Genomic DNA, 72,089 nt, shown 5'->3' on the forward strand with positions numbered 1-72,089 from the left:
TCCTTCAACCACTTCTGAGCACCATCTGGATCGTATGCTCCCTTGAACATTGGAGGATTGTTCTTCTGGAACTCACTCAGTTGACGAGCAGCTCCCATTCCCATAACATTCGGATTTCCTCCAAGTACTCCAGCTAGCATACCCAGAGCCTCAGCAATTGCAGCATCATCTCTACCTCTTCCAGCCATCTCTATTCTGAAACCCAAACAAACTAAAACAATAAGTACTGATAGGGTTACACAACACCTATCCCGTACAGGGAAACAGAATAATTGCGACTCGACTCGACCGACTATGCTCTGATACCACTAATGTAACACCCTTCTAAATACCCCAAAATATTTAATTAAAATAATAACATATCAATCAGAGTAATTATGCCCCGAAGGGTGTCACACAATCATTTCACAACAAATATCAAAATATCCTGTCATGCTCATTTATTAAATCAAAATAAGACTCTTTTGCATAATTCGCAGCGGGTACAAAACATCGACATTCAAATCATGTACTACATTACATGTAGAGTTGAATCAACAACTAAATGAAAACATAGTCAAACATTCCCTCCCGATGTTACATCTACCAGAGCATGACCCACTAAGGACGACACTAGACTCCATAGCACTAGCTTCTACTCAACTCACTGCTCGTTACCTGAAAAATAGATGTAAGGGTGAGTTCCTCAATCAATATAATAAGCATTATACAACATTATGTAATGTTAAGTAAATACGCATTTATTCACCCTAACCAGACTACACACTCAGCAACGGCAGTACCAACTCAAACATCAACAACACAACACATAATAACCATATAATACTGGAATACATCCATTCATATTATATGCCATACATTCATTATGCAATGAGACTCAACATATGCGGTACCGACTATTCTTGAACATACAGTTCAAGCTCACCGATCCCTCCAGATACGGCTACTAAGCTCACTAGTCCCACTCATTTGAGACCTAGTGACTCACTCACTAATTCCTCACCATGGGAATTAGCTACAGCCCCGAAGGCTAGACTATGCACACTAATCATCTAGTATGCAAACATCAACAACAAACCCACCATGGTTCACTCACTAATTCCTCACCATGGGAATTAGCTACAGCCCCAAAGGCTAGAATAAGCATGCTAATCACCTAGCAATACAACAACAACAACAACAATTCAAGAATAGACATAAGCTCACACTCTGAGCCATAAAACAGTCTGTTCACAAATGCATACATAACTGATACATTCACAGCAATCATGCTTATCATCACACATCATTAATACATTTTATCACCAAAAGCATATCACATCATGCCACATAATCAAATACAGTATTAGCACATTCTACTAATACCTATACTACTCAAAACAACGGGAAATGATCCCTGCTACATCATACATCAGCTAAGTACATCACTCAGCCTAAACAACCAAAAATTGCACAACAACAGCACAGAAAAATCACAATTCTGCCCATACGCGTATCGCCTATGTCCATACGCGTATGGCCCATTCCTGACCAAGTCCATACGCGTAATGCCCACGCCCATACGCGTATGCTACGCGTATCACATCCTCATACGCGTACCAACAGAGACCAAAACACGTTCAAAACATCATCTTCCTCATCCATACGCGTATTGCCTAGTGCCATACGCGTACCAGCCCTCTCATACGCGTATTGCCTAGTGCCATACGCGTACCAGCCATCTCATACGCGTATTGCCTAGTGCCATACGCGTATGACCAGAAACCAGAACTCTCAGATCTGCAATGGCTTTCTCTGCTACGAGATCTACCCAATCCAACCTTCCACAGTCCAATTTCTACACAGAAATCGTTCATATTTTCAACATAATTCATATCTTATTCGATTACACAAAATCTGACACTTTTACATCTAATTCCTACGAATTCTTTCTCAATTATACCCCAATTTCGTTTATCCAAAAAGTTCACAAATTCCTCATGCATCAATCTAATCAGAGGTAAAACAATGGTTATCACTACCCAGTACATATTATCACATAATGCCCTTTAACCGATGATAAACCCCCCTTACCTGAGTTAATCCGGCACTTCCGTTAGCTTCAAGCTTTCCCTTCCTTCAACCTTCGTTCTTTGGCTTTTTGCCCTTTTCCCTTTTCTGCCTCTTTTCTCTTTTCACGTGAAAATAACCTTTTTACCAAAAAATGGGACTTTTTATTATTCCAACTTATTTTATTCCAATAAAATAATAACCCAATCATGATTATTCCAAAATAATAATAATAATAATCCAAACTTCCAATTATTCAATTAAATTAATAAATAAAATATTAATTTAAATTAAATAATTATCTTATTTTAATTGGGTGTTACACCAGACACTTCTCCTCTCCAAGCTTTGATGTTTGATCGAATGAGAGTCATGGTCCTCAACTTCAATAAACGGAATCCCTTTTCCAAGATCTTACGCATGGTTAAGTGAGAATCTCAACACTCTATGATACACCCAATTCTGGACTAGCCATCAGGTCATCATGCTATGACATCACGTCCACTTCGATCTGAGGATTATTCCTTGGGCCAAGGGCGAGAACATTTATGTTATGGTTGACAAGTTGTTCTCAGAGACGATAGGATGTTGATAAGACCATACACATAAATATAAAAAACATTATGAAAGTTTAAATTTGAAAAATAATGCATCATCTTTGACACCAACACATAGGCAAAAAAGACATTAAAGGCAAGACTATGTTTCAAAGACAACATTGTCCCGAACCAATAATCAATATAGTTGATTTAATCGACAACAGTCCTAACTCTTGGGGAGTCCGAGAGAGTCGGAAACACCAATGATATCAATGCTTCAGGACCACAAGAGAGGGAGACACCACACATCACTAGAAAAACAGTTAGTAGCGTCAGCCATTTGAAGACGCTAAAGGTGAACAAACAGACACTAATATGCGTTTAGTGTCGATGTCGGGCCTTGGATAAAACTTGTGAAGCTACTGGGTAGCATCAGGTACAGATAAGTTGAGGCTAACCAGCCTCGACTAAACCAAGGCTAAGAGGACACTAAATGCTCCAATGCTACATTGATTCAAAAACATGAAAATTCAACAATTATGCTTAGCGTTGCCCTAGCCGACTCTAAAGTCAATAAATAAAAGTCAACATTTTCTAATAGTATCGGCTAGCCGACGTTAAGTTCAATTTATAAAAGTAAAAAAAATCTATAACATCAGTTTGACCGACCCTAAAGTCAACATAGAAAAGTCAACAATTATATTTAACATTACCTTGATCGACTATAAAGTCAATAAATATGTATAGTCTACATAAAAAAAGTTAACATTTTCTAATAGCGTCGACTTTGCCGAATCTGTAGCCAACCAAGAAAAGTCAATGAAACTAAATAGTGTTGGATCAGCCGACTCTACAATCAACCGAGAAAAGTCAATGAAATCTTTTAACATACCTCTAGCCGACTCTAAAGCCAAACTCAATCACGAAAAGTCAACAACAACGTGACTTCAACTTCAAAGAAAATCAACCTCACTCAAACAAACTTATTCAATCCACTCCTTCAACCGAAGAATATCATATTTATGATAAAACATTCAGAAACAATCTCAAATTCATTATATTATACATTATGATCATAGACTCAGTAACAGAAATTAAGGATGAACTCATTGAATAGAAGGATAATACCATAATACAATAATAGTATTCTGAATAGGCAAAGTTCCAGACATGCACCACCTCGTTTAACAAATACGGCTAATTGGCATATGCATTACTCTAAAACCAAAGTCAAAGTGCACTTTCTAGTAATAAATCCTAAGGCAAAGTAACTCATTCACATTAACACAAACTTATTGCAGACTTAGTTTTGAATGGGAGATCCATTTTTTAAATATATAGTGCTTAAAAATGCAACAGCAAATACTTTCATATGAAGCCAAACTCAACTGCAAATTCTCCTGACACAGACACTGACATATTCCGTCGCTGAACCCCTATTTTTTCAGGTTGGAGTACTCGCACCGCTTCTGATGGATCATTTCCATATACACAATTCTAATGTTAAAAAGGATAGATTAGGACATAATAACATATTGTTTTTCCTTGTTGCAAGTTGTATACCTCAATTCTTATTACAAATATGTTAAAACAAATATCATATATAGTTGTCAATAATACTAAACTTAAGTAGTGTGTCTTCAAAAAAACTTAACAAAGGAACTGTCAATAGTATAAGAATTTCCTTTTATTTCAACTCATTGGCAAAAACAAAATAATTTCACTTCTCATAGGTTTTACTATATAACAACATCATTAACAAATCAATATGAATGATAATTGTAGTACCTCAATGCATTTACCATTCAAAAACAAACAAATGCTATACTCAATAATACAAACATACCTGTCACATTCTGAATTATATATACTGATAATGAACTATTGGCTAAACTATATGATTAAGCCTTAGAGTTCAGTAATAATAACACAACAATAACCTTCATTGTCAAAATATGGACACTAAATTGAGTATAGTTCCTTCGCTACTCAGAGGTTCCAACTTTACTGGTTAATCTTTGGAACAAGTTGTAGGTTTCACAGTAAAAAAAAGGTACACCATTATTAATGGCTCTGCATAATTCTTCAATTTTGGATCAATTTACACATAGATTGTTGACCTGATAAAGATAGAAGAGTTAAAGTTCACTATATTACATCAGCAATTGTCTTCTAAAAACAAAGACACTGCTGCAATCTAAAAACTTGTGCAGAATTAAATTACCTTCAAGTAGCTATATATCTTTATTGTTGATATCCAAGATGACAATGCTTTTCATGCTAGACTTGCATCCAAGAAAAAATACATCTTTGAGGGTGGAGACCACGGTACAGATGGCAATTTAACATCATGCAGATCATGATGGAAATCCATAATACTTTTCTTGTGATCCTTATCCTAGAAAAAGATGAATTGAAGAGGAAATTTCAAGTATGCTAGAAATATCCCACCCAACAGTATCATCAAGAATGCACAAAAATAACAGCTAACTCTAAGTAAAAATAAAAGATTGACCTGTTGGTGTAAGCCCTAGAGGCCAATACTTTTTGGTACTTGTATCGAATTATTTATTAATAATAAAAGGCATTTTCTTTATTATGGTTGATTAATAAAGTCCCTGGAGTAGATAGTCCATTTGATGTATTAAGTGTGACTTAATCATGAGAACACATTAAACATAAGGACACTATTCCTAAAGTATCCGTAGTCGAGCTTTAGTATGAAGTGGGATAACATTAAAGCATTAAGACTATTATGTTTGTAGACTGATGATCACATCTCATGGATCATGGATAAAGAGTTATCAAGTCTTAAACATAGGTATGAATATTAAGAGTAATATTTATACCGGATTGACCCGCTATGAGAATACTATATAGAAAGTTATGCAAAGTGTCATAAGTTATTCTCATGGTGATAATGGTGTATACCACTCTTCGACCTGAAACCACTATGGATCCTAGATGTGGAGTCGAGTGCTTTATTGTTGATCCAACGTTGTCCGTAACTGGATAACCATAAAGACAGTTGATGGGTACTCCACAAAGCATGCTGAGGGACATGAGTGTCCTAGATGGAATTTGCCCATCCTGCGTAACAGGATAAATGTCTATGGGCCCAATATTGAACTGGACAAGGATGACACGGTCTATACCTTGTGTTCAATATAGACATAAGGGCAAAAGGGTAATTATACACATAATTATTATCACAGATGGTTTTGTCAGATCACATGACATTTTCGTATCTTGGATAGCAGTGATGTGTTGCTAGATACCGCTCACTGTTTATTATATTAAATGCGTGATTTAATATAATTGCCAACGTCACGAAAACCTACAGGGTCACACACAAAGGACGGATTGATGAGAGATAGAGTAACTAAGGAATACCGTAAGGTACGGTGCCCTTAAGTAGATTATAGAACATCGTAAGGTACGGTGTACTTGAGTAGAATACGAAATATGGTAAGGTACCATGGACTTAAGTGATTTTGGGCATATTATAAGATATGGGCCAAAATACACTTAAGTGGGCTTTTAGCTTGAAGCCCACACAAGTGGTTCTATAAATAGAACCCTTGTGCAGAAGCACAAAGTGCGGTTGCATTCTTTTCGTTTTCACTCACTCTCTCTCTCTCACTCAAAGCCTTCATTCGTACCAGCTAGCACTGAGATTGAAGGAACCCGTTCGTGTGGACTGAGTAGAGACGTTGTCATCGTTCAACGTTCGTGATCGCTTCGTGGATTTGCATCAAAGGTTTTGATCGTCACAAGAGATCTGCACCAAAGGTTTCAACCGTCACAAGAGGTAAATATTCTGTCACTGATCATGACCATTCGTAAGGATCTCTAAAGGAGAAATTTTTAATTTCCGCTGCGCTTTGGGTCGCAATTCTCCTTAAGTGGTATCAGAGCCACTTGCGAAACCATGAATCGGATAGCTGTTTAATTTCTGTATTAATATGATTAAAAGACAGAATGAATCGATTAATTAAACGGGTAATTAAATTTGGCATCATGAGTGTACGAGTTGGATGATTGATGTTGACTATGCTTCGGAATCCGACATTAGTATGGTGAAGCAGCGATACATCGATCGTCCATAGGTTACGCAATTGAGACCGATCAACTTATATATGATATAAGTAATCCTAATGCAAAATACGGTATATGTGATATACTGTTTCTGTTTCGTTCATTCGAACACTAAATGATTGTTTTCCTTTGAGCGATCAATGGTCATTTGCTTCGGAATCCGACATTAGTATGGTGAAGCAATGACCCGTTGATCAATCATACTGAATCAACAATCGAGGTGTGTTTGACGGTCTGAAATTGGCGCATTAGGGTTGGTGACGGTGCAAGGGTTGTTCTGTCAAAGAGTTGTGAATTTAGGGCTTTTGGAACACGTCAGTTGACTGTTTCAAAGTTTGTTATTTTGGCTGCGTGAAGCTCGTGTGACGAGCGTGTTGACTGTTTCAAAGTTTGTTACTTTGGCTGCGTGAAGCTCGTGTGACGAGCGTAACAGGCGTAACAAACTGGATGCGTGACGGTCGTAACACACCCATGACGGTCGTCACACTCACATTGCCTGTGATGGTCGTCACACTCCCAGAGTCAAAATTTTGGGGTTCCCGTTTTGTAACTACGCAAGGGTTGTGTTCATGCAAAACAATGACCGGGCAGCGGAACCCCCGGCTAACTCTGCGTAGTGTGATCGGTCGCCGAAATTTAATTTGGTTTTAATTAATTAAAGGAATTAAAATTTAATAATAACAATGTGTTTATTATTATTACCTTGTGGTGATCAGTTATGGCCTTAGTTGTCCTTTATTTTGTTTTGGGTTTTTAAATACGACCTGCGTGTCGTGCCTCTCCTTTTGATCTCTTAATGTAACTTCTTTTCTCATCTCAAACCCTCGTATGTAAAACGAGTTTCTTCTGGAATGTAATGTTATGAATAAAGAGAAGAAGACAATGTTATGAAGAAAGAGAAGATTTCAATATCAAAGGAGGACAATCTTGAAGATCTTGCTTGGAGAAGCTTAGAGAAGAATTCAATATTAAAGGAGGACAACCTTGAAGATCTTGCTTGGAGAAGCTTAGATCGTTGTAGGTTAGCTTAGGTTCTCTCATTGGCTTGGGAGAACAATTGCGCTAGGGGCCATAACTGTTTCATTGTGTTTGAATGTATGTTGATGCATGTGAATGTATGTTGATGCATGTGAGAGACGATTTATATGATAAATAAGCCGGTGACATCACAACAATTACAATTCCCTCAAATTAAATATTAAGTTTATGCTTTCCAAGTTTTAACACTCATCAAGACTAGTAATGGATAATGTAGGTTTCGCCTACGCGAGGTGCATGATCTATATATTAGTAAGGTGCGATGGGATAATTGTAATATCCAACTGTTAAAACAATGGGTCAAACTTAACTAAACAAATTATAATAAGATTATATATATGTTTAGAAGCAAGAGTTGGGAATAATCCATATGATGGATTGGAATAAGGAGTTATTCACCCAACTGAAATATTCGAGAGTTGTATGAGATACAATTGGAAGGAGTTCCTACCTAAATAACCTAGTTTTGTGTAATCCGCCTACGCGGACTTAGAACGAAGTGAAATATGGATCTCGACCCACTAGAAAATCTTCCAACGGGATTTTCCGAATCAAATGATGAGGGTCATTTGTTTTGAGTAAAATAGTGGGAGCATATTTGATTAAAGGCCTAATTAAATATGTCAATGATACTTATATTTTTTTAATCCTTATGTAGATAACCATGACAGCAAACACCTCTAACAACATATTGCGATCAATCCTTGAGAAAGAAAAATTGTCTGGGACAAATTTTCTAGATTGGTACCTGTCATACCCCAAAATTTACCCATCATTTTTCCTGAAAAAAAAAAAAAAAAAAAAAAAACGAAAAAAAAAAAAAAAAAAATTTAATTAATTAATTAATTAATTAATTAATTAAATAATTAAAGTAAATAAATAAATAAAATATAACAAATTATTTTGGACTTGGGTCTCCCTCATTCCAAGCCCATTACCCACAAAATTAGTCTATAAATACTGAAGTTTCAGTAGAGGAAAAGGACGGGGAGTTAGACTTAGAGTTTACACTGGGAGATTCACTGGAGAAAGAAGGAAGAGAAGCAAAACACTCTGAGGTTTCCTTGGAACAAAACCTTGAGGAAAAAGAAAGAGAGAGAACAGAGAAGGACGGATAGAAACTTTGGCATAGGAACCCTGCCAACCCGGAGAATTCAGAATAAAGAAACCCTGAAGGCAGCTCATCCGCCTCGAAGCCATCGCCGCCCAATTCCCGCCGCCTAACTCATTCCGATACCACAAGTGGTCAATCCCTTCAACCTTGAATTGGCAAACAGGTTTGCGTATCTCTATTGTTTATACTTTCAATTGGCCATATCTACACATATAATGCATCATGATTAAATGTTGATATATAATTTGCTTTCGTATGTGAATTTAAATATGCCTGAATACCCTGAATGTTTGACCATGCTGTTCCTGTGATAAAATGCCATAAAGTTCAAGGTTCCTAACATGGGGCTGTTTTTCTCAAAATTCAAAATCCGTGGCCGTTCGCCTGGCCTTCGCTAGGCGAGGCAGAGGCGAACGAGACAGTACCTGATTTTTCTAGTCTGTTTTTTTTATGTTTTTATCATAGCCATGCATTATTCATCCTATCCTATTTACTGTTGCGATATTTTTCCGGTGTAATCTTCGATTGCACCCTGATTTGGTGTTCTGACATGTTTCTTTTTTTTGAGTTTCGTAAAGGTTCACATATCCCAGGAAAAGGTTATTGGCTAGGTATTCCACTTTATTTGTGGGATACCCTTGTGGAGTTTCACCCTAAATTAATTTTTAATGTATTAATTTCTAATGTATTAATTTTTTAATATATTATTTTTAATAATTTTAATGTGGAGTTTCATCCTAATTATATAATTAATTGTAAAACTTTGCCTTTGAATAAGTGATCTTGGACCTCTCTTTGTTGCCTTACGATTACGATATTACGGTCATGTCCCGCGAACGTGGGGATACCCTTAGCAAAGACCCTTCGGTTAAATCATCATAAAATAAATTATAGTCCCTCGGATGTTGCCTTCGAATATACAACTTTGTCCCTCGATGACCCTCCGATGTTGCCTACGATTAAATGATGATAGTCCCTTCGAATGCTAAGGTATCCTCATAACTGTTGCCTTCAATGACCAATCGATGACCCTACGATGACCCTTTTACATCCAAAGGATAAAACTACTTATTTCTCAATAATAAGGACAGTTTTACCCTCATAAGGATAGGAAATGCCCGTAAAGACCTTGAGTCGGTATAACTCTTAATTGCTGGCTCACAACTTAAAACACTTTTTCGCACCTCACACCTTTCAAAATACCTTTAGAAAATCACCACTTGGTATACATTCATACTAGAATCATTACTGAGTTATATTTTTCTAAACAATTTTCAAAACTAAACGAGATAACCACTTTGTATACATTCATACAAGAATCATTACAAAGTTAAATTCTCTTTTCAAAACAATTTTCCAAACAATTCACAAACACTTTTTTTTAGACAAAAATAATATAAGTGATCGAGCAATTAAGAGCCCATGGATAACCATGGATACAAAGGGTGCTAACACCTTCCCTTTGTATAATGTACCTCCCGAACCCAAAATCTAAATTAAGGTCTTTCCTGTTCTTTTCCACCTTTCCTTATTGGATAAAAGAAAAGTCGGTGGCGACTCTTGCTAACCGCGACATTGCGATTAAAACCACAAAAAGTCCAGTTCACCGTATGACAGAACTGGCGACTCTGCTGGGGAATATTTAAAAAGAGAGGTTACCTTAAAAACAAGATCACTTATTCAATTTGTCTGATTTATTTTTAAGGGATTGCTTGGGTATGTTATGCTTGAGTGAAAGATCCTACACCCGGATCTAGTGTACCTTAGGTAAGTAGCAAGAGATCATCGCGACTGTCCGGCGTATACTGGAATGGTCAAAATGATGGCTACGGTTAATGTGGCACTTTGGATGTCCTGATGTTCCTCATGTTAGTTGAGGAAATATTTGGCATTCGCGTGGTGTCATAAAAGCATTAACCAGACCTTTAGAACCCTAATTGACTCATCCTGGCCATTAGAAAGTAGTGAGATAACTGGCTTCGGTTCCGACTGGAGTTGGTTGAGACTCGATACTACACTCTTTGAGATTGGACTTTAGGGAAGCTTCGGTCAACCACTTGGTGTTGCACTGAAGTGGACTTAAGGAAAGGTCAATGATTTGAGATCCTTCTAGAACCCGGTTACTATTCTAAGACAGGTTGAACCCACCAAACTTCAGTGGGGAGGGTACTTACCTATGGAACTCATGCAAGCCTTAAAACCTAGGAATGATTGTTGTATGACTTGCTTATGCTTGTTATTTATTTAATATCATAATATCATAACATCATAACATCATAACATCATAACATCATAACATTATGACATTGCACTAATCACTTCGAGGACTTAGGGATTTAACTTGGCTCTACTTTGTAAGGCAATGGCTCCCAGGAAGACTATCCGGATAAATTTTGTAGTCATCTCTCCTCAACTCAAGGATTTAGTGTCAGAACTTCCTGATCAGGCTCAGTTCGTCAAAAAGCATGGTTCTCTCCTCGATTTGGTTACCACTGGTTTCAAAGAAGATATGATGAGAGTCCTATTCCAGTTCTTCGATCCTAAACATCATTGCTTCACATTCCCAGATTATCAGTTGGTGCCCACATTAGAAGAATTTTCCCAGCTGCTTGGGATACCTATTCTTGATCAAATACCTTTCAGTGGTTTAGAAAAGATTCCGAGGTCCGAAAAAGTTGCCGCAGCTTTACACATGACAAAGTCAGATATTGAAGCTAATTGGGTAACAAGAAGTGGAGTTAAGGGTTTACTTGCCAAATTTCTGATGAATAAGGCCCGAGAATTCTTAAAAGTCATGAATGTCCATGCTTTCGAGGAGATTCTAGCATTACTAATCTATGGTTTGGTGTTATTCCCTAATCCAGATCAATTCATAGATATGAATGCTATTCAGATATTTCTCGCTCGTAACCCTGTGCCTACCTTGCTCGGCGACATTCTGCATTCCCTTCACACTCGTACTATGAAGAGGCAAGGGACTCTCATGTGCTGCATACCTTTATTATCCAGGTGGTTTATTTCGCACCTTCCTCAGTCAGTCTTGAAGAATGAGCAAAGTTTGAGATGGTCTCAAAGGATAATGTCGCTCTCCCACTCAGACATCCGTTGGTGTCCTCATTTCAAAGAAAAACAATATCATCATTGACCGTTGTGGAGAATTCCCTAATGTACTACTCATGGGGATAAGAGGAGGTATTACTTATAATCCTGCTTTAGCCCTACGTCAGTTTGGTTGTGCTCGAAGAGATGGTCCACATGAAATAATTATACAAGGCACGGTGTTTGACTATGATAACGATTCCCAAGGTCTCCGTCAAAGATTTGTGCGAGCTTGGGGCATGGTGAAAAGAAGTACTTTAGGACAGAAAAACTCTATTCCTATGGAACCTTATCTCAGATGGGTCCGCACAAGAGCTCGTGAACTTGTCATGCCATATCTGGCAGTCGGACCACTGATTGTTGAACCAGAAGCTGAAGGAGGTACTCCTCAGATCGTTCCTTATCCAGATATGCCTACCGATGTTGAAGAGTTGAAGAAGTCCTGGATCCAGTTGAGAGAGGAAAGGGATACTTTTGAAGCCCAGTTCTGTGCTACAAGGAAGAAGGTGTTAGAGCTCACCGGCCAGCTTAATGAGGAACGAAGACTCAATACATATCTTCGCCCAAAAAGAAGCCGTCCCTGGGAGACCTGAGCTTTTATTGTATTTTACTTCTTATTATAATGAATATTAATCAAATATTATTAATAAAAGTGGCTTTCTTTTTTGGTAGTTTATGCAAAATTAAATTCCAAAAGTCCTTGAAAACATTTCATACATTGCATAGCATAACATGACATTGCATAACAGGTACTCTAAAAGGATCAGTATTCTCACGGTTTTCCTTCAAACAGAAAAATGGACCTCGAACAAACTGTCAAAGATCTCCAGGCTCAGAATGCTCAACTCCAGGAGATGATCTTGAACTTATCCAAGGGGCAGGAGGAACTAAAGACTCTCTTGCTCAAGAAGAAAAAAGACAAGAAATCTGTGAGGCACATTAACCCGGGAAGAAGGCAGTTTACGAAGATCAATATGACTTTAGCACAAGCACTGCAGGGTATGCTAAAAGTAAATTTAATTACCCTCAGAGATCCTCCTGCAAAACCCAACACTACTTCTCCTCGTTATAATCCCAACGCCAGGTGTGCCTATCACTCCGATAGCCCGGGCATGATACGAATGATTGCTGGTCGCTGAAGAACAAGATTCAGGATATGATCGACGCTGGGGAATTTGAATTTGATCCTCTGGATATTCCTAATGTCATCACTGCTCCTATGCCCGATCATGACAAGACTGTTAATGCTGTAGAAGATGTGAATAGCGATTGCAACTTGGATAATTGGAAGGCTGAAGACACTATTCCAACTTCCTTTAGTCAGGAGTAATTGTTTGTTGTTTATTCAATGTATCAAATTTGGTTAAATGTTTTGTCATTCTCATAAGCATATTCATATTCAATAAATCAATGGACTTTTTGCATTCAAATATTGCGCTCTTTATCTTTCCTGTCATTTTTCAAATAAGCTATGCTTTCTTGCACACACTCACGTAACAAATTGCGTATCCACATCCACTCTGGATCCTGTTGATAATAGTTCTGCTACTGTTCATTATGACTTCGAAAATCCGATCTACCAAGCCGAAGATGGAAGTGAGGAAGATTGTGAAGTACCTGAAGAACTTGCCAGACTGTTACTGAAAGAAGAAAGGACTATACAGCCGCATGAGGAGTCAATTGAAACTGTCGATCTGAGTACTAAAAGTAGACAAGAAAGAAGTCAGAAGCCTCTTGGGGCACTTGAATTACATTGCCCGGTTTATATCCTACTTGACTGCTACTTGCAAACCTATCTTCAAATTACTGAGGACAGTCAAGAGATGATGAATGTCAGGAAACTTTTGATAAAATCAAGAAGTGTCTCCAAGAACCTCCAATTCTGACACCACCAGTTGAAGGAAGACCTCTAATCATGTATTTGACCGTGTTAGAAAATCCAATGAGGTGTGTTGGGGCAACATGACGAGTCTGGTCGAAAAGAGCATGCCATATACCGCCTTAGCAAAAGGTACCGACTGTGAAACAAGATACTCATAGCTCGAGAAAGCTTGCTGCGCTTTGGCTTGGGCTGCTCGCCGACTAAGACAGTACATGTTGAATCATACCACTTTATTGATTTCTAAGATGGGTTCTATCAAATATCTATTCGAGAAACTTGTTGTCTCCTGAAAGAGTTATCACTGATAATAGTGCTAATTTGAACAACAAGATGGTTACTGCACTCTGCACGCGGTTCAAAATAAAACACTCTAATTCTTCTCCGTATCGGCCAAGGATGAACGGCGCCGTGGAGGCTGCTAACAATGTCCAGAAGCTTATGCAAAAGATGACGGTAACATACAAAGACTGGCATGAGATGTTACCATTTGCTCTTCATGGTTATCGTACTTCGGTACGAACTTCGACAGGGGCAACTCCTTTCTCTTTAGTCTACGGAATGGAAGCCGTTTTACCAGTAGAGGTTCAGATTCCCTCTCTAAGAATCATGAAAGAGGCGGGCTTAGATGAAGAGGAACGGATTCAGACTCGACTCGATCAGATAAATTTGATTGAAGAGACTCGCGGCTGTTTGTCATAGGCAGATATATCAGAAACGCATGACCCAGGCATTCAACGAAAGGGTCAAGCGACAAGTGTATCAAATTGGCGACTTGGTAATCAAGCGTATCGTGCTACCGCAAACTGATCCCAGAGGCAAATGGACTCCCACGTACAAAGGGCCATTTGTAGTTAGGAAGGTATTCTCTGGTGGAGCCATGATACTTGCTACAGTGGATGGCGAAGATTTCCCGCATCCCGTGAACGCGGACATAGTTAAAAAATACTACGCATGAAAAAGACCCGCTAGATCGACGTATCTAGGCAAAAGTAAGGGCATCCCGGCGAACCAAAAGGGTTCGGGCAAAAATTAGGGATATATATAAAAAAATGTACACCCGGCAAGTCGAAAACCTGAAAAGGTGGCTTGGGCAAAAAAGGGTATCCTGGTGGACTGAAAACCTGAAAAGGCGGTCCAGGCAAAAATTAGGGATTAAAGCATATGACTATGTCCCGTTCTCAGTCAACTTTCATCCAAGTTCAAGGGACTGACCAAGCCAATCACTTCTATCCGACAGCAGGGGATGAGATGCTTGAAGACATAATGGCAGTAGTAGACTTAAAATCAATAGGACTTTTTCTGCATAGCTTTCTCTTTGTTTTTGACAATTTCCTCTTACTAGGATTTCTGTCTCCTTGTACACAATTTGCCTGTTTATAGGCCTTCTTTCAAAAATCAATACAACCCTCTTTCAAAAAAAGATGCTTTTGTTTTTTACTTTTTCTGTTTTGGTTGCGTAAATGTCCATTGATTTAATTTGAATTAATATGTGCATTTGAATATGACCAATGTTTACCAAAATACATGCATAGAATAGCAATAGCAATTACTACCCTACTTCAGGATCAAGGAAAAGGTCTAATCATGCTTCCAATAAATCCACTACCAATTCTCTTCCCCCCAGCAAGCCTGTTTTTTTTTCCCCAGAAGAAGTTGGCAGTATTCCCCGGCACAGCCAGCTATTCCCCAACAGAGGTCGGCATCATCAGACAGATTGATCATCTCATCCATCCCCAGCCAGGCTCTGTTGAATATCTCTACCATCAGACAGAAATCAGAACCCCCAGCCGAGAGAGGGTCCTCAACACGAATATCTCCAATCAGTAGATGGGGATTTATTTTCCCCAGTAGAGTCCCCAAGCAGAACTTCTCATACGCATAACTCATTCATTGCATCATTTCACAGCATACGCATGCATACAACATTCGCATTTATTTTCGAAAGCATAAAACATCTCATGCATCATGACATGGCATAAAGCTAACTTTTCTTTGCAGGTTAATTATCCTCCTGATATAGTCAAAGTAAAAGGCTCATTCAGGCAGACGCCTTTATCAATCACAGACAAGATTCAGATACATATTCCAGATGCAATTCATGGGAACATTCATTCTGACAACACTTTGATATCCTCCTAGCGATGGCATCTTTAAGCCCATCCCAGACATTTATTGCAAGTACAACGTATACAGATACAGCCTAACATACGGTTCATTCTGATTCAGCTCAACATATGACTCCTTCAACTCAGATACGATCTAGCATACGATCCATTCTGACCTTCGACAACTCAGATACGATCTAGCGTACGATCCATTCTGACCTTCTTCAACTCAGATACGATCTAACAGACGATCCATTCTGACCCTCAACAACTCAGATACGATCTAGCGTACGATCCATTCTGACCTTCTTCAACTCAAGTACAGTCTAATGCACGACCAAGTTAGACCTTCATCTGACCAGATGCTACCTTCGGACAGGTACATTTCTGGATGGTAGTCTAGTATACGGCTACTCCCTTTCCCAGATGCTACCTTCGGACAGGTACATTTCTGGATGGTAGTCCAGTATACGGCTACTCCCTTTCTCAGATGCTACCTTCGGACAGGTACATTTCTGAATGGTAGTCTAATATACGGCTACTCCCTTTCCCAGATGCTACCTTCGGACAGGTACATTTCTGGATGGTAGTCCAGTATACGGCTACTCCCTTTCCCAGATGCTACCTTCGGACAGGTACATTTCTGGATGGTAGTCCAATATACGGCTACTCCCTTTCCCAGATGCTACCTTCGGACAGGTACATTTCTGGATGGTAGTCCAGTATACGGCTACTCCCTTTCCCAGATGCTACCTTCGGACAGGTACATTTCTGGATGGTAGTCCAGTATACGGCTACTCCCTTTCCCAGATGCTACCTTCGGACAGGTACATTTCTGGATGGTAGTCCAGTATACAGCTACTCCCTTACTCAGATGCTACCTTCGGACAGGTACATTTCTGGATGGTAGTCCAGTATACAGCTACTCCCTTACTCAGATGCTACCTTCGGACAGGTACATTTCTGAATGGTAGTCTAGTATGCGGCTACTCCCTTTCCCAGATGCTACCTTCGGACAGGTACATTTCTGGATGGTAGTCCAGTATACGGCTACTCCCTTTCCCAGATGCTACCTTCGGACAGGTACATTTCTGAATGGTAGTCTAGTATACGGCTACTCCCTTACTCAGATGCTACCTAGTGTACGGTACATTTCTGAAGTGTAGTCTAGTGTACGACTACTCCCTTTTACCATCAGATTCAGCCTACTGGACGGCTCATTCTGCAACTCAGATTCGATTTAATGTACGATCCATTCTGAGCTCCAGCAACTCCAATGCGGTCTAACGTACGACCCATTCGGATCCTCAACTACTCAGATGCTACCTAGTGTACGGTACATTTCTGAAGTGTAGTCTAGTGTACGACTACCCCTTTCATCATCAGATTCAGCCTAACGGACGGCTCTCTCTTCAACTCAGATACGATCTAGCGTATGGTCCATTCTGATCCTTTATCCCCAACAGCATATGACACACTCCGACTCCCCAGCGAAGTCGGCAGCCTAATGGATGACTCATTATTCGGTCTAATGTACGACCCAGTGTGGCACCCATGTCTTCAAATTGGCCTAATGTACGGCTCGATCTGAAGCTTTCGTCATCAAACCTCCCAGATGGCATCTTTAAGCCCATCTCCATCAAGACCAACTGTCGATCCTCAAGTGCAAATTTTTGGGGCATTCTAGTGTTCAATAATCTTCCACCTCCAGACCACGAATGGCATACACGCCATCCTAACTCTCTCGGTTCAAGAATATTGAACAGGGGCAGCTGTCATACCCCAAAATTTACCCATCATTTTTCCTGAAAAAAAAAAAAAAAAAAAAAAAAAAAAAACGAAAAAAAAAACGAAAAAAAGAAAAAAAAAATTTAATTAATTAATTAATTAAATAATTAAAGTAAATAAATAAATAAAATATAACAAATTATTTTGGACTTGGGTCTCCCTCATTCCAAGCCCATTACCCACAAAATTAGTCTATAAATACTGAAGTTTCAGTAGAGGAAAAGGACGGGGAGTTAGACTTAGAGTTTACACTGGGAGATTCACTGGAGAAAGAAGGAAGAGAAGCAAAACACTCTGAGGTTTCCTTGGAACAAAACCTTGAGGAAAAAGAAAGAGAGAGAACAGAGAAGGACGGATAGAAACTTTGGCATAGGAACCCTGCCAACCCGGAGAATTCAGAATAAAGAAACCCTGAAGGCAGCTCATCCGCCCCGAAGCCATCGCCGCCCAATTCCCGCCGCCTAACTCATTCCGATACCACAAGTGGTCAATCCCTTCAACCTTGAATTGGCAAACAGGTTTGCGTATCTCTATTGTTTATACTTTCAATTGGCCATATCTACACATATAATGCATCATGATTAAATGTTGATATATAATTTGCTTTCGTATGTGAATTTAAATATGCCTGAATACCCTGAATGTTTGACCATGTTGTTCCTGTGATAAAATGCCATAAAGTTCAAGGTTCCTAACATGGGGCTGTTTTTCTCAAAATTCAAAATCCGTGGCCGTTCGCCTGGCCTTCGCTAGGCGAGGCAGAGGCGAACGAGACAGTACCTGATTTTTCTAGTCTGTTTTTTTTATATTTTTATCATAGCCATGCATTATTCATCCTATCCTATTTACTGTTGCGATATTTTTCCGGTGTAATCTTCGATTGCACCCTGATTTGGTGTTCTGACATGTTTCTTTTTTTTGAGTTTCGTAAAGGTTCACATATCCCAGGAAAAGGTTATTGGCTAGGTATTCCACTTTATTTGTGGGATACCCTTGTGGAGTTTCACCCTAAATTAATTTTTAATGTATTAATTTCTAATGTATTAATTTTTTAATATATTATTTTTAATAATTTTAATGTGGAGTTTCATCCTAATTATATAATTAATTGTAAAACTTTGCCTTTGAATAAGTGATCTTGGACCTCTCTTTGTTGCCTTACGATTACGATATTACGGTCATGTCCCGCGAACGTGGGGATACCCTTAGCAAAGACCCTTCGGTTAAATCATCATAAAATAAATTATAGTCCCTCGGATGTTGCCTTCGAATATACAACTTTGTCCCTCGATGACCCTCCGATGTTGCCTACGATTAAATGATGATAGTCCCTTCGAATGCTAAGGTATCCTCATAACTGTTGCCTTCAATGACCAATCGATGACCCTACGATGACCCTTTTACATCCAAAGGATAAAACTACTTATTTCTCAATAATAAGGACAGTTTTACCCTCATAAGGATAGGAAATGCCCGTAAAGACCTTGGGTCGGTATAACTCTTAATTGCTGGCTCACAACTTAAAACACTTTTTTGCACCTCACACCTTTCAAAATACCTTTAGAAAATCACCACTTGGTATACATTCATACTAGAATCATTACCGAGTTATATTTTTCTAAACAATTTTCAAAACTAAACGAGATAACCACTTTGTATACATTCATACAAGAATCATTACAAAGTTAAATTCTCTTTTCAAAACAATTTTCCAAACAATTCACAAACACTTTTTTTTAGACAAAAATAATATAAGTGATCGAGCAATTAAGAGCCCATGGATAACCATGGATACAAAGGGTGCTAACACCTTCCCTTTGTATAATGTACCTCCCGAACCCAAAATCTAAATTAAGGTCTTTCCTGTTCTTTTCCACCTTTCCTTATTGGATAAAAGAAAAGTTGGTGGCGACTCTTGCTAACCGCGACATTGCGATTAAAACCACAAAAAGTCCAGTTCACCGTATGACAGTACCGAAACATGAGGATTGTCCTCAAACATGATAAAGGTAAAGGCAAGGAAGTTGCCAAACCCAAACCCACTATTGCTGCTTTGAAGCCTAGTGGAAGCATAGAAAAAGAAGGCACCTGCTTCCATTGCGGTAAGACCGCACACTGGAAGAGGAACTGCCCAAAGTACCTGGAAGATAGGAAGAATGGAGTAGAGACTCCAACTTCAGGTATTTTTGTTATTGAAATTAATTTATCTACTTCTGCATCATGGGTATTAGATACTGGATGCGGTTCTCACATTTGTACAAATGTGCAAGAACTAAAAGGGAGTAGAAAATTGGCAAAAGGTGAAGTCGACCTACGAGTTGGTAATGGAGCAAAGGTTGCTGCCTTAGCCGTAGGAACTTATGAATTGACTTTACCTAGTGGTTTAAGAATTCAGTTAGAGAACTGTTATTATGTACCAGCAATTAGCAGGAATATTATTTCCGTTTCTTGTTTGGACAAGTTCGGTTTTTCATTCGTAATAAAGAACAATTGTTGTTCAATTTATTTGAATGATATATTTTATGCTACTGCACAAATGAACAATGGACTATATGTCATTGATCTCGAAATGCCTATATATAACATTAATACTAAAAGGATGAAACCTAACGAGTTAAATCCAACTTACCTTTGGCATTGTCGATTAGGCCACATAAATGAGAAACACATTTCCAAACTCCATAAAGATGGACTCTTGGACTCTTTTGATTATGAATCATATGAGACATGCAGATCTTGTTTAATTGGAAAGATGACAAAGTCTCCATTCACAGGAAAAGGTGAAAGAGCTAATGATCTTTTGGCCCTCATACATACTGATGTATGTGGACCACTGAACATACCAGCCAGAGGAGGTTTTCAGTACTTCATCACATTCACTGATGATTTCAGTAGATATGGTTATGTGTATTTAATGAAACACAAATCAGAGTCCTTTAAAAAGTTCAAGGAATTCAAGAATGAAGTACAAAACCAACTAGGTAAGAATATTAAAACTCTTCGATCAGATCGAGGTGGTGAGTATTTAAGCCTAGAGTTTGATGACCATCTGAAAGAATGTGGGATCCTATCCCAACTCACTCCTCCTGGAACACCCCAATGGAATGGTGTATCTGAGAGAAGAAATCGAACCCTGTTAGACATGGTCCGATCCATGATGAGTCACGCTGATCTTCCAAACTCCTTTTGGGGACATGCGCTATTGACAGCAGCTTACACACTTAACCGTGTTCCATCCAAAAAGGTTGATAAGACACCATATGAGATATGGAGTGGTAAGAGACCACATATGTCTTACATGAAGATTTGGGGTTGCGAAGTTTATGTGAAACGACAAATTTCAACTAAGCTTGAGCCCAAATCTGACAAATGCTTATTTGTGGGGTATCCTAAAGAAACAAAAGGGTATTACTTCTACAATCCTTCTGAGGGCAAAGTGTTTGTCGCTCGAATTGGAGTTTTCCTAGAAAAGGATTTTATTTCCAAAGGAACCAGTGGGAGGAAAGTAGAGCTTGAAGAAATTCAAGAATCACAAAGCATAGATACACCTATGGAGGAATTAGAGCAGGAAACACAAGAAGTTGTGGAAGAGCAACCTGCTCAAGTAGAACAAAACCAGCGTAGGTCAAGCAGGATACGTCAACTACCTGAGAGATATGGATATCTCATAACTGATCAAGGTGATGTATTACTCATGGATCAAGATGAGCCTGTGACCTACCAAGAGGCCATAACTGGTCCCGAGTCTAAGAAGTGGCTAGAAGCCATGAAATCTGAAATGGATTCCATGTACACAAACCAAGTTTGGACCTTGGTAGAGCCTCCTGTAGGAGTTAACCCTATAGGAGGCAAGTGGGTCTTTAAAAAGAAGACTGACATGGATGGTAAGGTACATACCTATAAGGCAAGACTGGTTGCAAAAGGATATAAACAAATTCATGGGATTGACTATGATGAAACCTTTTCACCAGTTGCAATGCTTAAATCTGTTCGGATTTTACTTGCTATCGCTGCATATCATGATTATGAAATATGGCAGATGGATGTCAAAACTGCTTTCCTTAATGGAAATCTTCTTGAGGATGTGTACATGACACAGCCTGAAGGATTTGACATACCAGAGGAAGCCCAAAAGATATGTAAGTTACAAAGATCAATCTATGGATTGAAGCAAGCTTCCAGAAGCTGGAATCTTCGTTTTGATGAAACAGTAAAACAATATGGATTCATCAAGAACGAAGATGAGCCTTGTGTCTACAAGAAGGTTAGTGGGAGCATGATCGTATTCCTGGTATTATATGTAGATGACATATTACTCATTGGAAACGATATCCCTACCCTACAACAAGTAAAGTCTTGGTTGGGGAAATGCTTTTCTATGAAGGACCTAGGTGAAGCAGCCTATATATTAGGAATCAGAATCTATAGAGATAGATCATAAAAACTGCTTGGCCTAAGTCAGAGTACATACATAGACAAAGTGTTGAGACGCTTTAATATGCATGATTCCAAGAAAGGATTCATACCTATGCAACATGGCATGTGTCTATCAAAAACACAATCCCCTTTAACTAAGGAAGAAAGGGATCGCATGAATAAGATTCCATATGCATCTGCAATAGGATCTATCATGTATGCCATGTTATGTACTCGACCAGATGTCTCATATGCTTTAAGTGCAACGAGTAGGTACCAATCTGATCCTGGTGATGCTCACTGGGTAGCTGTCAAGAATATCCTTAAGTATTTAAGAAGGACTAAGGACTCATTCTTGATATATGGAGGTCAGGAAGAGTTAGCTGTAATTGGATACACCGATGCTAGCTTCCAGACAGATAAGGATGACTTTAGATCGCAATCTGGTTATGTGTTTTGCTTAAACGGTGGCGCTGTGAGCTGGAAAAGTTCAAAGCAAGATACAGTTGCTGATTCTACAACCGAGGCCGAGTATATTGCTGCCTCAAGTGCAGCAAAGGAAGCTGTTTGGATCAAAAAGTTCATTAGTGAACTTGGCATAGTTCCTAGCATTGTGGATCCCATTGGTCTCTACTGTGATAACAATGGTGCTATCGCACAAGCCAAGGAGCCTAGATCTCACCAACGATCCAAACACATACTTAGGCGTTATCATCTCATTCGAGAGATAATAGATAGAGGAGATGTGAAAATATGTAAAGTACCTACACTTGACAATATTTCTGACCCACTGACAAAGCCTCTTGCGCAGCAGAAGCATGATGGCCATACTAGATCTATGGGTATTAAGGGTATGCCTGATTGGCTCTAGTGCTAGTGGGAGATTGTTGGTGTAAGCCCTAGAGGCCAATACTTTTTGGTACTTGTATCGAATTATTTATTAATAATAAAAGGCATTTTCTTTATTATGGTTGATTAATAAAGTCCCTGGAGTAGATAGTCCATTTGATGTATTAAGTGTGACTTAATCATGAGAACACATTAAACATAAGGACATTATTCCTAAAGTATCCGTAGTCGAGCTTTAGTATGAAGTGGGATAACATTAAAGCATTAAGACTATTATGTTTGTAGACTGATGATCACATCTCATGGATCATGGATAAAGAGTTATCAAGTCTTAAACATAGGTATGAATATTAAGAGTAATATTTATACCGGATTGACCCGCTATGAGAATACTATATAGAAAGTTATGTAAAGTGTCATAAGTTATTCTCATGGTGATAATGGTGTATACCACTCTTCGACCTGAAACCACTATGGATCCTAGATGTGGAGTCGAGTGCTTTATTGCTGATCCAACATTGTCCGTAACTGGATAACCATAAAGACAGTTGATGGGTACTCCACAAAGCATGCTGAGGGACATGAGTGTCCTAGATGGAATTTGCCCATCCTGCGTAACAGGATAAATGTCTATGGGCCCAATATTGAACTGGACAAGGATGACACGGTCTATACCTTGTGTTCAATATAGACATAAGGGAAAAAGGGTAATTATACACATAATTATTATCACAAATGGTTTTGTCAGATCACATGACATTTTCGTGTCTTGGATAGCAGTGATGTGTTGCTAGATACCGCTCACTATTTATTATATTAAATGCGTGATTTAATATAATTGTCAACGTCACGAAAACCTACAGGGTCACACACAAAGGATGGATTGATGAGAGATAGAGTAACTAAGGAATACCGTAAGGTACGGTGCCCTTAAGTAGATTATAGAACATCGTAAGGTACGGTGTACTTGAGTAGAATACGAAATATGGTAAGGTACCATGGACTTAAGTGATTTTGGGCATATTATAAGATATGGGCCAAAATACACTTAAGTGGGCTTTTAGCTTGAAGCCCACACAAGTGGTTCTATAAATAGAACCCTTGTGCAGAAGCACAAAGTGCGGTTGCATTCTTTTCGTTTTCACTCTCTCTCTCTCTCTCACTCAAAGCCTTCATTCGTACCAGCTAGCACTGAGATTGAAGGAACCCGTTCGTGTGGACTGAGTAGAGACGTTGTCATCGTTCAACGTTCGTGATCGCTTCGTGGATTTGCATCAAAGGTTTTGATCGTCACAAGAGATCTGCACCAAAGGTTTCAACCGTCACAAGAGGTAAATATTCTATCACTGATCATGACCATTCGTAAGGATCTCTAAAGGAGAAATTTTTAATTTCCGCTGCGCTTTGGGTCGCAATTCTCCTTAATGACCAACACTAGTGTGAAGTTGCATGAAAATTACACAATACTGAGACTATTTTAAACCGTCAGATTTACCAATAAAATATTGACAGGGTACTTCATCCTCTATGTTGTCAATCTCCATGCGACCCTTTAGTTTTGTAGTGATTGCCACACACCACCCACGCATATCTCTACACATTTATAGATAGGGAACATAATACATTTGTCTTGCATTTTGCGCAAGGATGAAGGGATCATAAGGACGATAACATTTATCCATCTTAATATACATTGAACCTTTGTACCTTTATTCTTTGTTGGGTCAAACCATTCACAATAAAAACTGGAATCTTCTCCTTTAGACCAAAGTAATCTAACTCAAGATATGTTTGATTATTCCATAAAAATCATCTTTTCCTCCTTCTGCAAGACCTTTCACGTGTACACCATAATTGACAGTTTTTCTACCTTTGTTCCATTCTTCAGAATGACACTTGTACTCGTTGATAAAATACATGTTCCATGATATGGCCATTTATGAAGGACTGCGAGACAGGAAATTATATCTTGGTTAGTAACTCCATTTTGTCTCCTCATTTACATATTTCTCCAACCATATGGGAAACTTTGTATGTATGCGCCCAAATGAATCTTCTATATTTATATAGTGGTTCTTTAAGAATATACTGAAATCAATCACACGATTCATAAGTAAATATCTATTATGATATGCATCGAGAATTTGATTGAATATATTATGATGAATACTTAGATATGGTTTAATCTCATCACAATTTATCAAGACATGCATGTGTGAAGACTTTCATTCCTTATTTGATAGAAAATAATTTCCCGATTTTCCACTTGGTTGACCGTCAGTTTGTAGAGTGGACATTGTAGGTAGAATGTCATCATTGTCCGAGCGGGGATTGTTACTAGGATTTATGGTTGGAGACAAATGGAAAGAGTTGAAATAATGATAAGAAAAGTAATTTGTCTCGCGATGTATATAATCGGTGCATATGGAACCTTCAACTCTAGCCTTATTTGTCACTGCCCTCTTTGAGACTCCCACAAATCTACACATTCGATCATTCCACATTTATTAATTTATGATAAACATGCATCACTTAATAAAATCAACCACAATAATTACCTTTCGAATTACCTTTCGAATGGATACATCCATCAGTACTGTACTGGACCACCTAGAATTGCTTCTTTGGCAAGATGGATTGGAAGATGCTCCATTGAGTCAAATAAATCCGGGAAAAAAATCCTTTCTAACTTCCATATGATAATTGGAATGTTCTCATCCAACTTAACTAATTCGCCCATCCTCAATGTATTGCAACAAAGATCTTTAAAGAATCGACTTAGCTCACTTATTGGTTTCTAAACCAAACCCGAAAATGAATGGAATGCAACTGGGAGTAAACACTCCATGAAAACATGACAGTCATGGCTCTTCATCCCATGTACTGTACCATTTTCGGCATTGACACACCTACTGAGGTTTGAAGCATATTCATATGGCATTCTCAATTCCTTAAGCCATTTATAAACCAACTTAGTTCCATATTTGGTCATAGTGTAGCTAGCCTTTGGTTTACCAATCTTTCTGTTTTCTAAGGGTTAAAGCTCCAAGTCCTTGGGAAAGCATAATTTAGTCAAGTCTTCTCTCGTCTTTTCTCTATCCTTTGTTTTATCCTTAACATTCATGACAGTGTCAAATATATTATCGAAGACACTTTTTTCTATGTTCATCACATCGAGGTTATGCCTTAACAAGTTATCCTTCCAATATGGGATATTCCAAAAAATACTTCGCTTTTTCCAATTGTGATCCACTCCATACCCTTCGATTTCTTTCCATTTTTCCTCCCATCCAATTTCAATCACTTTTGGGAAATTACTTATTACCACCCATATATCTTGCCATGTGGAAATGGGAGGTGGCTCGTCTGTCACAACCCTATTTTTTAGGAAACTTATTTTATTCCTTCTGAAGGAGTGATTAGCCGGAAAGAAACAACGATGACGGTCAAACCAGGAATTCTTATGGTCACTTTTCAAGGTGAAAACATCAATATGTTCCATACAATGAGGTTAATTTACCTTGTGTTCCCCATACTTATAACATACCATAGGTCGGAAAATCATTAATTTTCCACATCAAGCAGACTTTCATGATGAAGTTTTGTTTTGTAGATATAATATAAGTCAATATTCCATTAGACCATAATCAACGTAGATCATCAAATAATGGTTGCAAGTAGATATCTATCTTCAATTTAGGATTTTTAGGTCCGAGTATGAGACATGTCAAAAACAAATATGGTTTGGGCATGCACATTTAAGGGGAAGATTATATGGAGTAACTATTATTGGCCAACATGAGTATGGAGAAGCAGACGCTTGAATGTAAGGAGTAAATCCATTTGAACACGGACCCAACCTTACATTTCTGGGTTCCCTAGCAAAGTCAAGATATACACCATCAAAATGTTTCCAAGCTTTTCCATCAGACGAGTGGCGAAGGATGTTGGAACTATTTTTGTTCATTTGATGCCATCTCATTTCAATTGTCGAATCAGTTGATGCATACAATCTTTGTAATCTGGGAATGATTGGGAAGTAGAACATTCTCTTCACTGGGATACCTTTGTACTTTTCCATGCCAGTCTTGCGAGGAATGAACTTAGGAGCATTACAAAATTTGCACTCTGACAACTTGTTATCATCCTTGTAATATAACATACAACAATTCTTACAACAATCATTCTTCTCAACCTTTAGCCCGAACTTAGATACCAACTATGTTGCTTGGTAATAGTTCTTGGGCAAGCATTTTTGAACTGGACATACACTTTTAAGCATTTGTGCAACAAAATCTAAATTTTTTGTGGAACATGCCAATTAGACCTAATTTCAAGAAGTTGGGTAGATATTGATGATATTGATTGGGTAGCTCCCTCATAAACGGGCTTGTTGAAGATATCAACTTGTCATAAAACCGTTTAGCATCTTCGTTGGGAAACTCATCCTCCGTAAATTCCCCATCTTTTGTGTTATCATTCATGTGAGAGAATCCCTCATAAGACCTAAAAGCATCATACACCTCTGATTCATTCCCTTAAATTGGTCATCATGACGCACATGCTCACTATTATTTGAATCATCCCTTGTATTAACATTGAGCTATGCTTCTCCATGTTGAGTCCAAATCCAATAGTCTGGTTGAAATATATCTCGATACAAGTGAAGTCTAACATTAATTGGTGTTCTTATCTTGAGACACTTGAAATTTATACACGGACACCTTATCCCTCCCTCAGATTTACAAATAGGCTGTTTAAAATCCCACTTCACAAAGTCTTTAATCCCACGAACATACTCTTCTTTCAATATGCGCCTATTAAAATATATTATATCATACATCCAACTACGGTCCATTTTTTATAAGACAAACAATTAACTCGTCAGCCACTAAATATTAAAATATATATTAGACAAAAACGAATTAACTAATATAATTGTCCTACAACTAAAGAGGAGAACCATATATAAGAAATATGTTCTAGAAATTATTTTTGAAATGGAGCAGATGCTAACTCATTTGGACTAGAGATAATACTATTGAAAATATATATTACTATGCTTGTTTAGTGCTACTAAAACTTTCTACAATTTCATTTTGGCTTATAATTTTAAGTCTTTTTAAAAATACTTCATAATAATTAATCAGTTTATGTATGATAGCTCAAAACTTCAATGAAAATTTTTAAAAATGTAGCTACTTGTTCGAGGCCATATTCAAAACTAATAAATTTGATAGGCACAGAGAGTCACTAGAGTTTATTATCGCCAATATCCAATGCAAGAAACATCCATTAATTGACGCTCTTTCTCTGAAAATTGGCTTTAAAATTTATGAAATTAGATAAATTAAAATTTACATTTTAAGTATGTAGGAACATTTGAAGGACCTATAATGTTTCCTCTTGGTACATGATTTTTCAAGTAGAATTTGATATTTCACAAATAATAAAAGTTGAAGAAGGCATCTTAAAATTAATCATGAAACTTGTATCATCTTTATATCATAAAAAATGAGGAAGTTATGGTTCTTGAAAGTTAACCTTCTATCTAGGGCACAGACAAAATTACCTATAATCTTTTATTATAAAAATATAATTTGAGAATTTTTATAATTATTAAGAGTTTAAAAGCATTTTAATAAATTAGCAGCGTAAAGATGAATCAGTAGAAAATAAAGAGTTTAAGGTAAGAGAGACAACACCAGGAATTATAGAGGTTCGGTGGCAAATAAGTGACCTAATCCTCTCCCTAATATTTAATTCTGAGAGTGTCCAATAATTCTTAAGTGCTTTTAGTATGTTGAACTCTTTAACCCCCTTATACAAGGAAAAATAAAGTTTTAGGTTAACTTCTAACCAAACAGCAAACATCTGAGAGAAACAGTTAGTCTTCCTTCCAAACAACGAATTGAAGTGGTTAGTCTTCTATCCAAATTTCAACTTGAATTGGTTAGTCCCCACACTAAACCAATATTTTAAACAAACTTTTCTCGAACCAAAGAGAGCTTTTGAACTGGGATGAACTCGCGAACCGAACCAAGGTTTTGACCTGGCTAACCACGAACCACTTTGGTTCTAATACATGCTTATCTCGAACCAAATAAAGCTACTGACTAGGCTAAGCTTACGAACCGAACCGAGGTTTTACATAGGATAACCACAAACCAACTTGTGATTTTGAACTAGGCTGATCTCGATCCAAAATAAACTTTTGAATTAGGATGAGAAAATATTTTGCCAAGATAAAATACTCCTTGTAGAATTTAAAATACCACCCTTCCAGAATACAAAATTTCCTCACTACGCAAAGGAAATTTCTTGAATTTCTATGACTAAAAATAAGTGAGATAAAGTAAAAAAAAATTAGAGAGAGAGTGAGGAGTGAGATATGATGCTCATGTTTCTGGATATAAAAATGTGAAGGGAATGACATATATTTATAGGATAGAGATTGACACAAAAAAAGAAACTTTTCTGAGCAAAATTTAATGCGCCAATCGATTGGCATCATGCACCAACTGATTGGAAGGCCTAAAACATAAACGTTTATGTTGTTTTAAAAGGTAAGAAGAGATACATAATGTTTCCTCATGGCACATGATTTTTCAAGTAGAATTTGATATTTCACAAATAATAAAAGTTGAAGAAGGCATATTAAAATTAGTTATGAAACTTGTATCATCTTTATATCATAAAAAATGAGGAAGTTATGGTTCTTGAAAGTTGACCTTCTATCTAGGGCACAGACAAAGTGACTTATAATCTTTCACCATAAAATTGACTTTCCAAGCAAACTTAGATCTTGAGTCCAACATGAAAGATGTTTTTAATGTCATAAAGAATAACTTTTATCTTAAAATTATTTTCATATGACAAAAAATGTAGGAGATAGGGTCTAAGAATCCCTAGATTTGACCAGTTGACTTTTCTGGTCAACTTCCTTGAATCAACTTGCACACTTGAAGTTAATTTGCTCTTTGGGGATCATGGAGGATCATATATGCTTATGATGATGTAAAATGAAGTATCCATTATATCTTTGACCAATTGTTGAAGAAACTTATTGAGGAAGGCACACAAGATACCCAGATGAATTAGGGTTTCCTTGACAAACAAGCTTCAAACTCTTGATGAATTCTTGATCAAAATGACAAATAAAGAACATAGGGATTCATATATGATGTTTAGAACAAATGTGGATGTTTTCTTACTTGATCTCTTGCATTGAGGGTCTCAAATCCTAGTTGTGAGCTTGGTGAGGCGCAGATGAACACACATACTACCTACAAAAGAAACAAAGTTATACTAGACATATTTTTGTATTTTGGTTAGTAAACAAAGAAAATAAAGTATGATACAATCATATATGATTGGTGATCTCTCCCAATGCAAACCCAATGAATGTTAGGTGAGGAGAATACCAAGGTGTGATCCCAATGCCAATGTAAAGCTGTGAGATGACATGATGGATCTTAGGGATCAAAATTGGAATCTTACACACCTTATCCCTCCCTCAGATTTACAAATAGGTTGTTTCAAATCTCACTTCACGAAGTCTTTAACCCCACGAACATACTCTTCTTTTAATATGTGCCTATTAGAATATATTATATCACACATCCAACTACGACCCATTTTCTATAAGGCAAACAATTAACCCATCAGTCACTAAATATTAAAACATATATTCGACAAAACAAATGGTTGATATAATTATCCTACAACTAGAGGGGGGACCATATATAAGAAATATGTTCTGAAATTTGTTTTTGAAATGGAGCAGATACTAACTCATTTGGACTAGAGATAATACTATTGAAAATATATATTACTATGCTTATTGTTATTAAAACTTTCTACAATTTCATTCTGGCTTATAATTTTAAGTCTTTTTGAAAATACTTCATAATAATTAATCGGTTTATGTATGATAGCTCAAAACTTCAATGAAAAGTAAAAAAAATGTAGTTACTTGTTCGAGGCCATATTCAAAACTAATAAATTTGATAGGCAGAGAGAATACTAGAGTTTATTATCGCCAACCTTCAATGCAAGAAACATCCATTAATTGACGCTCTTTCTCTGCAAACTGGCTTTAAAATTTATGAAATTAGATAAATTAAAATTTACATTTTAAGTATGTAGGAACATTTGAATGCATAATCCTGTGATTAAACAAAGACCAATGCCATAATATCATGTCCAATTTATTTTCGGCAACGTATAACACTGAATGCGCCATGGATGTAGTGAATCAGAGACTCTAAATTGTTGCCTTCAAATTAAACTGATAATATCACTTTGACAAACTCACAAATATCAAATTCATCATATACTGCGACATTATCAATCAACAAAAACTAGAATGCTCATTCTAAAATCTTAATACTTTTCATTTTTCCACTTAAAAGTTTATTAGCTAAATTGCAAACTTAAAGGTGACTTTTAACTTACTTGAAAAACAAATATTAATTTGCATTTATCAGCTCCTTCATGCCTCCACTAAGTAAGTTTAGCGTTCTTGAAAATCTACATTTAGGAAAACCATTAATAAATCATTCGATTATGGTTTCAGACTTAAAAGAGACTTTAAATATATTTGGAAACAATAATCAACTTGCAAAGAAAATTTGCTTCCTGCATCCACTAAATCGAGAGTTCTTGAAAACCTAAATTTAGAAAACTCAAAACCTATCACTATCTCATACACACGAACCAGAACTCCATGGAAATGACTTGAAATGAAAATGGATTCTTCAAAACAGAGGCATTACCTTTGATGAGTCAGAAACTGTAGCGGTAAATTTTTTGAGATTAAACTATTGATTAACTTAACTCATAAAATAAGAGTTGTCATCGCGCTTTTATTATTTTTAAAAGAAAGGGAAAAAGAACAAACAAAATCCAAAGAAGTTTTAAAACAAAATTAATAAAAAGAGATAAGGGTCGGGGGTTGGTTATGCAAAGGGAAGATATTAGCACCATAAACATTTGTAGTACTCTATAGAAACCTCTTTGAAAATCTATGCATTTTAGCTTGAAAACGATGTTATTTGCCAATGATTGGGGAGATGAGAAGAGAAATATTTTTATAACTTTTGTGTATGCCAAGACTTTATGAGTCTTATGCCTACATACCAACAAAGTGCATTGGAGGATAAAACCTCGTAGTTCCTGATAAAAATGAAAAATATGTTTCTTTGGATACATTTTTAATGAAAAGAAATTTTGTCATTTTTATGAAAATACTCACCTAGTCATCCACAAGTACCAGAACTTTATATCACCATAGAAAATGGCTCAAACTTGGATAAAGATTAACAAGTATGTCACTAGCTATCTTAGGTGGAAAATAATTATTATCAATATTATGGGGATAGAAGAATTATATCTCAACTATGGAAATGACTCATTTCTAAACTTTGAGAAAGAGTTTTAAAAGAAAAAAAATGCACAAATGACACAAAATGGTTTGGGTCAGTTATATATTTTTTAGTTTTTTTTAAATTGGTCTGAATATGCTTTAGATGTATTAGCATTTAATAAGAAAAATGTTTTGAAAATCACTTGACAAAAGTCAAGGTTTATTAAGAAAGTGGTTCAAGTTTGAAAACAAGAAAGTTTTGAAAAGAGATAGGAGATTTTGAAAATCAAAGAAGGAGAAGAGAAGAAGAGATTATCCTAGAGTATAAAGTAAAAACTAAGGAGGAAAGATCTAACCAAGAGATAGCAAGTTTTATAACACAAGTTAAGCAAGAATTCTCTCCTTTGAATTAAGCCTTAAGAAAGCCAAATAAGTAAAGAATAAACCATGCATCAAATGAAATCAGGATAACCAAGCCAATTCTTCAAAAGAAGTTTAAAGTTAATGGTATCAGATGAATCTCAAGGTGTCAAATCACAAGCTCTCAAAATAAGGGTCAAGATCCTATTTCTAAGTCCATAACTCCATAACAATGCTAAGGATAGTAACCTTTAGTTCATGAATCCAGATAACCAAAAAAATTAGGCATTTTTTCTTTATTAATCTCTTTTAAAAAAAATAAGTCTAAATGGACAAAGGAAAAAGAACATAAATATAAACAAAGGTCCAAGTGGACAAAGAGCAAACATGATATGAGATGCTAAAATAAAAGCATAAAGTAAATAGCAAGAAATAAAGAGCATAAGATAAATGACATTAAAGTATGATTAATCCAATAAAATACTAGTAAGTGATGTTAGTGATCAAAAGAGAAAGATGATTCATCATTTTTCTAGAAAACACTCAACTATTCACCCATAAGTATGAAAATATGGACTTTTACATCACCATGAGAAAGGCTCCAACTTGGATAAAATTAACAAGTATGTCACTGACTCTTATAGGTGAAAAGAAAATAATGGTTTTCACACAATACCATGAGGAGTATGAGACTTACAATCTCACTTATGAAAATGACTTGCTTTGGGGACAAATTTAACGTTATGTTAAGCAATCGTAATTAGACTTATGTAGAAGTCATAACTATCTGAGGTCAGTCAATAATAATGTTTGTGTTAATACATGCTATAGAAATTATATGTAAACCATTCTCCTAAAGTTATACCACACAAAAAAGGGAAAGAGGATTGATCAAGCACAAAGGCTAGGAGAGTGGTCCATTATATCAATCAATACTTCATAGTACTTAGGATAAACTTATGCATCAGTCCAAAGTACCTTAAATGATTCATGATTAATTAGGAGGTAGATTTGAAATGATAAAAGTTCATCAAGCACCAATCCACATATCATGAACAAGATGGACACAATCCAATTCATCAAGAGGAAAATAAAGAGATGAAGAAGAAGAGGACACGAGAGATCACACCCAAATTGGATCAAAGGCTTGATCAAGTCATCATCAAAATCAATTATCCATTTTGTTGGATTATGGTTTTCACTCCATCAACACCCAAGATCCATTGAGTTTGATGAGACCTATGATCAAATCAACTAAGATCCAACGCCAACAAAAGTCAAACAAACATAAAATGCAAAAAGATAAAATAAAATGCATTAAAAATATTATTAAAATGAATTTTAAAAGGAAAATAAAAGAGAAAATCCATAAAGCCCTTCAAAACACCAAATAAATGGCCCCAAAAAATCATGGAAGGTTGGAAGTAAAATAAAAAACATAAAATAAATTTTTCAGAATTTAAAATGCATAAAAGTATTTTTACACCAATCAAAACAAAGGAAAAAAGAGAAAATCCATAAAAAAAAATAGAAAATCAAGAAAATAAAATGTGAAAAATAAAAATCAGATGAAGAAAAATAAAAGAGAAATTTAGAAATTTTTTTGGTATTTTTTGGATGCAAAATGAATTTTCTATGAATTTTAAAAGAAAAAGAAATTTAAAATGAAAAAAGAAAAAGAAATAAAATCAGAAAAAACTCGCAACGTTGGATCTGACCTCATTAATTGACATGGCATATCCAATCATCCTCAAGCTAGGGCGCACGATGGAAATTAGCAAAAATGAAACACGAGATCCAATTTAAAATAGACCAATCAAAATATTTCAAATTGCCAACGTGTATGGTCAAACTCAGATGACCTGAAACACTCTGGTCATCTTTCCCGATGATCCCTCACCGAAGTTTCTCTTGATAAATTCAGAACACAAGACTAACACCAATGTGATCGCCTCCTCATCAGGAATTCGACCTCATGTTCAAAATTCATTTATCTAAACTTAGCGGAGAATTTCAGAGAAGTTTCAAAAGCAAGCAAGCCACAAAAAATAAAATTAAATGATGCACATGATCAATCAACACTAGATAAGTTAGGGGAAAGCATCAGAGAGTGAATGACTACATTGTGGTAACTTGTTTGAGTTCAAATGATGCTCAAAACTACCTTGTCCAAATGGTGATCAAAAGTTGATGAAGCTTGATCTGGTCAGGGCACTTCAAGAGGTCTCGGATCTTGGGAATTTTTGCAAAAACTTCAGAGAAGATCGAAGATGTAATGGAATCAAGAAATTGGATTGAAACAAGGTGGAATTCAAAACACGATAGTTCAATTTTTTGGAAAATTTTTAGAGTCAAGTAGGGATTTCTTGGCTCTCTAAAGTTTGGAAATGAATACAACATGTTACTCTATTTATAGGGAATGTGTTGGGACCCAAATACGTGTGGAATGAAGTTCAATTCGTGCAAATATAAATTTGATCATGGTGTGAGAAAAGTGCGACTTGCAATCCGTCAAAACTCAGCCAAATGATGCATTTTAAGAGTCAATTAACTTCTGGAGACTTGGTTAAATATGTTTAGGTCCAAAACATGTGGTAATTTGGTTTACAATTGAGATTAGTGAAGTTCAAATTTTGGATCATGGTGATTTCTTCATCTCCAAGTCACCATGTTCAACTCAATGAGGCATCTTGCTCAGGAGGCTTTTTGATCACATTCTTCTTGCAATGTGTTGACATCATATCAAAGATTAAATTATGATAAGAAAGGTTGTATTTGTATGCTTAAGCATAAAGTTATGGTATGTTGAAGTTGGCACGAAAATCTGATAATGTAACTTAGAAAATTCTGAGTCCTAAGTGGTTGAAAATAACTTATAATGTCTTAAAGAATTCCATGGCCTTCCAAGCATAATTTGACTTTGGTCCTTGAAGAAAAATTGTAGATGGAATCACAAATGATATTTTTCAAAAAGAATCAACCTCAAACGTTGAAAATTGAAGAAGTTATAATCCTTGAAAGTTGAGAAAAAGTCACTCGAAAATATGTCAAATTTCACTAAGTCCGCAAATAACCTATAATGTCTCCAAACTTTTGATGATCCTCCAAGTACAATTGATTCTTGTCATGTAAAGAGAAGTTGTAGGGGATATTGAGAAGAGTCATATGCAAAAAGAAGCATTCAAAATGTTGAGAATTGAAGGAGTTGTGATCCTTTAAATTTTGACTTCAAATGTTGACTTTTTGGTCAAACCTCATGGAGTAAACTTGTGCACTTTGACATATCTTGCATTTCAAGGTACATGGATGATCATATGAACTCAAAATAACGTGTCCTTGAATGTCTTTTGATTGAATTGCTCAAAGTTTTAAGTAACTTGTTGAAGAATGCATGAAAATAAACACATGAACCTTTGACTTTTCTTGAGAAATAAACCACAAGACTTTGAGATACTCTTGATCACAATGAGATTGCAAGATGCTTGATAACCTTAGAGATCATGCTTTGAGAAATGAGTCCCTTAATAGTTAATGGCTAATCAAACTTTGACCCGGGGAATCAAAGAAAACCCTAGCTGAGGAGCCATGTTTGATACTCTTGATGAAAAGTCTTACCTTGCACAATAAAATTAAAGAAAACAAAACATATTTTTGTTATTTTGATTAGTCGTTAGATAAACAATGAACATATAAACATAAAGGTAAAACACTAACAAATAGGTGTTTGATGATCACTGCAAAAAGAAAACTCCAAAGATGAAAGGGAGAGGGCAAGGATGTGATCTTGTTGTAGCAAGGATGCAAATGACATGTGACATCTTACGGTTAAAAATTAGGGTATGACAGAAACCATTGAACTCCATGGAAAGGGCTTGAAACAAAACGGCTGCTTCAATTGATTCATGAATTAGGAATTCCGTTCAACTCGAATCATAGATTAGAGAAAAAGTGATTCACGGATTAGGGAAAAATGAGAGAGATTAGGGGGAAAGAGATTAGGGTTTGTGAAATGAAAGGGATGGAAAGTGAAATAAAGGGGGAAAACGACGAGGGAAAAGGAAATAGTGAAATGAGGGAAAATAAAAATTAACAAAACTATTTTTAAATATAAACACTTATTCACCAGATATTTTAACAAAATTATTGTGTTGTAGTGGTTAGTGATATTATGTAAGGTATTTGGCTATCAAAGAGTCACAAGTCTGATCCCCTTTGGCTCAACATTTCTATTATTTTTACATTAAACTATTGTGTAATTTTTTTCCTTTGAAATAGCAAATTCCCTAGAGTCAGCCAAACAGACTCTAAATAATAAATAAAATATTTAAAAATAAGATATATAGACTCTAACTAAATAAATAAATAAAACAAAAAATGTATGTTATTAAACACCGTAGGAGAAGTTGACTCTAGCTAGTTGATTTAAATTTAAAAAAAAAAGAATTAAAAGAAATATGTGACTAAATAGAATCAGTTACACCAACTCTAAATAATAGAATTAAATATAATTTAAAGTTAATAAAGTAAGTAGACTCGGGTTAACGGACTCTAAGTAAATAAATAGTTATTAAAATATAATGCTATTAAATAGAGTCGGTCAAACCGACTCTAAATAAATTAATTAAATATAATAGAACATGTAAAATCGGAAAGGCCTAGCTAATTAAAAAAATAATTAGTTAAAGAAATGTACTTAAATAGAGTCTCTTAGCGTAGGCTTATGCGACACTAATAGCGTGTCTGTCGGTAGCCAACTCTAAACTAGGACGCTAAAATGACATATTCTAGTTGTGACATCTCAACCCAAAAATCTTAAGGGATCAAGTAAATGGGTCATCTCTCTTTAAAAATCCAACATTTCACCCATTCATAGGCGGTGTGGAACTTTTAATCACTCACACTTGCACGCCTGAGAAGTGTGAGTCTCTCACATTCTATGACAGGATCCAATACCGGATTCAGTTCTTGCTCCCCCACAAAGTCGAGATTTGATTGGGTAATGAATGAAATTTGAAACTGAATTTGAGAAAAAAAAGTTCAGTGTGAACAGTTCAATTTTTGCAGGTTTCAAAAATGTATTTTCGGAGACACTTAAAAAATGTATTTTCGAAGACACTTCAAAAATAAATGAATTTAATTGATATACACTGACAGTGTAAAGATTTTTTACACTGTCAGTTAATCACAACCATTGATTTATTTAAAATGTTTGACTTTTGTTTTAACCATTTAAAAAGTAATACAAACGGATGATTGTGATACATTGACAGTGTAAAACTTTTTACACTGACAATGCATAACAATTAATCTCAAAATAAATTAGGACGTTGCTCAAAAACAAATGACTCGTGTGTATAAAATGTGTTTGAAGATGATCTCCAAATTCTAAAAGTATTTTTATATTTTTATAAGTTGTTATTGCAATGGAATAAAAAAATGGCCAAATGCTATCCATGATAAAGTATATATAAAGGCTGAAATTAGAAAATATTTAGTCTTTTACATTGCATGTCATGTCCTTTTTCTCGTTGATTTTCTAAATCCTAATTTTATATCAGAAATTAGAAAATATATGTACTTTTAAACAAAACAAAAAATAAATGATAATCATGTGCCATAAGAAGAGAAAGATAATACTAATATGAACGAACATATGGCATGCAAATAACCGAGAGCAACTTCCATAACTGAAAATGAGTTCCAATTTACGACAATGCCACCGAAGTATTCTCAGTTCCTTCTTCATTCAATCTTGAAAATAACCACTTCTTAACTAACTTCCACACCTTCTTCTCTCTTTCCCCTTCCTCTCTTTCTCTTTCTTCTCTCTCACTCCACACACAACAACAATGGCCAAGGCGAACCTCGACGGGAACCCAATCACTCCGTTATCAATTTGCATGATCGGCGGCGGTGGATTCATCGGATCACACCTCTGCGAAAAGTTAATGTCCGAAACTTCTCACATAGCCATTGTCGTCGATGTCTCCTCTGAGAAAATCAATCACCTCCTTGATAAGTCTCTTCCTTGGGCCAAACGAATCGAGTTTCATCACATGAACATCAAGAACGATTCGCGCCTTGAGACTCTCGTCAAAGCTTCCGATCTCGTAATCTTTCTTCTTCTTTTCAATTTCTTTTTCAATTTCTGGTTCCATTGTTATTTGTTTTTAATTTTTTAATAATTTTGAATGATGTTGTTTTTGTTGTAGACTATCAATCTTGCTGCGATTTGCACGCCGGCGGATTATAATACGCGGCCTTTGGACACTATTTTCAGTAATTTCATTGATGCGATTCCGGTGGTGAGTTTTTTATCGATGCCTTTTGAATACACTTTTTGAGATTATTATGTTTTGAGGAGTATTATAATTGTTGGTGTGTAATAATGCAGATTAAATTTTGCACTGAGAACAATAAGCGTTTGATTCATTTTTCTACTTGTGAGGTCTTTGGGAAGACTATAGGTAGCTTTCTGCCTGAGGAATATAGAAAGGTACCTTGATGAACAAATAAAATTAGGGCTTAGTGCTTATTTTTCAAAGTTAATCGTTTCTACTTTCATTTCAATTAATGTGTATAGTCATTGGGTTATGAGAACCGGTCTGTTAACGCGAAAACGACTGCGATAAAATGATATTGGATGGTGCTGATATCAATACTGTTATTTACCGTTTTTATGGTGTAAAAAATTGTGGTTAATTCACACCTCAGTATAACAAGACTTATAACGACCGAAACTAAAGCCTTTACGCGAATGCGACCTAGGTCAATGTTTAAAACCTTCATTAACTAAGAATTATTTAGATTTTCATTTTGAGTTAGTTTATATGAGTTGGTTTTAGCTACATATCAAAGTTAGGGAATGAATTCATATTATAAAAAAATCATAAATCATATCATATATATTGAACAAAATCAATCAAATGTCATTTTCTTATATTTGTTTCTAAAGTAATGTTATCTTGTATCCTAAAGGCACAAGTTAAGAGATAAATATAGTATAAAATTCTTAAAAATTGTGTACTGAATTTAATACACATTTATAATTAATGATTTTATTGTTTTTTTCGATACTAATTTTTTATTTGTGAACAAGTTAGCATTACCTTGTTTCTATAGTTAACACAAATTTGCATGATGCGCAGGAACCCCAATATTACATGCTCAAAGAAGATGTGAGTCCATGTATTTTTGGTCCAGTTCATAAACAAAGATGGTCTTATGCATGTGCAAAGCAAATGACAGACAGGCTAATTTATGGTAAGCAAAAAAACTCGTGCTTTTGTGTTAATTTTGATATACGAAGCAGTGATCTTGATACCAGACACAAGACTAAGACTAACACGTTGCTGACAGTATTAATTTATAGTGTGGCTATGCTACATAGTAATTGATAGTGTTATTATAAGATTTTCTTCTTCTACTTCTTAACTTACTCTTGAATATTAATCTAAAGCTGAGCATGCTGAGAATGGCCTGAAGTTCACTATTGTGAGACCTTATAACTGGATTGGACCAAGAATGGACTTCATTCCTGGTGTGGATGGCCCGAGTGATGGTGTCCCCAGAGTTTTAGCTTGTTTCAGTAATGTAACATCAGCTAGCTACTTCTGTTTCTTGTGCATTTCTTCATGTTCTTAAAATACACACACCACTGTTTTTCTTAAAATTTCTTGTTCCAGAATCTCCTTCGTGGTGAGCCGCTCAAGCTTGTTGATGGCGGACGTTCCCAGAGAACCTTTCTCTATGTCAAAGATGCAATTGAGGCTGTTTTGTTAATGATTGTAAGTTGAGAAGTGAACCTCCATCTTTCACATTTAGCTTGGTCTAATGTATATGCTATCATGCCACGTGCAGGATAACCCTAATAGAGCAAATGGACACATTTTTAATGTGGGAAACCCAGACAATGAAGTATCTGTGAAGCAACTAGCTGAGCTTATGATAAAGGTAGCTTATAAATTATTCTTTAGATAAGTTCATGACTTTGTTTATTCAAGAAAGAAAGAAAAAACAGATTTGGCTCATTTTGTTTCTTCATTTAGGTATATGCAAAGGTGGCTGATGTACCTGCCTCTAGTCTATCAACTCTGGATGTGACTTCAGAGGATTTCTATGGAAAAGGCTATGATGACAGTGATAGGCGCATCCCTGACATGACAATTATCACTAAGCAGCTTGGTATTCTGTCATTAATTCTTTTGAATCTGTGCTAATGTATATTTGTGTAATCACATTGAGTTTGAAGAAATCATGATAGCACCTAAATTTTGTTGAAGTTTTAAAGTGTAGTTTTTGCCAAAATTACAGTCTTTGTCCGCACACCATAATCATGTCAAATTTATCGTGAATCCAAGCATGCACATATTAGTCTGCAGAATTTGACATTCTTCTTATTGTTTATTCTTCTGAGGTTAGGTTGGAAGCCAAGAACATCACTTGATGAACTGTTGGATTCTACCCTTCAATATCAACATCAGACATATTCTCATGCTATCAAGAAAGAACTCTCCAACCCTTCAACTTGACTAACTTCTAAATTGAATTGGAGATTTAGTTTACTCCTAATTTTTTTTGTAAACATGTCACTGACATGATGAGGCAAACGGGCAAATGTATATGATACACTCATTGTGAGGTCTAGATCACAAGTCTACTGTATATCTATAGTCATATATCTTCTGTTAATTCTTCCTGTAACTCTAACTTTTTGAATGAAAACCTTTCCCTTTTTGTCTTTTGGAGTTATAGCACTTGTCTTCTTTTAACTTTTAAGCCTCGACAGGTTAAACTAAACTTCCAATTCTTAACTTCAGTTTATTTTAAGACAATTAGACCAGCAAAAAACTGTCTCTGGAAATCTCAATATCATCAAAACTCAGTATGTGAATAAGCCAGACGAAAATAATATTTAATTTCAATTGTTTTATTTATAATGGAAATATAAAAGGTTTCATTATTCTAACATGCATACATGGCAAAACAGAACTTTCGTTTGAAGGGTTTTCTAAGTAGTAATTGATGAAAACTTCTTACCAAACTCAATATGGATGCAACTCAATGAGCTTGTTATGCTTCATAATGTAAATCCAAAATAAATCAAAATATTCAAGAAAAAAAAAGTATTAAGTTACAAGCAAAGAAACTGATTAGAAGTGATGTCTGTTTTCTAGTTATGACAGAAATAATGCAGCAGAATCTATGCAACACCAACTATGTAAGCATTCCAAGAATCTTGTTGCTGAAAACTCGTTGTCTCTTCATATTTTATATCCTTTCCTGCTCCAAATCCTTCAGTTCTTGTGATTTCCGTGGTGTCTGGCATTTCTCGAACCCAAAAGTGAACAGATCGAAATCCAGCTTCTTCTAAGCAATCCCTTATCTCAGGCAATGTCCATCTAAATAACATATTATAATGTTAGAAAGTTGAAAAAATACAAAATATAAACAATACCATAAAGGTTTGAACTACGGGAAAACTCTTTTATGAATTGAAGGGAAACAAACAAAAGAAGCAACTTACAGCCGCCAGCTGTATGAAAACGCATGGCGAAGCTTTCTTTGCTCCTTTTTCAGATGAAAATGGAGACTAATCCTTGTTTTCCGTTGAATAATATCAAATTCAGCTTGCTCCCATACATACTGCAGATTTTGATCATAAGTTCACATCATTAAACAATCATCCAGGAGAATATTCACATGAATCCCATATAAGATACTAATAGAGTAAGTGTGCTTTATGCATCAATCATTTGTTCTATTTCAAGGGCTGGAACTCATCAAGAATCTTATACCGTAAAATTAGGAAATCTTCTTTGAAGCTTCAACTTGTTCTCTGAAGATGTACCTCCATATAAATCCATCACGAAAATTCCACCTTTTGTTGACAAGGCATCACGAACATGCTTGAAATACAAAACTAGATCAGCACGTTTATGGAGACAACAACAGCTGTAGTTAAATGCACACACAATATCTCTCCCGTTCATTGGAAAGTTTTTCGCAGTTAACTTATCATCTTGAGCAGAAGAGCTTGTTGGGACATCCGACTCAAGCACATCGACCTGCAGATTCTCTGTATTCTGTGACAGTGAAATATTCCTTACCAGCTCCTCAGGGTCCATTTCCACAAGTTTTGACTGAAGAGGTTGTAGAACATTCCCATGAAAGAGGGATATTCTAGAAAACCCATCAGCCCCAATTTTAGGTATATTGTTTTCCAGGCACCAAGTAAGTGCCTCAAGATCCAAATCTAATCCTATGGCTGTCTTTCTTGGATCGCTTCGGAGCCATTCTGTACTGACAAACATAAGTCATTGCAAGATAAGTAGATCAGGATCGACATAAAATATCAAGATGTCGAGACATATCAAAATGAGAACAACACTTACATGTGATGACAACAACAAGTTAGCAACGAGAATAGAATGAGAGAATGTACCTAAGAAACGCAGTGCCGCAGAAATCTTCTTGAAGATGGAGGGGCACCCTTCCCCCAACATACATGAGAAAGAACTTTTGCAAATAACTAATGTCTCCTTTGGGAGACTGCAATAACAAAAAAGCATATTCACAAAAGCCACATTATGAACTTCTCAATTAGGTCAAACAACTCACAACAACCACTTAAGAGCTTGTTTGGATTGACTTATTCGAACTAATCTACTAGCATTGTTTCCTTAAGCTCTAGTACATTATAGATTATGAAAACAATTCATAGCTTATACTTAAACAAATTGACTTTATTTTATCTTTGTTTTATAGAAATTGTTAATACATAAGTAGTCATATGATAAGCTCTTATGCTATAAGCCCTTAATTAAGGTGGTTATCCAAACAAGGCTTAATTTTGATTGTTGCTAAACTAAATTAAAAAAAAAATTCTAAAAAACGGAAACCTGGACAGATTGTTGGTAAAGGAGAAATTTTGAAGGCATATCGTGTGATGGGTGTTGTTCATTGTTGTTGTTGTCAGAATCAGCGTCATCTATTGCTTCTTCTTCTTCTTCTTCGTTGTCAGCGGGTGAAAGCGTTGAAGTAGAAGAGAAGGGTTGTGCAGTGTCATTCTCTTGAAGATAGTAATCTCTTCCTCGTTGAGTTCTGTCGTGTTTCTGCTTCTGCTTCTCTCGCTTTCCCATTCCGCCGCTATAAACCAAAACCCCTACTACCACCGTTTACACACCAATAAGGTCAATACCATGTGGCAGTGTCATATTTTACATTTACTAATCTTTATTTTAAGTACTAATAAACTCTCATTAATTTTAAAATAAGACTTTGTTTGGATATCTTAAAAATAAGTTAGTGAAATAAAAAAAATAAAAAAAAGAATGAATTAGAATGCAAACATTATTAATTTTTTTTAATTAGAGAACATGATAAGTTCTTTCGAATAAATGAGATGTTGCGGATTTGAACTCACGTCTTTACATATGATATATTTGCATAACTATCAATTGAGTCGCCTTGACGGGACGATATCCACATATTTAAACATCCGTATTTGAATGTTCTCTCCACATTAGTTTTGGATTGCAAGGTCTAGCATGGTCCACTAGTTGATTTATCTCGGCCTTATTAAGATGGACGAGTTATAATTTGAGTCACACTTTTTTGGCTTAGTCCTATAGTCCGACCCACTAATAGGGTGTGTGTTATTCCCCGTGTCATCCAGTATTCGGTCCAAGATAAGTTTGAAATTTACACAGACCCTCAAGCATGAGTAGTATAAGAGGTGAAATGTTTTTCTCATACCGACTAATAGGTCAGACATGTACACAGACTCTTAAGCATGAGTTGCGTAGAAGCAAGATGTATAAGGTTGATAACTAAGTAAGACATTTGAACATACCCACAAGCATGAGCCACATATATGCAAAATGCTTTCGGGGTTGGGTATTTTCTCTAGTGAGCTTCTTATAATTTCTTGGATGGGTTGACCTTTGGTTACAACCAGCCAATGTCAGTTGGTTATCCAAATTTAATCCATGGATTTTTCACTTTTAATGCTTGTAGCAGCTTTTTACTAATTATAATGATTATCATATGCTTTGTGAACCATAAAGTCATCAGGGCTACTTATATTATCTATATTCCTAGGGTAATAAATTTTAATGCTACCGTATTTTTTTGTCTTCCACTATTTTCTTTAAATATGCGTGTGTTTTTCACTTCTCTCATTCAACCGCATTAATATGTCTCTTACGTCATTCCTACCAACATTCTTCTTTTGCCTTATTTTTCATTTCCTTCCTACCTTCTCATGCATTTCTTTAATCCGCTAGTAGCATTAGGTAACATTATATTTTCTTTGTGATCTTTTGTCACTTCTTTCCTATCTATGGTTTTTATTCGGGAGTGTAATTCGCTAGAGAGGGTAATAAATTCCCAAAATCATTCTGATAGGTGCACGTTGTGGACCCAATGCTTGAGGAGTTTTGAAAAGGGGAACGAGGAAGGTAGATTAGAAGTTTGTTTAGATGGATTTTTTTGTTAGTTATGCTAGTTTATCTAGTGATAATTTAGGGAATGACTCGCAGAGTGATAATGACACTGACTTAGTGTCTTTTTTATCAGGTCTGGCTAGATCCGCCATGGTGCTCTCAACTTCTAACCCAAGCTCTTTTTGTGAAGAGGACCCAAGTATTGATTAAATATGTCTTGAAGAAGACTGAGTGCAAGCCTATTGATTAGGTATGTACTTGTATAACACTGGGAACTAGGTTGACGTGATATTATAGTCGTATGTGGCAGGAGAAAAGGTATGCATGTGGCAGTCTCGTGGGGTTGATAATGAGTATTTATATTTTTCATACTCTGATTATTGAGGATTTGGTGGTTGGTATTACTTTTACCCTCCTTCAGGATAACATTTTAAAGATCATTAATGTCGCCCTTTCCCAACTGCACCCGAACAATCGAGCATTTATTTAAGGATTTGAGATTCACTAATAGGGCCTAGATAATACGCCTACAACCAGTGTGTTCTTCTCATTCTATGAGACAAAAGGAGTGAACTTGTATGAATGGGTTTTTATGAGCGCCATCCTTAGGTGGGTTCTTCTTTCTCCATATACTTCCAACTATAATACCTTAAAGGATAAATTTATCAGTGTTTAGGGTAATTTACATTGTCCCAAGGTCGTGTATGAAGGGGATAGAATCCATATGTTTCTTCTTTATTGGATGGGCGAGCCCCTTGCTATCATGTGCTATGACCCGGATAAACATAGTGAGATGGAAAAGAAAATGGTTAACCTTCTAGAACAGTTTTGTATTATGGGGTGTAAGACCTGCTAAGGTATGAGGGAGGTCTTCTAGTGTTAATGGGTTTTTTTGGGTAAGATTATTTCTTGATATCTTACCCTTTTCTAATACTTGTAGTTAGATATGCTCATTTTTTTTGCTTTTTGCAAAAAGGGTGACTCCTTTTTTAGTAGCAAAGAGGAAAAAGATAATGGCAAAAGCTAACACCTGTAGGAGAAAAGTAGAGCCCGTCTATCAAAGTGGTCATTTAGGCTTTCAAACTTTGACAACTAAGAAAAGAAAGAATTTCACAAAGGGGAAAGCTGTCAAGGTTGTTGCTTTGACTACTTACTGTCCACCTTCTGCCCCCAAGGTTGTTCTAACATTGACCATCATCCTTGATCCTGTAGGGGTGATAAAGAGATTAATTTGGTCATCTCCGTTGGATTGACCATGGCCTCAAAGAGGAACCGCCCTAGTTCCCAATCCTGAAGTTGAGATTCTTGAAGGTACATGAAGGGTTTCATGCATTCCAACCCTTATCTTATTGGCATTGGGACCTCATACTCCAAGGGAGAACCGAATGTCTACTTAGGATTGCTCTTACCTTGCAAGCCTGACTGACAAAGCTCTTGATGAGGAATTGTTAACCCTAGCGTATTACACTCGATAAGCCTTCGTCATTCTAGCCATTGGTGGAGCCAATAACATGAGATGTTCTTTTAAATGATTGATATTGTAAGGAGATACAACTGTTGGAAGACACTGTCTATGATCTGCCGTTTAAGTATGATATGTACCTACAAGAAGTACATAAGGCTTATATTTCTCTTACCAAAATAGGTGACGTCCTGAGTGATTTCAACCTCTTTGGGTCTTTAGTTAATTAGGTAAAGTTACTTGCAAGATAAGTGACAAAAAAGATAAATCTCTGGATTCTGCTCAGGCTTTTCTATTTGATACAAAGGCATATCTTTTAACCGTTCAATGAGATCTAGAGAATTCATGCCTTGAGAATATCTTTTTGGCTAAAAAATTGGAAGTAGTGATTGACGTAGGCATTACGTCTTTCTCTGACTTTTTGAGAATAATTCATCACAAGTGGGGCATTTTCACTCTCTTTTATGCATTTTGAGGAAGAAATCTCAGTCGGATCAGATAATTCAAGATGAAAAAAAATTCTTGATCAGAGATTAGTCATGCTCTTCTTCTTTTTTTGTGTTCCTGCTATACTTGTAAATGTAACAACCTGCATTGGAGAACATGTGTATATGAATTTGATATGTGCATATCTACGTTACCTGATTAAGGTGTACGTGTTAGATCTCGGGTGTACTGTTTCAGGCTTGTCTTTAAATTACGAGGTATTTAATCATATTTTGTTATACGTCTCTTGGATTGTGCCCGGCCATGGGTGGTACCCCTTCCCCACTTAGGTGTAAACATGATTCGAGGTTGACGTGTGGCAGACTCACCGCGACCTCTATAGTGGCTAGTTACCAAGAGGGGGCAGGGCGATCATTGCAAATTTAGTGGTTTTGCCATTTTCTGTGTATATGTGTGTGTGATTTTCTTTGTGGGGGTTTGCTTGCTTTAATAATACTCATGTGGCATTTATGAAAGCACCCTTAAGTCTTTATGATGGAGCTTCGTTTTCCTCGGTCGTACCCCAGACTCATTGTTACCTTTCAGAGCAAAAAAAATATATTTCATAAGGATATTCTTATTTCTTTAAATTCAAATATCCTAATACATTGAGATGATGTAACTTAGTTTTACATAAAATCATTAACATAATAAAACCATTAACATAACCATGTGGGATTAGCACTGCTTATTTGTTCCACCGCTTGTAGTTTGTTGGAATCAATCACTTTTTCTCATCTGGATGATGTAACCTGTTTTACCTGTGGGGGAAGAATGCTCATGTCCCTCGATTGGCCGGTGAGCTTCGTTGATCTTCATAGCTTTGCATTCCCCTTCCATATAATATTATTACAAGGAATAGTAAATTCCCTTAGGTCCAATAAGGTCGACAATTATCATTACTGATTCACCGTGAAGGTTGTGGAACTTCAGTTTGAGGCGAATAAGAGATGTTACGAAATCTAAAGTTGCCACAAAGGGTACGCCAAGGATGTAGTTGTAGACGTTTTTGTAGGGAACCACCAGAAACTACGAGCCAATAATTCTAATATCTTTTCTTTACCCTCGGTAATCAATAACTCGTTGTACCCCCAATGGCAGGTCGTTATGCCATTGAATGCCTACAGACCAGATCCTTCATAAGGCCACAAGTTTTCTTCCTTTAGGCTCGTCTTCTCGAAAATATTTGATTAAATGATATCACAAGATTTTCCACTATTAATTAGTATTCGAGAGACATCAAAGTATCCGACTATGGTTATTATGACCAATGGGAAGACATCATTCAGGATTCTCCCAACCTTTTCACTATCTCAGAATCCAAGCATCGATCTTTTCAGGCCCTTGACTGATGTGTTTATGCATTTCTTGTTGACGACCATTAGCTCTATGGACTTCCTTTTCATCATGCTATCGGACGTGGTTTTGCTCGTGGGCAGCTTCTATGATAGTCGCGATTTGTTAGAGCTTCCCTCCATATGTATCCTTTTTTTGTTGCTCGCCTTTTTCTCTTTGATCACGACATCAACTATCTTCTCTAGGGACTTGATTTTCGTGTAATAATCATGGTTCCTCTTAACATATTTGGTATAATCAAATAGAAGAACTCTCTTGATTAAGCCCTTGATTGTATTCTTCGACTAAATGCAGTCGTTAGAGGTGTGCTCGTTACTTTTGGGGAAACGATAATACCTTAATTTATCGGTCTAGGGAGAGCCCCTGATTCGGTGTTAATACACTCTTTATATATTTACTCATTTTGAGGTGTTGAGGGGAGTGTACTTGTCGAATCGGTTGCGGGTTTTGCAATTGCCTTCTTCCCAATGTCGATCAGACTCCTTCATGGATAACCGGTCGGAGCATGTGTTCGTTGGTTCCTGGTTGTCTCCCATAGAAATAAGTTTGTCTTTATAATTAATAAAGGGTTAAGCCATACTCAATAGCTCTTTTTGATTGTGATACTCCTTATGACACATTCTTTCTTTGAAAGAGTTATCCTACTTCAAACCATATTAAAAAATCCAGCATTTTAGACTTCTCTTCAAAGTCTCCCATTTCTATGGCTACCTATTGAAGTGGTTTATATATGACTGCAGCTTTACTTCCTGCTCTGGGTAATTCATCTAAGGGTGGATATTGTCATAGGTTGCCTCTTTCGGGCTGTGGAGTGGGCGGTAAAGTCCTCACACAAGTTGGTCCACGAATCTACGATTCCATTAGGAAGATATTTGAACCAGATCATAATTGATATAGTTATAGTTAGTGCAAAGAGCTTGCACTTTCCCGCATCATCAACATGATAGTAATTCAGATGATCGACAATATGTTGTACATGCTCATATTGATCTCCCTTTTTCGTAACTATTCATCTTTGGAGGTTTCTCTAGTGATCTCGGTATCTGGATGTCGAGGATACAAGAAGAAAAATGATGTTTTGTTTGGTCATTAATTAGAGGCTTATCTACTTGTTCCTCAAGCGAGTGCGACTTCCTCTGCCTACTTTAGGACTTAGAGGAGGAGTTTGGGGTCTTTGGCTTCTTTGATGGCTCGAAGATCTTGGAGCTACATCCTAGTAAGATGTAGTCGATTTAGATATGACAGTATGACTCCTTTGGGAGGTGTCCCCTTTCATTGTATTGCCCTTCGGATTTGTGTTATGCAGGTTTTTTCTTCGAGAATAAGTAACCTTTCCTCCATTCCCTACGGTTTCTATTGTCGAACCATGTTCTAAACATTGTTTATTAGTTTGTTAGTGTCTTGGAATCTGAGGTTAACCTACAACCATTGGAAATCATGTAATGCCTATAGTATATGTATTATTTATGGCTCTGTAGGTCTATGTGATGGTTCACTTCGCTGAAATTGTGGAGCATAACATACAAACGGGAAATGTTGAACAAGATCTTGATGTGGTGCGGATGGAGCGTTCATGATTACTTAATTGCTACAATTTTAAGGAGGAGAAAGTGGTGGATCTCTCATAGTTCGAGTGGTTGCATCTCCCTCACATTGTGCAACGGAGCAAGTAGCTCTGAAACTTGTCGTTATTGATTCACCTAGATGGAGATCTGAGAAGCGGTGTTGATCTTCGATATGAGCAGATCAAGAACAGAGATTTATGGTTCAGATTAAGGAAATCTTAATCTCTAGGTTAAAGAAACTTCGATTTGGTGAATTGAGAGATGAACGTTCAAACATGGAAAACACAAGAATCAGATGTTGATTCCCACAGATGGCATAATTGTTATGTGCAGGAATCAGAATTGATCGATGACTAGTGGATATGAATTTCAATAGAAGACTTAAACTTCTGATGAAATGGGATAGGGGTTGACCTACAAGATTATCACTCTAACTCTCAAGTCAGTATGAAAGTAATACGAGTGAATGGAATTTGAATTCAAAATGTACTTGGGAAATGACATGTTTCCCCCTTATATAGTAGGATGGTTTTAACCTCTTGTTGATTTATTGGCGTTAGATACAGAGATCAGTTTGATTGATCATGGATTGGAATCAACTTCTTTCTTGAGTAGGATGTCACACCTGCTCTACACACTGATTGGTGAATTTCTCTATTTCTCTGAATCATAATTGTTAGGTCCTCAAGTCGTCCCAGAATGTCACGCTTCAACCTAAAATCACTATGGACCTTAGATGTGGAGATGAGTACTTTATTGCAAATCAAACATTGTCCGTAACAGGATGATCATAAAGATGATTCATGGGTACTCCACAAATCATTATGAGGGATATGAGTGACCTTGACGGGATTTTCTCATCCTGCGTAACATGACATATGTCTAAGAGTCCACTTTGAATTGGACAAGGGTTACACGGTCCATGCCCTGTGTTTAATATATACATGAGATAAAAAGGACAATTATATACATAAACATTATCACATAAAGGTTTTGTCATATCACATGACATTTTCATGATTTGTAAAGCACTAATGTGTTGCTAGATACTGTAACACCCCAGTTTTTGAGTTATTATTTTAATTAATTTATTTGTATTTTAATTTATGTATTATGTGTGATATTTGAATTGATTTAGGGGTGTGTGACCTTGAGGTGGGGGTGTAGAGAGTAAGTAGAGGTCGGTGGAGTTTATTTAATAATTATAATTATTTAAATAATTAAAATAATAATATTTTATGGGATTTATTTAATTAAATAAGACTTTGGAGAGTTTGAGTTCAATTTGTGAATTCAGAGAAATATATGGGAGGAATGAGTAAGAGTAATTGTTAGTTAGGGAGAGAATTATACTTATGACTCGATTACCTTAATTATATAAGTTTAAGAGATGGCCTAGGAAAGGGGTTTTTTATTAGTACGTTAAAAGAGGATTAGAGACAGAAGGGAGATAGAAGTTTAGAGCTTTGGAGAGAAGGGAGGAACAATCAAAGACCGGAATTTTTGCTATTACTGCTAGGAAAACCAGGTAAGGGGGAGAATTGATTCAATAATGGGTATATGCTTGAGGGGTAGAATGGAGGAGTCCTTAACCCTCGTTAGGATTCTTTAATTCTTGATAAAATTCTGATTTTGTGATGATTGAGTTGATGTTTATGCTGTTATTGGTATTAATTTCATACATTGTTGTTATTTTGAAGGTTGGGGAATGACATGATTTTATGAAATTTATGAACTAAATGTGTTGATTTGATGAAATTAGGTATTTTAATGAACATATAATATGTGGGTACTATTTTTTAAATCGATTTTGGGTGATTGGGTTGAGAATTGGGAGTTTTGTCTTGAACTCCCTTGAATAAGGCGATATTCTGAAAATCTCGGGGGCTGACGGACGTCACCATTGTGACGGGTAACCCGTCATGTTGCCCAAGCTTGTCTTTCAAGATGGTCATCACTTAAGTGAGGGTCTGGATGTTGGGGTCAGTGATAGGCGTCACTACTATGATGGGTAACCTGTCATGGGTCTGTAGTAGGTGTAGATACTTGTGTTAATGATATAAAAATGTAGATTTCAATTTTTTGACTTTATGGATGTTTTAGGGTACTGTTGTACTCTGTTAGTTGTTGTTTTAAATGATGTTTTGTATGATTTAACGATTAAACATGATTTTTATTGAATTCATGAAGTAATTGATGAAATATGGATATGTTCATATGTGATGATGATGTTGTGATAACTTATAGAAGTTGTGGAAAGCGAAGAAGAATGGAGATCCTTCAAGAGCGGACGCGTTTGAAGATCAACGGAATTCCGAACTTTTTGTAATCTGTGAAAATATTTATTTGTTTTATTTTTCCTTACAGTGAATTTTACCAAACCCAAACTCTTACTTTTGTTCAATTGAGTGACTGTTTACTCTTATATTGCTGCGCAATTCTCCAGGTCGATCTTTGGGAAACATCCCTCTTATTACTACATCGGGAAAAATAGTACACTTGCTATTTTTCCGATCAAGTTTTTGGCGCCGTTGTCAGGGATTTCCAAATATAAGTCTAAAATTATCTCAATTGAAATTTTGTTGCTCTGCAACTAAAATTTATTTTCCGTATTTTGAATATTTTATTTCGATTATATCAACTAATCTGTGTCTGAAATTTGTATGCGAGGCAATGCCTCAGTTGATTTTCCTTTTGATGCAGAAATCGAGAGAACCTTACGGGCAAGACTCAGACAAGCTCGATTAGCCAGATTGGAATCAGACGAAGAACAACTTTCCATCCATTCAAGCTCAGATTCAGGTTCTAATAGAGAGATCGAAGCTATGGCTGATGTTCCACCGCCACCAGAAAGACTGTTGGGAGACTACGGAGGTGCCAATGCACAAACCGACAGATTAACTATTGTCAACCAACCATTGAACGTGGCTAATTTCCAGCTGCACCCGAGTACCATTAATCAGCTTGAAAGGAAGCATTTTACTAGAAAAGTGAATGAAGATGCAAATAAGCATTTGCAGGTTTCTGACCATGAGCAACACTCTAAAAATTGATGGTCACACTGAAGAATCCAAGAAATTGAGAATGTTCATGTTTACCTTAGCGGAAGAAGCTGAAGAATGGTTTTATTCTTTACCTTCCGGTAGCATCACAACTTGGGAAGAAATGGAAAAAGCCTTCTTGAATGAGTATTTTCTAGCAAAGGTATTTCTGCGGAAGAGGTATGAAATTCTGAATTTTAAGTAGAAGGAAGAGGAAACTTGGGGAAACGCCTACAAGAGATTCAAGAGAGTCCTGGTATCCCGCGCAACTCATAATATGGGTGCAACTAAACAAATGCAGATGTTTGTGAATGGTCTTAAAATAAAGACCAAACAGCTGATTGATACTGCATTCGGTGGTTCCACAAATTTTTCAACAGCCACCGGTATCAAGAAGATCATTGAAGTTATTGCTGCTAATGAGCACATAAAGTTGTATGATATGTGTCAAAGTAAACCAGAAGGGGTTATAGATTTAAAGCTGGAAACTACTAAAATTTGTATTGAAGATACTATAGCTGCTGAAATTGAGAAGAAGCTGAAGGCGATGTGTAAGACCCTAATTTTGACCCTAAGATCCCTCATGGCTTCATATCATTGCTCATTGCATTGCCTCAAGGATCATAGCATGTTTGGCTCCTTAACCCTAAGGGTGGGACTTGTGTGAGTGGTTTGAAACCACCAAGCATGCTTGTATTGTATATTTTTTATTTTCTTATTTATTTACTAACCAAAAGCATAAAAATATGTCACTAACTCTTTTTGTTTTGAAGCTTAAGTAATCATGTGCTCCCATGCTCCTAGGAGGCTCCTAAGCTCAATGAAGTGTCTAGATGAGTTTCGAAGAGCTTAATGTTTATGTTCATTTTTGCATTTCACTTTGAAACTTCATGTGCAAGCTTATGCAGCCCCTTGTGCACGTCCAAATCAATTACATAAGAGTTCAACATGGATTTGCATTCACTTTTGGGCCTCACATGCGCCTGTACAGGCCCATGCATGGAGGATCCAAATTTCATGTACACGAGCCAAGCATTGCCTTGCATCCATTCCAGCTATAAATAGAAGCTCAATCTCATTCAAATGGTAACCACAAGGAGATATGAAACGCTGCTGAATTGAAAACCAAACTCTCACCTAAAGGAATTTTCAATTTTCATTTTCAATTTCAAGCTTGAATTTCAACATCATTAGTTGATCTTCACAGCTCAATTCATTAACCTTGCATCATCATTACACTTCCAGAGCAAGATTGGATCAAAAGCTTGGAGAATTCATGTTGTTTAAAGCTGCATTTCAGAGGTAGAACCTCAATTTTTCTTGATCTAGATCTTGCAATATGATGTGAATTCCTTTGGTTTGTGTTGTTTTCTGAAGTCCTCATGCATGAGGCAGACCAGTGGTGGTCTCAATTTTGCAAATCGTGTCATTTCAGTTTATGTACCATGATCTTCAAGCTCATGTTTCTCTTTAAATAGAAACTTTGAGGAGAATCCATAGTTACAAGGGTGATGTACATCACCTCAGCTTCATTTTGATACCTTGCTTTTTCATTTTCATTGAAGTTTAATTCCCTGCGCGTGGTGGCCGGATCTGGTTAGATCGCTGGAGAAGATGGTGGTTTCCACCACCATCCCCACGTGGGAGCCTCAGAACCATTGGATCACTCTCAAACGTTTTAATCATGGCCTTCCAATGTTATGACTTGTTTTAAATCCATATGTTGCGCGTTTGACCAAGGATCATGGTGTGACCGCGCTTCTGAACCCTCAGATCATTGCCACATCAATTAATGAACCATCTGAGGGCGCTGGTTTTTTTTTCTATTTTACTTATTTCTGTTTTAATTCCATTTAATTCCTTTTATTTTCAAAAATTCATAAATATTTTATTTGAAGTCACAAAAATATGAGACCAATGCCAAAAAAAATCTTGAAAAATCTAGTTTCATATTTTGATTTTTAATTATTTTTGTGACTTCATTTAATTTTTTTTTGAATAATTTGGTTTTTAATAGTTTTAATTCATTTTAAAATACTTTTTCATATCTGAAAAATCCAAAAATATTTTCCTAACACATATGGATCATGATAAGTCAATGAAAAATAGTCTCATCAATTTCTTAATTGATTTGAGATTTATTTGAGATTTTAATTCATATTGTGTTATTTTTATTATTTTTAATTTGTTTTAAAATAGATTCTGATTTCAAAAATTATTGAGAAAAATTGTCAAAGCTTGTTTGACTATGTTAGACCTATGAGAATTTAATTGGACTTGTTAAAGTTGATTTGAATTAAATTTGAGGTTTGACCATATTTTGTCCATTTTATTTTTGCATTTATTTTTAATTCAAAAATACTAAAAAAAATATGTTTGACTTGTTGACTTGTGATCTTCATTTCTCTTCTATTTAGCATTGGTTGATGATGATTTGATTCACTTTTGACTAATTGTGTTTGATACTTGAATTCTCTTTTCATTCATTTCATCTTCATCCCATTTCTTTTTTTCTTTTTGGCCAATGAGTTAATGTCTTATGGTCGGTCTTGACAAATGAGAGGTTTAACCTTCTTTGATCCAAATCAAACTCAACTTGATCCAAGATCAAGTGAGTTGCTTTGTGTCCAAGATAGGCTGCTTCTTGGTCAAGCAAAAAACCTAAAGTCTATACAAGGCCTTTCTCTTTTCTTTTGGCATGGCAAGTTTTAGAAGCTTGGCTTACTAGTAATGATCTCTAACTTATGTTTATTTGTCTATAGTTTTATTGACCGGCCTCAGATAGGTGTGACTACTACATTAGTCCATTTACGATTGCTTAACATAGCGCTAAATTGTCTTATGACAAACTAACATAACCATACTAATTACTAACTTTAATTTGAGCATTTAATTTCTTGAAATTTACTTTAATGCAATTTACTTCTTGCTCATTTATTCATATTGCTTTTCATTTTGCTAACTTGAACACATATTTTATGTTTATGCCATTTTCCTTTTGCTCATTTGAACTCATTATTGTATATAAATATATTCTTGTCTTGTGTTGGTTTTGCTTTTGTTTTGTGTGAACCCAATGCAAAAAAGGACTTAGAATTAGGACTTACCTATGATTAAAGGAGTTCAAGAGCAACTAGGCCTCATGCCTTTAGAATGCTAAATTTATTGAAGAGCAACTAGGCCTCATGCTTTTAGAATGCTAAATTTCAAAGTTGATTTCAAAGGACTTCCTTTCCAAAACTCTTTCTTTGTCCATTCCCCTTATTGTGTTGTGAACTTTTTTATGTTTGCTCTTGTGTGATAGGGATCCCATCTTGAGATAGTAAGAAGGACCATTGTCATGAGTAGCCAAGTTAAGAGAGACAAGCCAAATGGAGATCCTAGGAGCTTGAATATGAATTATTTGATTGCTCGATTGTGTTTGCTAAGTCCAAAGGAAAGGAGCATCTTGAATCATCTCTATGATTTCAAGAAAAGGAACTCCAAGGGTTTTATCTTCTCTCTTATCTTTGTATGCTTTAGGACTAGCCATTCTCTTCTTCTCCTCACTCTAACCCAAGCCAAAAATCTTTTTTTAAACTTTGACATTGTTTTCAAATTAGAAACCTAGGCCTTATGCCTTTGACTTTTCAAAATCTTTTCATTAACACTCATTGTAAATGAATCTTAATCCAACTTTGACTTCATTTTGTAAATAAGTCTAATTTTTAAATACAACTCACTTCAAGTTGATTTTGTGGTTCCAATGGCCACCCTTTATTAAAACCTTTTCAAAAACATTAGTCATAGGTTTGAGTTATCATAGTGGTTGATGTAAATCTCACCTCATCCTTAGTGATTGGATTATAAGTCTTCCATACTTATTATAGGGTTAACCCCTCACTAGTATGTTGAAGCTCTCCTCACATGGTGGATTATTGGTTTAGGTTGAGTTTTCTCCCTTTGATAACAAAAGACCTTAAGGCTTTTGATCAAATCAATTCACCAATCTTTGAGATTTTTACCCCGAACTACGAGGTTTTGATCCTACCTTTGTGATGGTACGTAGGCAATGGGTTCATCCATTCAAACAACAAAATTGTAAATATAATATATTCTTTTATCATCCCCCCAATCTTTTTGCACATATTTTCACAAATACCAACCTACAATACACATTTGCAAAAAGAGGTTCCCTTAGAGTACTAAGGATGTTTTGGGTGCGTAAAACCTTCCCATTTCATAACCAACCCCCTTACCTAGATCTCTGACATTTTTATTAGTTTTTGATTTGATACAACTTCTTATTTGGCTTTTGTTCGCTTTTTAGCCTTTCCTTTGGACAAATAAAAGTGCGGTGGCGACTCAAATTATATGTTTACTTTTGGTTTAGTCAATAAACCTAAAGGTAACGAATACCCCGCTACACGATGAATATATGTACCCGACAGGTGGCACAGGTCCAACCGGTTCCTACTGTCTGCTGTGAAATTTGTAGTGGTCCGCACCAAACTATTTATTGCTTTGCAACTCCTCAACAAGTGGAGGAAATCAAATTTTTGAAGCAGAATAATCCTTATTCCAACTCGTACAATCCGAGTTGGAAGAATCATCCCAACTTCTCATGGAAAGACCAAAAAGGAACCGCTCCTCAACATGGTCAATACCAAACTCAATATCAACAAGAACAACAGCAACAGGCCCCTAAGAAAGCTGATTGGGAGATTATTGTTGAAAGAATGGCAGCTCATCATGTTCAATTTCAAGAAGAAACCCGGAACTATCAAAAAAACACCACATCATCCATAAAAAATCTTGAAGTCCAGATGGGTCAAATCGCTCAGCAATTAGCATTGAGTTCTCAAGCACAAGGTGCTCTTCCTAGTCCAACTGTGCCCAATCCTAGAAAGCATCATAATGTGAGTGTTGTGACAATAATAAATGGTAAATCGGATGAACTTGTCGAAGAAGTGGAGGAAGAGGAAGACCAATTAATCGAAGTGGACCTTGAGATCAAAGACAGTGAAGTTGTTAGGGAAGAAGTGATAGCACTAAAACTTGTTGTAAAAGAAATAGTCATTGAGCCTAAGCCGGTTGTTAAGCTTCCCTTACCCACTAGAAACAAGAAAAAAGGACAACATGAGAAAAACTTTGAAAAATTCTTAGAGTTGTTCAAGAAGCTGGAGATTAACATTCCTTTGTTGGAGGCACTTGAAAAAATGCCTACTTATGCCAAGTTCGTGAAGGATATCATTTCAAAGAGGCATAACACCGACACTAACACAATTATTCTTACCAAAACTTGTAGTGTTATTTTGCAGGGTATGAAGATTCCGATAAAGAATAAAGATCGAGAAGCTGTCACCATCCCATGTACTATTGGAGATAGGTCGTTCAACAAAGCTCTTATTGATCTGGGAGCTAGTGTGAGTCTCATGTCGTTATCCATTTACAAGAAGCTTGGTATAGGGGTTGTGCAAGATACCAGGATGACACTCCAATTCGCCGATCATTCGGTCAAAAAACCGTATGGCATTGTTAAAGATGTTCTGGTGAAGATTGATAAGTTTGTTTTCCCGGTGGATTTTGTAATTCTTGAAATGCCGGAAGATGAAGAGATCTCTCTCATTCTGGGGTGACCCTTTTTGGAGACGGGAAGGTGTTTAATCAACATAGAAGAAGGAACCATGACGTTGAAGGTTAATGATGAGGAATTGAAAATCAATGTTCGAAACACCATGAAAGACAAAGATGATATTTGTACCAGTCACACTATAAAGGTTCTGAATCAGGTGACGACATATGATAGCCCTTTGAATGCACCACTGTCACCTCTAAAAAGAGTGTTGAGTTTGTTCAATTCCGACAGTGATAAAGAAGAGGATAACGGGGACCCCCAAGTGCTAGCCTTGCTAGATGCACAAACCCCTTGGAAAGGATCTTGACCACACCGGTGGGAGGATTTACGCCTACCTCACTCTAGTGGGGAGGGTGAAGATCCAAAGAAAGAAACGGAGTTGAAACAATTTCCGGAGAACCTCAAAGATGTGTTTTTAGATTCTGAAGGAAAATGTCCTACTATTATAGAGGCAGTGAAATTGTTGGATGCAAGGCCTATATATCCTATTTATGACAATACCAGGCCACAAAGAAAAGAGTTTGTCGAAGGACAACTAGTTCTCATGTTCAAATCCAGATTAAAGCCTCCAGGAAAGTTGAAACCCAGGTGGTTGGGTCCGTTTGTGGTTCACAAAGTGTTTCCCCATGGAGCTATCGAATTGACAAATCCAAATAATGGGGATACCTTCAAGGTAAATGGACAAAGGTTGAAGCACTACTATCAGGGACAGGAAAGTGGTCTGGTTAAGAATGTTCGTCTCCAAGGATGAGGGAGACGACCGTTGAGCCATGCGACGTTAAACACAACGCTTCGTGGGAGGCAACCCACACGTTTTTTATCTAACTATTTTCATGTTTGGTGTGTTTACAAGTTTACTCGTAGGTTCACGGTTACAACATGCAGTCAGAAGAAAAGGGTTGCATTAAACTCATATAAGATTGTCGGATACCAGAAGAACAGGGATAAAACCAAAAACAGCGGAAAAGTCTTTTTTTTTTTAAAACAGGGCCCTGACATGGGCGCCCGTGTCACCTGACACGGTTCGTGTCAGGTAAGCAAGGGAAAACCAAATTTTATAGTAGGCTGACATGGCCTGTGTCAGCTCTACTGGGAGGAGCCTCAAATTACAGTGGTCTGACACGGCCACCCGTGTCAGGCCTAACAACCATATTTTTCAAATTTTGTCTTTTTGTGTTTTAGTGCAACCCAGCCGAAATTTTCACCACTTAAACACATTTTACCCTTAATCTACCGATAAAATATGATTTTCTTTCACTCTCTGTCTCATTTTCACATCATCATTCTCCTTCCTCTCATTTTCTTAACCTTCCTCCATTACCAAACTACCTTAAAGCTCCCAACTTTAGCGCCATACTCTGTCCAAATTGTCGGCACCCTTCATGAAAGTTGCTCTACTCGCCATCCTCTACAAAGCTATGGTAATCTTTTTCCATTTTCCTTATTTTTTTGGGGTGATAAATTGTGTTTCAGGAAACAAAAATGCCGCCGAAAATAATCTCCAAAAGGAAGCAAGCAGATACGGAATCAGCCCGTCCACGGAAACGGACAATCTGTCATCCAAATTCACATGATATCATCTTTGACAACCCAAAGCATGAATGGAGGTACACATCTCACGTCAAACGGAAAATCACTCCGACAAGGTATATTTTCTCCGATACTTTATTTCAATTAGGTTTGTCTGAAGAATTGGATAAGATGTTCCATGTTCTAAGAATGCTTGACTTTGTGCATTGTGAAGCACTAACAATGAGCACATCACTTTAGAATTTCTGAGCACAATTGAGTTCAAGCTGAAAAAGGTTGGACGGGTACAACGATGTACTTTGGAGGAACAATGTCTTTCAGGTTATACAATATCGACCACGATTTGACAGTGGAGCAGCTGGGTGAAATTCTCCGCCTATCCCTTTATGGCCCCAGAGCCATACCAGACAGCTTTGATGCTAAGTCTTTCTGGTTGGTTATTACGGGAATATCCGACTATGTGGCTAAAGGGGCAAAGGCATCAGGTATTCAAAGTCCATGTTTCGGGTATGCCCAGAAGGTGTTGGCGTTCACACTTTTTGGCAGGGGTGACAGTACAGGTGTAGCCACCCAGAGGGAACTGTTCTTTTTGTTTGCCATGGCTAACCGGGTAACTGTGAGTGTTGCAGCATTTGCTGCAGATTATCTGGGTCGCGTGGGGAGAGCAGCCCAAGGGGGAATCTCCATAGGGGGCATCATCACTCATATTGCCCATCATTTCGGATATGATCCGGCTGCACTTAATGAGACACCGGTAGCAGGTAAGAGCAAACTAGACATGAACGCATTGGTCCAACAAGGTATGATTTCACAAGTTTTTGATTATTATGCCTTAATGAGTTCAGGCCAGTTTATTATGGCTCTTCTTAACCCTGCACGAATTAGCATTTCAAACACGAACAATTGGCTATATGAAAGTGTCGTCTAAGATGATATGGACAAGCACAATGCTGACACATTTGCTGCAGGTGACCCACCGGAGGAAGAAGTTTAGGAGGAGATGCAGGATCAGGAGCAATTTGTTGCTCCACCTGAGGACTCCATGCACCCAGGTGCCGGTTCATCATATGTGACGTCAGACCAATGGTCATGGATGCAAACAAAAATTCACGATCTCCGAGCGGAGCAAACATGCCAAGGTGTAGAGCAAGCTCGTCAAGGGACTCTGATGGACAAGATGCACGCGATGATGCAACATTTAATGTTGCAATTTCCGCCACCACAGTGAACCGGCGTGAGTCCCTCTCTATCTTGGATTAAACATTACGGACAATGTTTAGTTCAAGTATGTGTGTGTGTGGGGGGGGGGGGGGTATTATTTGTTTTTTTGTTGTTTGTTTTGTTTTTAATATTTTCTTTTTAATTAGTTAAGTGGTACTCTATGTATTACAAATAAAGGACATTCGTGTCGGATGAACGATGAAGCTTAGAGCGATTGGATGGAAGGCACACCCCTCTACTTGCTCTTCTGGAAACCCCTGAAGGTTGATGCTACTGACCCGAAAAATCGGACGCGACTCTCTGTCACTGGATTTTGTAGGGATTCTCTGTAACCGAAGAGAAGACGAAGTTACATCACACTGAGAGACATCTTGGAAGCCTGCAAACTAGATAAAACATGGTGAGAACTACAAAAAGCCAAACACTTGTCATCATGAGAGTTGTTCAGGTATGTCTTTGTCTCTCTGGGTTTGCATTAGAGATACTGAAATTTCATAACACACTGTACATACTGAGGCATTGTTTTTGTATGTTAACCCCGAGCCTTTCCAGCCAACCCGTCATTATTACCATTCGTTCACCAAATTTGAGCCATATTTTCTTTTGTTTGTTATTTTACCACTGTATATAGCCATAAGCCCATACACTAGCACACTTGCTTAGATAAGTGTTGTTTACCCCGAAGCTGCTGAAAAGCCTAAGTTTTGGGTTTCATCAAAAATTTGGGGACATCGGCGAACCGTAGATAAGTGCAAAAAGATTAGAAAATTCAAAGAAGAAAAGAAAAAAAAGAGATCATGAAGCACTTATCTAGAAGTATTATGGTTGGCAAAAAGCATGCTCAAAAGAGCGATAAAAGAAAATATACGAGCCAATGAACCTCAACAAGAACGGTGTCCTAAAGAAATACCCCCGAGTTTTAAATTTGAACAACAGTTACGAGGGTAACAACACGAAATCTGAGCCTGAACCCCTAGTATTTCCTTTTTTTGTTTTAACTCCCCACCTTACACCTTAGCCCTGCTACAACCGAAAAAGTCCTCAAATAGTGTGTGTTGTGTGTTGCTTGTTATGAAAGTATTTGTATTTCAAACAGGAGAGTTGACTTTGCATGCTCTGTTTTCTTGAGTGTAAACACTTTGATCCCGAGAGATTTGGTGAGAGTGTGAAAAGCTACAGGCCAAAAGATGTGTCAAAGTTAAAGTGTGGCTAAAGTCAGTAATCGAGAAAGAGTAAAACTGTGATTGAAAAGTGAACAGGAGATCGCGAAAGATCAAAGTAGCATTGTGGATGCGAAATTTGGGGGTAACCATCCTGATGTCTCGAGCATTACTTGAGGACAAGCAATGAGATAAGTTTGGGGTTGTGATCAGTCTCCAATTCTCCTTGTGTTCTGACACTCATTCGACACCTTTGTAAGAAGTCGGTAACACATTAGTCCACTTATTTTATTGTTTTGTTTAGTTATTTAGATGTTTGGTATTGTTGTTTCCATTTGTTGATTACATGTTATATGCATCATCATACTCCATTTTATGTCCTTTTGTGGTAGTTCTTTTGGTTTCAGGTGTAAACAAGTGTACCAGAGGGATAGACAAGCAAATCAGACGTTCCGGGCCCGTCGGAAGAAGAAAATTGGACCTACAAGAGCCCTGACACGGCCACCCGTGTTGCCCAACACGGGCCGTGTCAGGAGAAGTGTCATGGAAGAGGAAAACAGAGAGCTGACACAGGTGCATGTGTCAGCCTCCCTGAGCAGGCGTGTCAAGGCCTTGTGCTCCAGAAGCCCAACATGGCTTGGCGTGTTGCCTGACATGGCCTAGCGTGTTGCCTGACACGGCCAGTGTTGGCTTGAGCACTTTATTTTCTAGTTTTGTGCTATTTTTGGCACAACTTATCCTGGAGGGCATTTTGGAATTTTATGAGAGAAAAATTGTCATCAGAAACTATTTACATGAGATTTGAATATGGAGAGGGGGACTTTTTACACAACCAAAAATTAGAGACGATCAAGATTGAAGCAGTGGAAAGCGAAGAAGAACGGAGATCCTTCAAGAGTGGACGCGATTGAAGATCAACGGAATTCCGAATGTTTTGTAATGTCTCAATTTTATCTTGTATCTGATTTGAATAATATGATAGGCTAAACCCCACAATGCCAAGGTGTGTCCCTAAATTGATCATGTAATGACTCTGATGTTAGATTTTCCTTAATATATGTTATTTGTTATCAATTTCACTATATGATTCGCGTAATGCTTTCTTTATGGCAAAAATTAAGATTGATGTATGGTTAACGATTAGTAGGACTGCAATTGTTAAGGTTTTTATACAGTGAAACCATAGTAGATATCACCTAGGACTAGGGATACCCTATGGTTACCGGATTATTCTTGTTAAATTAAAATGCTTGGTTTCATCATAATCACCTAAGGACTTAGAGGTTAGATTGAATACCAAAGGTTTCCCTCTGAGGTCTTAGGGGGAAATAATCTTAAGATCCGGTAATTGAAATAATATTCAGTATTAAGGAGATATACACTCAAGGGTCATTACAGGAGATTTTTATACACCTTCCTTGGCATATCATATTAATCTGTGAAAATATTTATTTGTTTTATTTTTCCTTACAGTGAACTTTACCAAACCCAAACTCTTAATTTGTTCAATTTAGTGTCTGTTTACTCTTATATTGTTGTGCAATCCTCGAGATCAATCTTTGGGAAACATCCCTCTTATTACTACATCGGTAAAAATAGTACACTTGTTATTTTTCCGATCAATCGTCATCAGATTCGATTACTTTGACCTCGGGTTCTTTTTGTTTTCTTTTCTTGGGTGTTAGTGGTGGTTTTCGGCTAGTATGAGGAAAAAGAGAGTTCGAATGATTAGGAATATGAAGGTAATACATAAATAGAAGGTGTCAATATGTAAAATATATACCTTTGTTATTGTTGCTTTATTGGTATCTTCCTCTCTTGCTTCAATGGACTTTTTGGCGATGGGGGAAGCTTTCTTGGGCGGATTTTTTACAGCTGGAAAAGAACAAAATTATTGAAAGAAAAAGAAAAGTGAAGAATTAAGAGAAAAAGTGAGTCAAAAAACCTCCCATTCCACACCTTCATAGATTTCAGACTTTATGTGAACATATTATATGCCAATATGAAGGTGCCCTTTGAAACTGTCCAAGTTATGCTTAGTCGAAACCACCCGGTTAGCCTTTTTCTGAGATTCTTATTGAAGGATTTTTACAAAGTCCCCATAGACGAACTAGTCTGGAAATTGAGGGCTAAAAGTCACACCAAATTTAGCACTTGGCAGTCGAGGGAATTTGAGGGTATACATATAAAAAACAGTTTTGTACCGTTGCTCGGGTTTAACATATGAAGGTAATTTTAAAAATTACATTTTTTTGGTAAATTTTTCCTTCAAAGTGACTGCTGCACCGCAGACGGTTCTACTAAGATCATCAGGTCTATAGGCAGTCTCAAAGTACTTTTGGAATGCTTGGATTTCTTTGATGTGAGTCGAAACACCTTTCTTAATCTTATCCTGCACAAAAGTAAAATCTTTGGTGAGGCGGTGATGTAATGCAGAAACATTAAAAAAATTCTTCAGAGTAGTAATCACGCCACCAAAGGTCGAATTCACGTGTACAGAGGAAGTGAGGTTTGAAGGTGACCGGAGTAAGTTTTGTTTGGACAACATATCTAGTTATTTGCCTACTGCTGGTAGCCTTAGTGTGGATTGCATTGTAAAGAAGGAGAGAATTCTTTTTTTGCATAAATAGGTTTTGGAAGGATCTGAATAAGACCAAATTGTCGTGCGACAAGATTTGGTTGGTACGTTATAAGGGTAACTTGGCTTTTCGATTGGTTAAGCCTTAGGGAGAATACCCTGGGAGTAAGAAATGCTTCCCAAATAGCGATTGATTCAGCTTATTTATCTTTCGACGGGGAAGGGAATTTTCTCATGAAACACTCAAGACTGCATGTTCTTGAGGCGAAATGAGACATATCTGGAGTGAAGTTGTAGCGCTTAGCGAACATCATCACGTAGTTGGTGAAGCCTTGTTGAAGGTTTCAACCTTCATCACTTTGAGTTAACATAGATAAGTGTGTCCCTTCGACTCTCATATTCTTCACTGTGTCAGCATCCGCGTCGATAGAGTTGTGAATTAGAAGACATGCTTCAAAATTGGCATTCAACCATAATTGTAGAAGCCAGAAGGGGCCAGAAAGTAGTAAGTTCCTTTTTATTTTGATGTTTTTAAGGGAAGTTACACCTTTGTCCATAGATTCATAAAGGTTCACCAAAATCATTTTGTTGAGGCATACGTTACGTCCAACATGAAGTTGGTTTAACAGTGTAAGAAATTTCTTTGCTACTTGGAGAGACTTCAAGCAAAAAATACAACGAGACAACCATAAAGAAAGAAAGGAAATATGCTATGTGACAGAGACTTTGTCAATATCCTGATCATTATAATAGGATATGTGTGTAGTAAAGGCGACTCTAGAGGTGTCGAAATCGATGGTGTCTTTAGACAAAAAACCGGATCATAAGTTTCACCAGTGGGTTTTAGCCCTGTGATGGTAGTTATGTTGAAAAGTGTAGGCGTCATCATTCCACAGGGGATTTGAAAAGTATGGTGAGTACTATCCCATAAATATAGGGAAGAAACTAACATAGTTTGGCAATAGCCAGGTCCTACTTTCAACAGTTGTATCAAGTCGAAAATACCCATTTCTTTCCAAACTTGGGATTTCTTCTTCTCTATCTTCTGTAACCAACCTAAATAGACAGAAGGATCCCTAAATAAAGGATAGGATCGAAAAACCCTAAAGCCACTATTCATATATGTTAGATTAATGGGTTCGTCGGTCGAAGGGTTGCCTTAATTATCTGGGTGAGGGTTTTCCTCAGTATGAATTCATCACTAATCCTGGGGTTTTTAGCGCAAGCTATGGGTTTATACCTATGGTAAGTTAGGAAAAAATCCTTGAGCTTATTATGATCAACATCTGGATTTGATAATGGTCCTAGCATTACATGAGTTTTTCCAGAGATAGAAATATGAATCAATACATGTGATTGAAAAATTCTCCTTTGTTCTTCAGTAAGAAGTTTTGGAATGTATTGTTGATTACCCATAGTGTTTGGGCCTAAAATCTTGTCAGCAAGGGGAAGACCTTGAGATTTATTAGAATCTTTTGTGTTCTTGGTTGATTCCTTGGTTGTTTTTGCAGATGACGCCATTGTTACAGAAAGATTGAAGGAAGAAGTAAAATGAGTTTTTTGGTTTAAGGAAGATGAAGAGTGGAAGAAATTGTTTGTGAGGAAGCTCAGAATATGAAAAGTTGAGAAAAAGTGTAAAGTATACCTATTTATAAGTTGCTGAAGTGAAGCGGTTTTTGTTTAGCATTAATGGGTAAAAAGAAAGTGGGATGCGTGTAAGTTAAGATGTGTAACACCTCAAAATTTGCCCTCCTCTCTTGGGACTAGCATTAACATATTTGCATATCATTTTAGGACATTAGGCATTTCATATTGCATATCATGTGGTTACGTAGTGCAAGCCATCTTCCCAAGTCTTAATCAGGAGATGAGGAAGTCAAGGTGCAAGCCTAGGGTTATTGACTGATCATGGGCCATCTGAGGATTGGGCTGTGGATTAGGGTTTCATGATTCTCAAGGGATATTGGTCTTCATCTTGTTTGAATTGATACATCATCATCATCAGGGTTGGATGTCATCAAGTGGTTGAAGAAGATTCCTTGAGATTAGGGTTTTGACCACTGGTCAACCCTAATCAGCTGCATTGGGCCAATCAGGGCTGGATCAGGAGATGAGGTTTCTGATGGAGATGAGGATCATTTTGTGATTATATTATGCTTATGGAGGCTAGGGTTTCACCCTTGAGCCATTTCAGTTGAAGATTGGGGTTCAAATTGATCTATGCATTGCCAGATTCATCTGTCAGATGAAAAGTCAATTGTGGTCAACTGTACATGATCTGGTGAATTTGGAGGTGGAAATGAGTTAGACACACTTCATTCATGTTGGAACAAGTGTTATATGACATCTCAAAGCTTAAAAATGAAGAAAATCAAGTCAGGACAAAAACTGCCAAAAATAGAAAGTGACTTGTAACTGAAGTTTCCAAAAATGGAAAGTTTTTGACCTCAAAAACAGAAGTCCAAGGAAGCTTCAAATGAAAAATTGTTCAACATGACAGATGTAGATCTTGTTCTCACCTTTCCAAAAAGTCCAAGAACTTGAAAATCCAATGTACGGTTTGCAAGATATGGCTCAGTGAATTTCAGAAAAGACCCGTAATCAGGAGGCCATAACTACCACATACTTTGTCCAAATTGCAAGTTCTTTATATGCACAAACTCCATTTAACATGTACTTTGAGGGTGCATCATTGGATTTTCCCAAAAGTGGCCAAGGCAAAAAGTCACTTTTCAACTGGACAGCTGAATTGGACCAGGGGCAAAATTGTCCAAATGTCAAAATAATTGGAATTTTTGAATGGGACTTTTTCCAACACCTCAGGAATGGCATTTTAAGTGTGTTTGAATATTCATTTTATGGTTAATGCACATGGTTTGAGTTTTGGGTTGAAAAATGAAATGCACAAAATGGATCAATTACCACACACATATGATTTTGAGAAATACTCAACCAATTGGAATGGGAATAGTTTCTACACATCACATATGGCATTTGGGGGTTGCTTGAGCTGTCAAAACAGCTGGCACTAGCTGTCATTGTGTATTGACCATTTTACCCTCCATTTGCAAAATTGCATTTTCACTAATTATGCCAAAATGCTAATTAACATGATTAGTGATGGATTAAGCTACCATATATATTCTAAATCACTCCATAATCATAACAGAAAACTCATTCACCAAAACTAGATCAAGAAACTCTTCATTCTCTCCAAACCCTCAAGAACACAAAAACCTTCATTTCCAAAATTCTCCATCAATTCTACACCAAATCTCGAAATTCTTTTTGGTTTGAACTCCTTGCATCATCCTCTAGAACTGTTTGTGGTATTTGGAGTGGAAAAGGCCTTGAATCACGACTGCACATACGAGTTCCATCAATGGCAAGTTGAGTTTTCGCGCGCTAGAGGTGGAATCAATTGAACCTGAACCTGGAATTCAACTCATTGAAGCTTGTTTCACATCTGTTTTGGACTTAAACGCGTGAAGAACACCGATTGCAGCACCGCCATTGCCGGTATGTCGAAAATTCGAATCTCCTGTTTTGTTCGATTGATAGGTGCTTTGTGTAGTGCGTTTCATGTAGAATTCAGTGATGTGTTTAGTTTTGAGAATGATGAACCGTAGGCTACGCAATCTTGATTTGAAAGTATGAACATAAACCCTAACTTGTTCGATCTGTTCGATTTAGGAGTTTTTAGGAAAAATTGAATGGATATTTGGAATGTGCTTGAGAAGACGAGTCCATTGATTATCTATTTGTCCATTTCTTTTGAGTTTCAATGTTCTTCGTGTTTTTTAATTTTCTGGAAACTGCTTGTTGAAGACGATGAGGGAGAGTGTTTGATCCAAATTTCTATTCAAATATTTGAAAAAGCTATTTCCCGCTCCCGCCTTTAAATTACAGAAATGCCACTGAAATTTCATTTTTATTAATTCAATTAATTCAAATTAATTATTAAAAATGTTTAACACTTTAAAAAATTCATAAAAAATAGCAAAAAAATCCTAAAATTATGGAGATTTTTTCCTTGACTTTGTTGATGAGTGTAGGATTTTTTTGACCTATTGGTCAAAGTTGTGCTTGGCAAATATTTTATTTGGCATAGGCTTTTCTAATGTATGTCACATTTTGATACATGTTTGTAATTTGATCATGAAATACTCATATCATAAAATAAGTGGCTGAAAATTTTTGTGGTGGTTCTTGACTCATTGAGGATTATTTATATGTAAATTTCATGAATTTTTGATACCTGGTCAGAGAGCAGCAAATTCTGGAACTTAGGTGTGACAATCTGTGTCACACCTCTTGATGTCAACTTGTTGAATTTAATTGGATAACCTATGCATGTTAGAATTGAATGAAATTTGGCATGGTGAATTGTTGATATGTTAGGATGTTGTATGAATTTTTGTAGAATTTTTCACTGCCTTTTCTAATTGATCATGATTTTTCATTTCTGGTGATTAAATTTGCAAGTCCATGTGACATAGGTTGGTAGATTGATTGGGAAATCCTCATATTGTATTGTATGGCCATGAAATTTGATATGCATGAACTAGACACATGTTAGGACCTCCCTGTTTTGGTCTCATCCATTTCTTTTTAGTTTCCAATGAGATATGAATTTTTGAAGTGGATGTATGCATTGATGGTGTGAATTGGAGCATGAAATTGTGTCTGTTTTTGTTGATTTTCATTGACATGGTTCCATTTGCCCAATTGAGCTCAAATTTGACATGGTAGACCTTGATTGACCCCTGTTTAGGTGTATTTAATTTGAGAATTTTTGGATGTGTTTTGGTATGGTTTTGAATGCAATACTTCTGTTTGTATGCTTGGTGGTTCATTTGACCTCATATGGATTGTTTTGTGCATGAATTGAATATGATGGATGATATAAACATGAGACCAATGATGTTTGCCTGTGTTTGATGATAATTTGATGTTGGTTGATGAATACCTTGCTGTTTTAGATTTTTTCTTGCTTGTGGACCCTAGGCTTGGCCTAGTGGTCTAGTTGCTAATATTTGCTTGATTTTTCAGGATCAAAAAAGCAATGTACATGGAGAATGATACAAGTTGATTTTAATTGATGTTGTGGATGTTTGTACACTAACATAACATTGTTTTGTAGGTGTTGGAGCTTGGGCTTAAGCCTTGAGCTTGCTTTGTGTTGTATTGTTTAAACTGTTTGATTGTTTGCTGTACAATTTGTCTGATTGAATACTGACTGAGTTTGATTGTTTCCAGGTACTTTAGTTGCTCAGTTCCTTGTGAACTATTGCTTTGCTTTGCTTTGCATAAGCAATTTGCATTGAGGTAACCTACTAATCTTCATGTAGTCTGGAGACCCGGCTGTTACCGGGCCGGGCAAATTGTCTGAAGTCCTCCTTAAGAGGCAATGCTTGTGTATGTTTATTTTTAAGCCAAGCAGGAAAAGCCCTTCAAGTAAGGCAATTGGTGGAAGGTAGGGACAAGCAACCTGTCCCCCACTATTCAGTTGAGTCTTCTCCTTGCTCCCATTACATGGTTGTAGCATTGAGATCAAAAGCCCAAGATCCTGTGCAGTGCACATTGAGTCAGAGTCATCGAGTATAGAAGGGTTCCCCTATTCTGGACCCATGCTCATTTGTCAGCTCTCCCTGGTTAGGGATAAGAGCTGTGAGGTCTGATCCTCACTTCACCCATCATCTGCTTCACCTTAGCCTCGTAATGGCAAGGTTAAGAGCAAATCCAGCCCATACAGACGACTCGCTTCGGCAGTCAAACCTGATTGATTGAGCCCCCTTGTTTGGCTATAGTGCGTGCTATGTGGATGTTTGATTGACATGCTTGTGTTGTTTGAGATACCTGTTCTCATTTGATGATATATGATTGTATGCTTGTGTGCTAGCTTCTTTCCTGGTTAGGTTAGTTTGCTTATGCAAGTAGGATAGAAAACCGAACTTAGGGTTAACGATGCATGACAACATTAGGCTCGAGTCTCAGCTCCCTAGTTGTGTATCTTTCCCCGGTTTCTGGTTAGCAATTTAGTCCCTTTCAGGGGAACTACATCGCCCTGATCCTCGTTCCAGACGAGGTATGTAGGCAGGTGGTCGTGCGAGACCACTCCGGGCAACCTTTTTCTTTTTTGCGTGTGTTTACTTGTTATCTGACTGTGTGTTTGGGTTCGGATGCCGACGTAAGCCCAGTGATTGGCAGTCGGGCTCCACGTTTGCCCTTTTGAGTATGTTTTGGTTCGGATGCCGACGTAATTCCATCAAGTGGTTGTCGGGCTCCATGTTTGCCACCCTTGTTTGTTTTTGTTGTTTTGTGTTGTTTGGCGTGCGTAAGCCGAACTACAGTGGCTCTGATTCTTGTTCCAGACAAGATATGTAGGCATAAGGTGCGATACCTTATCGAGCCCTTTCTTCTTAACCCCACCTGCGTTCCCTGTGTGTGTGTGTGATGTATGTTTATAGCAACCTTATCTTTCTAGAACGTGGATCCCGTCGAGTACGACGGACGTGAGGGGTGCTAATACCTTCCCCTTGCGTAACCGACTCCCTTACCCTTTCTCTCTGGTCGCGAGACCATGTCTTTCCAGGTTTCTCTGAGCGTTTCCTTTCCCTATCTTGGGATAAATAACGTTTAGTGGCGGCTCTGTGTGTGTTTTTATTTCTAGCTCGCCGGTTGATTTTTCGCAGGATGCGACAGCTGGCGACTCTGCTGGGGACTATCTGGATGTAGACCTATGCTGGTCCATCGTCCCTAAGCGAGTCCTTCCTAGCGTTCTAGGATTGGTTTTGGTTGCTTGTATTGTTTATTTATTGCATTTATTATTCTAACCCATGTATATACTTGCATTAATACATGCATGCATCATTACTGTCATGTTGCCATCTTCCTCTGCAGGTGGTTCTGTTACTTTGGGG

General features: G+C 36.9%; 2 protein-coding genes and 2 non-coding genes across 5 annotated transcripts; 1 reads left to right on the forward strand and 3 right to left on the reverse strand.

The window, feature by feature from the left end:
- Positions 1 to 28,168: 28,168 nt before the first annotated feature.
- On the reverse strand, positions 28,169 to 28,291 carry LOC127109561 (small nucleolar RNA snoR86). The gene has a single exon (XR_007796835.1). It is a non-coding gene; the product is annotated as a small nucleolar RNA snoR86 (small nucleolar RNA).
- A 2,650-nt stretch (positions 28,292 to 30,941) lies between these two features.
- LOC127109560 (small nucleolar RNA snoR86) lies at positions 30,942 to 31,063 on the reverse strand. The gene has a single exon (XR_007796834.1). It is a non-coding gene; the product is annotated as a small nucleolar RNA snoR86 (small nucleolar RNA).
- A 7,287-nt stretch (positions 31,064 to 38,350) lies between these two features.
- Positions 38,351 to 41,427, forward strand: LOC127103855 (UDP-D-apiose/UDP-D-xylose synthase 2). The gene is made up of 9 exons (XM_051041096.1): positions 38,351 to 38,814; positions 38,917 to 39,009; positions 39,099 to 39,200; positions 39,853 to 39,967; positions 40,164 to 40,297; positions 40,390 to 40,491; positions 40,565 to 40,657; positions 40,753 to 40,888; positions 41,126 to 41,427. The coding sequence occupies exons 1-9, from the start codon at positions 38,554 to 38,556 to the stop codon at positions 41,233 to 41,235; spliced, it is 1,146 nt and encodes a 381-aa protein (XP_050897053.1). The 5' UTR covers positions 38,351 to 38,553; the 3' UTR covers positions 41,236 to 41,427.
- Positions 41,428 to 41,758: 331 nt separating this feature from the next.
- On the reverse strand, positions 41,759 to 43,919 carry LOC127105983 (uncharacterized). Of its 2 annotated transcripts, none has more exons than XM_051043207.1 (5): positions 43,606 to 43,919; positions 43,149 to 43,255; positions 42,502 to 43,006; positions 42,231 to 42,349; positions 41,759 to 42,105 (listed from the first exon to the last, which is right to left on the reverse strand). In XM_051043207.1, exons 1-5 carry the CDS (start codon positions 43,843 to 43,845, stop codon positions 41,907 to 41,909), a joined length of 1,170 nt encoding a protein of 389 aa, XP_050899164.1. In that variant the 5' UTR covers positions 43,846 to 43,919; the 3' UTR covers positions 41,759 to 41,906. The 2 variants fall into 2 exon arrangements, with proteins under 2 accessions (XP_050899164.1, XP_050899165.1); XM_051043208.1 differs by having other exon boundaries at positions 42,502 to 43,001; positions 43,606 to 43,914.
- Between the last annotated feature and the right edge of the window lie 28,170 nt (positions 43,920 to 72,089).

This window comes from Lathyrus oleraceus, chromosome 7, assembly GCF_024323335.1.
Source record: "Lathyrus oleraceus cultivar Zhongwan6 chromosome 7, CAAS_Psat_ZW6_1.0, whole genome shotgun sequence".
Lineage (NCBI taxonomy): Eukaryota > Viridiplantae > Streptophyta > Magnoliopsida > Fabales > Fabaceae > Lathyrus > Lathyrus oleraceus.

Coding starts and splice junctions, on each gene's coding strand:
- LOC127103855 (XM_051041096.1), top strand. CDS start 38,554: ATGGCCAAGGCGAACCTCGACGGGAACCCAATCACTCCGTTATCAATT. Junction 39,201..39,852: donor TGCCTGAGGAATATAGAAAG/GTACCTTGATGA, acceptor CATGATGCGCAG/GAACCCCAATATTACATGCT. Junction 40,658..40,752: donor TAGCTGAGCTTATGATAAAG/GTAGCTTATAAA, acceptor TTCTTCATTTAG/GTATATGCAAAGGTGGCTGA.
- LOC127105983 (XM_051043207.1), bottom strand. CDS start 43,845: ATGGGAAAGCGAGAGAAGCAGAAGCAGAAACACGACAGAACTCAACGA. Junction 43,256..43,605: donor TTTACCAACAATCTGTCCAG/GTTTCCGTTTTT, acceptor TTGTTATTGCAG/TCTCCCAAAGGAGACATTAG. Junction 43,007..43,148: donor TGCGGCACTGCGTTTCTTAG/GTACATTCTCTC, acceptor TATGTTTGTCAG/TACAGAATGGCTCCGAAGCG.